The sequence below is a fragment of the Trichosurus vulpecula genome, chromosome 4, assembly GCF_011100635.1.
Source record: "Trichosurus vulpecula isolate mTriVul1 chromosome 4, mTriVul1.pri, whole genome shotgun sequence".
NCBI lineage: Eukaryota > Metazoa > Chordata > Mammalia > Diprotodontia > Phalangeridae > Trichosurus > Trichosurus vulpecula.
Window position 1 is genome coordinate 283,749,172 of NC_050576.1, and position 72,089 is coordinate 283,821,260.

General features: G+C 42.5%; 1 protein-coding gene across 1 annotated transcript; it reads right to left on the reverse strand.

Annotated features, from left to right (window-relative positions):
* Window positions 1-222: 222 nt before the first annotated feature.
* IGFBP2 (insulin like growth factor binding protein 2) lies at window positions 223-39,418 on the reverse strand. The gene is made up of 4 exons (XM_036756350.1): window positions 38,926-39,418; window positions 2,588-2,805; window positions 1,165-1,305; window positions 223-756 (listed from the first exon to the last, which is right to left on the reverse strand). Exons 1-4 carry the CDS (start codon window positions 39,359-39,361, stop codon window positions 595-597), a joined length of 957 nt encoding a protein of 318 aa, XP_036612245.1. The 5' UTR covers window positions 39,362-39,418; the 3' UTR covers window positions 223-594.
* Between the last annotated feature and the right edge of the window lie 32,671 nt (window positions 39,419-72,089).

Sequence of the window (72,089 nt, forward strand, 5' to 3'; positions counted from 1 at the left end):
ATAAGTCATTGGCAAAATGGGGCTAGAGGTCAGCATCCTGTAGCCCACATAAAACGGAAGGAGATAAGTTTCTTGGAGCTGATGTGGTTTGGGCTCAACTGGCAAGGTTGTATAACTTCAGAGAAGTTCCTACCCCAATCCTCCTACTCAGAGATTGGTCCTACTTTGCCATGTCTACAGACAGCCTCTGCTCTCCTAGTCCCAAAAATGTTCAAGACACAGTTTTTTTTATTCCTTCCTTTAATCTTAGGTGAAAGAGACACAGGGGTTCAAAAATAAAAACCTCCTCCCCTTCCCAGACCTTCACTGGCTTCCACACGCCCAGCCACCTCCTTCTCTCCCCACCGAGGGAAGAGAGAAGGGGACAGGGAGTAGGCATTTCATGCAGGAAAGGGGGAAAGTAGGGTACATGCCAAGCAAGGTGCTGGTCTCTTTCCAAATATAAATACACATGTCAAAACTTGTGGAAAAACCACCACCACCACCATCACCACCACCAGCACTCCCACCCTCCCAGCCACTCTCCTCTCTCTGCTGATGTTTGGGGAGGAAGGTTGAGGAGGAGGTGGCATCAGGGCACTAGTGGGCTCCAGACTACTGCATTCGCTGAGCGTGTGCCCCCCGAGCCTCCTGCTCTGTGTAAAACAGATGACACTCAGGATCTCCTCGGATAGTGGGAGCCCCCTGGATCAGCTTGCCAGTATGGGGATTCACACACCAGCACTCCCCACGCTGACCGTTCAGAGACATCTTGCACTGGGGAGAGAAAAGAGGAGGGGGTGAGGGATAGGGGAGATCATCAGCCTCAGCATCATCCATTAAGATTTCAGACAACTCTTGGATCGCTAGCTCTCTGAGGCTCAGCCCAGTGGTCAATAAGTTAAACCTCCTCCCCCTTGATTCACCACGCCTTTCCAACTGAATGTTGTTAACAAGGAACAACATGAGCAGATATATATATAACTTCGGGGTGATGTTGGGAGGTAGGAGGAAGGCCGGCTAGGACATGTTTATAGATCTATATCTTCACATCTAACTTCTTGGCCTTCAAAGTGTCCAGCTGGATGGAAAATGGCCACCCCTAGGGGCTAAGCATGGTACCTTCAAACCCATCCCTACTTTCCTATCCCTCCCCAAATACCCTGGGGCCAGGTGCCCACTTGCCTGTTTGAGGTTGTAGAGGCCCTGCTTGTCACAGTTGGGGATGTGAAGAGAGTAGAGATGCTCCAAAGGACCACGCTCATCTGGGAGGCGCATGGTAGAAATCCGCTCCAGGACCTGGTCCAGCTCCTGCTGGCAGGGGGTCTATGCAGGGCCAAGAAGGGAAGAGAGGAAGTTCAGAGAAGGGACAGAGAAAAAGAAGGCTGGGGGTGGAGAAGTTGTCTGCTGACCGACAAGGAGGGGAGCCAACTCCCACACAGCAGACAAGGGGACAAGCTTGCATTCTCTCCCCCCTCCCTGGCGCTGCCACAGCTCTGGGGAAAGGCTTCGGTGGACTAGAAAGCTTCAGTGGACTTCAGGAGGGTTCAGTGGCTTGGGAAAACCATTTGCAGGAAGAAACTACAGCTGAGGAATGAGAATGGCTAATTCTAGCATGTCTACATCTGTTGCATGAAACAGTGGAGAGAGGGCTGGAGGTGGAGTCAGAAGAACTAAGTTCTGTGACTCCTGCCTTGGGCATGTGCTAGTTCATGTGATCCTGGACAAATCACTGATTCTAAGCCTCAGGTTCCACATCTGGGTATAATAACAGCACCCACACAGGAATATTGTGAGGACAAAATGTGATGATACATGTAAAGCTCTTTGCAAGCCTTTAAGTACAATATCAATGTTTGTTGTTTTTAATTATCATCATCATTCTCCACGGCAGCCCAAGTTTCATTCCCCTTTACGCCATGAGATCCTACCATATTCCTAGACTGGCAGCAACAGGTTATGTAGGGTTCCATAAAGGAGGTTCAGATCTGAATATATATGTGCAAATATATATAAGTATGAATATATCTATACACACACATATATGTATATATGGTATACATATGTGTATGTGTATATAAATATATAGATATAGATATTATATATATCTTTGGTCTAATCTCAAAGTCTAATAAGAAATGGAAAGGAACATAGATTTAGAACCAGAAAGAACCTCAGAAGGTGTTCTGGTCCAATCCTCTCATTTTATACACAAGAAAACTGAGAACTGGAGAAGGTGAGACCCAAGATCATATAAGTAGCAAAATAGCTGATCCAGGATCTCTACCCAGGTTCTGACTCCTTTCCACTGTATACAGCAATGGACCTCTGATGGGTCCATTATCATCCCCACTGTGCAGAAAAGATGAATGAGACTCAGAGTGATCTGCCCAAGGTCGTACTGCTTTGTCTAAATGACAAAGAGAAGAATTAGAACCTTAGGCCTCCTTGAATAACACCAAAGCCACAATTCTCTTATCAGTTACACCATCCATATGTCCTCTCCCTGACATTTAATGCAGAGAAATTGAGTGTTGTCCATGTATGTAGATTCTTATTGACACGCAATTCCCCTCTCCCACACATCCTTTTCTCCCTCTCCTCTGACCCTAGTAGGAGGTGGGCGCAGTTTCTTGGTGTCTTCATGGATATGATGATGCATGTTGACTTTGCCCAGCTGTCGGTGCTGCCCTATGACCTTCTCCCTGATCACTGCTAACTCCTTCATGCCAGACTTGTGGGGCTTCCGGCCCCCACCGCCCAGCACGCTCACTGTTCCATCCACGTGGTTCTCTGCCAGTCCGCCATCCGAGTCGTCAATTGTATCTAGAGGAAAGAGAAGGGAAAAATGTGACCACCAGTTTTCCAAACTTGACTCCCAAATTTCATATGTATGGGGTTCTTTAAAAGTTGTACAAGTTGCCATTTTGTTCCGTCAAGCCCTTCACTTGGAGTCTGTGAAGTTATTTTCATTTCACATCTTGATAACTGTATTTCAATATAATTGATTTCGTTTGTAATTGTCTATGTTTTAGTTCACACATTTAAAAGCATTATTCTCCAAAGGGGCCCGTAGGCTTCACCAGATAGCCAAAAATGGTCCATGACATAAAAAAGGTTAAGATCCCCTGGTCTAGGCAGATTAGGGGGAAAGGGAGAGAGCTGGTATCCTTTTCTTAAAGCTCTCTGGAGAAAGCCATTTCAGGGTTTTTCAAATGTCAAAATCAGAAAGTTCTGCCTCACATTTCACTTAGATATATTTTGCTTCCTATAACTGAATTAGTTAGACAGATATAGATCTGTCCCGAAAATTAAAGAGGATCCATTTCTAGGCTCCCTTCTTCAAAGCCTTCAGTAGAGTGCCAAACAATAGAATCATGGTGGTTCTTCTAGCTATAGATCATGCAAGATGGAGAGAGGAAGGCTATGCCAGAGAGATGTGGGAACCAGTAGAGCTCACTGCCTCCACAACAGCCATGGTGGTCTTCTCTGAATTTCAGATCACAATTATTTAGAGCACAAATAATGAGAGTGAAGAGGACAGAGGATGAAAAGTTTCTAATAAGGAGATAACCAAGGATGAGAATTACTTGTTCTTACAGGTAGACATCCCCTGGGGGATGTCTGGGGGGCGGGGAGCAGAGAGGGCAGGAAACTCAAAACAAGTAGAGTTGGCAAGCACCTCAAATGTCCTTTCCTCCACTACCCTGAGGGAAGGAGGACCCTACCAAGAGTTCTGAGAGATATTGCTGTGGTTTCCCTTCTTCTTAAAGAACTCCCTTACTGTACAATTTTTCTGACTCCTTCCCCCTTTTCTGGTGTCTCCTAACCCTTGAGATGGTCAAGCTTGCTCCTTATGTCTAATTGAAACACTTCCTGTTCCAATTCAGTCAATAAATAACATGGATGGAGTGCCCTCCATACTCTCCAAGGTGCCACTGACTAATCCAAAAGGAAGTAAAGTTTTTACGGCAAAGGAGGTGACAATATAAGGCAATTTCCTTTTGTGGCATTCACTTTAAATATATTCTCTTACTAGAACTTCCTAGCAACCGTGTCAGGAAGGTACCACAATGATTCTAATTCCCAGTTTTAGGGATGATCAAACTGAAGCTTAGGAAGGTCAATTGACTTGCCTCCAGTCATGCAGCTAAAATGTACCAGAAATGGGACTTCAAACCAGGACTTCTTAAATCCAAGTCTCTAACCACTAGATTACATTGCCTCTTTTTTCCAATCAGTCTTTGGTGTTACAGTCACTCAGAGGCTTGGATTCTAAAAAATGCTCCTATCATTTTTTCACCAATCTAGAGGATCTGAAAAGGCAGCATGATATAGTACAGTGGTGTCAAGCTCAAATAGAAATAGGGGCCACTAAATCATACAGAGGGATCCCTGAAGGCACATAGTGACTTAGAAAACCACACAGGAACATTATCTATGTTCTACTGTATTTTTATTTACTTTGTTAAATATTTCCCAACTACATTTTCAACTGGTTCAGGCAAAACTTGGGAGTGTTGCTGGCCGCCATGCACCCTGTGTTTGACAGCTCTGATGTAGTGGACAGAGAGCTAGCTTTGTAGTCAGAAACACCTGGGTTTAAGAGCTGCCCCTGAAACATACTAGCTATGTAAATTACCCTGAACAAATCACTTCATTGGAGACCACCCTGTATGACGCAAAATTATGGAAAGTTTACTTCTTCCATGATGTTTCACACTGGAAGTTATCCATACTGTGGATATCACAAGTGTAGACTTCTTTCCAAAAAGAGGCGGGGGGGACTGAGTTTTTTTCCTCTGCCTCTTATGTCTTACCTACATCCCAATCTGTCACAACCCTTGCTCTCTCCACAATGCCTAAGTCCCCACTTGAGTCCAAATTCATACAGCAAGATAACTGTGTTTATCACCCAGGTTATCATATCCCCCAGACCACTGAGCCTGAATGAGCCCAAGGGAACATTCTGAAAGATGACAGTATTGCAGCGGTTTGTGTTTTGGCTTTTTTGTTTTGTTTTGTTTTGTTTTTTCTCATTCTTGAATATCAACCACCAACTGGTTGTAGGCAAACATCTTGATGCTGAAGATGCTGAAGAAAAAATGCAAGAGTCAGCCACAGGAGTCAAAGAATAGAACACACCTCCCCCCCCCGAGCAGTGTTCAACATTAAGCAGAGGAAAGACCTTTGTGTGGCCGATTGCTCTGAGCCCAGAGTCCAGGTCCCATCACTCACTGGCCATGTGACTGTTGTGAGTAAATTCATCCCCTCCCTGTGTCCACATGTCTGTGCCTGCCTCTTCTTCAGAATTACAGTGAAGGGAAAGGATGTAAGGAGCAAGGGGAGAGAGGGAGGAATATTAGAATCAAGGCAGTACAGCCTGGTAGAAATGGAACTGGGAATCTGGAGACCCGGGTTCTTGTCCTGACTGTGCCACCAGCCAGCTCTATAACCTCGCTCAATTATCTCACTCGTAAAATGAGGGGCTTAACAATAAGATAGTCTTTGGCAATACATGATTCCATATTACCGTTATGCTTTATACACCTTCAGTGTCTAATAAATGTTTATTCATTGACTGACCAACGACTGAGTAAATTCATGAAATAGTATCTTTCTGGTTGGAGATCTTGGGAACAATAAGGAAAAGATGGAGGGATGGAGAGTCATAGACCTCATAGAAAGAGTGTTCCTCCATTACATCCCTCACTGTTATATTATTATTTTTTAAAATGACAGGATAAATAATATTTAATATCCATAACCAATTAAACTTAATTTGTAACTGTTTACTATTGAATAAAATTACTTTCATAAAATACCCTTAATATATAAAAACAACTTACAGTTCATTCTCTAAAAGTTTCGATCAGGATTCTGTGTATATGCATTCCCTTTATGTTTCCTCTTATAGGGTCATAGTTAAGACACTATTCTTCAACCTCAGCCCTTCAGTGAGGGCAGAAGCCCTTCACTGACTCTGTCTTTGCTAATGGGGGGAGCAATGAAAGGATCAGACCCTCGCATCCCTCACATCCTGCCCTTTTAATGCTCATTCTGGCTCTGAGCTCCCAAGGCAGTCTATAGTGAGGTGGAGCAAGATTTGACAGCAAGATATGTGCCAGAAGCAACTTGGGGACAACATGCCTGAGCAAGGCCCAGAAGGCCTCCACACAAAGTGTAAGGAATAGAGCAGCCTAGCCCAGCCCCCTCCCCTAGTCCAAACAGCAGGATGGGTAGCGAGGGAGCAAGTCAGGACTTTCCACCCAGAGCTGCTCTCCTGGCAGGTCCCAACAAGAAGCCAAGTTTGGAAAAGGAATCAGCAACTCTTTTGCCCTTCCAGATACATCTTCTCTTTAGCCTTTTCTTTCCTCCTCAACTACCTTCTTTCCTATTTATTGCACATCTGAAAAATCTCTAGTCATTAGCTCTTGACAAAGAAGTTCTGAGAAAAAGACCGAGGAAATAATGTGATACGTGAAGGGAAAAAAACACACTAGCTAGAGAGTCAAAAGACCTGAATTGGAATCCTCCAGATCAGTCACTTCTTAGTAACAAGGCAAGCCTCAGTTCCCTCATCTGTAAAATGAGAATTACCTGAGCAGTACCTTCCTGTATTTCACAGATTGTAAAGTGCTCAATAAGTATTTTTTTAAAGTTTGGATTGGTATCTTCTATTTCTATATCATTGTCATTTCAGGACATATCCTCCCCTATATTCCCTACCCATTCATGCACCATAATTTGTTTAGGCATCCCCTCATTCCCAATTTCTTGCTACCACAAAAAGTACCTCTATAAATATTTTGCGCTCCTTGGGATATGTGCCTCACAGTGACATATCTAGGTCAAAGAATATAGACATTTTAGAAACATTTTAATATAATTACAAATGGTTGTCCAGAAGGGTTGAACCAATTTACAATTCCATCAATTAGTGTGCCTGTCTTTCCACAGCCCCTCCAACATTGACTATGCCAATCTATTATCATCTTTGCCAACTTAGTAGCTATAAAAATGTCAGAATGTCAGTTGTTTTGATTTGAAGTTCTCATTATTACTAATTTAGAGCACATGGTTTAAATGATTGGTGATTTTTCTGAGAATTATTTGTTCAAATTCTTTGACCACATATCCATTCAGGGATATTTGATGCAAGGGTCCCATCTCCTTATTTCCCTATCCACCCTCTCTCTTCCTGTCCCCAATGGACAGTTTCTCTTCTCATCCTAATTTTACCGATCTTGTTTATGCTAAAGCTTTTCAATTTCATGCAATATTATGATCACCTCCTGTCCCATGTTTGGTTAGTAATTCTCATCCTAGACATAGCTATCAAAGTTATCTGATCTGACTCTTCCATTTTTTTCAAATTAACGCAAGCTTTATATTCAATTCAAATATCCATTTTGACCTGCATGTGATATATTGTGTTAGTTACCTCATTGCTGCAAAACTGCTTTCCATTTTTTCTTTTTTTCTTTAATTTAAACTATTTTATTGTGAACTTAATGATTATCTTATTCACTTTTCTCAGCAATTTTTATCAAATAGGGAATTCTCCAAGAATTTCTAACTAAACACTATTACTAACTTTGATTGTTTCTATTTCTTCTTTCACTAATGTTTGATAGATTCACTTTTCTATTTTTAAACCAATTTGGTATAAAATATTGTTATGATTGACATTGGCCTTGGTATATAAAATTCAGCCTTGGTGTATAGAATGGCTTTAGTGGGTTCTTGGGCATTGCTGACAGATGGTGGAGCCCCAGTATAAGTGGCTCATTTAATAATAGTAAATAATAATAGAAACACTGATAGCTTGCATTTTAAGCACTTTCCCATTCATTATTTCATGTTATTTTTATGGCATCCTCACCTACTTAGAAGACCTCCAAGAACCAAAAACAGAACTAAAAATTCAGTCAAGACAGACATCACAAAGTTCTTTCACTGGTGCTCCCGTACTTTATTCCTTCAAGATCCCCTCAGACTATTTAGATGTGGTTCTAATGCACTCAGTTTTCAGATCATTCCAAAATGCTTGGTTTTCTAGTTTCCTGTTCCATTGCACATTAGAAAGAAAAAAATTAAATAAGAGAAGGAGCTTCTCGAGGGCAAGGGCAATTTCTTACCTCTCTTGGAATGCCTGGCACTTAACACTGCACCTATTGTTTGTTGTTCTGTTGTTTCAGTCATGTTTGACTCTTTGTGACCCCATTTGGGGTTTTCTTGGCAAAGATACTGGAGTGGTTTTCCATTTCCTTCTCCAGGTCATTTGACAGATGGAGAAACTGAGGCAAACAGGATTAAATGACTTGCCATTCCCTTCTCCAGGTCATTTTACAGATGAGGAAACTGAAGCAAACAGGGTTAAGTGACTTGTCCAGGGTCACACAACTAGTCAGTGTCTGAGACCACATTTGAACTCGGGTCTTCCTGACTCCAGATCTGGCACTCTTTATCCACTGTACCACCTGCTAGGTGCCCACAGCACAGTGCCTAGCATTTAATAAATGTTGACTGACTGACTGCTCAAGGCAGAACCACTAGTGTAACAATGAGAAGAAAAATGGGGAGCCCAGATGAAAGACAGCGTGTTTTAGCGACAAGAGCACTGTTTTGAGGAAGGAGAAGGTCTGGATTTGAGTTCCAGTTCTCTTATTTGCTACCTTTGTTACTTGCCTTTGAGTCACCTCACTTCTTCAGGACTCAGTTTCCTCATCTGTAAAATATGCTACCTGTGATCTGATGCTTATAATGCGCTAAGGTCTTTAAGGTCCTGCCAAGTTCTAAATATGTGATCCTGTGATTCAGAAAGCCATATATGATAGAATCTCCATAGAGGGCATTATTAATTCCCTTCCATTTTATGTAAACCAGACTACCAATTGCTGCTCGACCCTCATATACCTTTCTTCTTTCTCCCCTTAGAACAGGGTATGTAGCAGAAAGACAAGGACCCCTTAGGATATGTGTTGAGTCTGAAGGTGAGGATTGGGATTTTCCCTCATCCCTTTCCTGTAGGATTCTGCAAGATGGAAATAACAAGTCAAACCTTGATTCAGAGCTCTCTAAACTCTAACTTCCTATGCCAGGGTAGGTCATCTTTTAGTATTATAGCCAAGCACCATAATCAAAAGGGACAGCGAGGAGCAAGCATGGAAAAGGAAGTTCCCCTATCAAACCCCCACAAGGTGGAAAGATTGCAAAAAACTGGAAGAGGAAGAACTGAGCTGGATAACTTTGGGAACAAAATGAAGAAGGTTAACTGAGATCAGCACATGACCTCAAACTTCCTTTCCTCTTAAAATACTCCACGGTGTAACCATCTTTTGATGCTTTTTGTATGCCCAGCTCTTAGCACAATTCCTGGCATACACAAGGTGCTTAATAAACATTTATTGATTGATTCTCACTAGAGTTTGTCAATGCCCCTTCAGAAATATGGTACCCAGAACTCTACTCAGTACTCCAGATATAGCCTGACCAATGGGCAATAACACCTTCCTTGGTCTGGACACTATTTATGTCAATACAAGCTTAGAGCACATTAACTCTTTTGGCAATGACTCCACACTCTAGTCTCACATGCAGCCTGTACTTCACTAAAGTCTTCCTCATGAGCTGTCGAGTTAGCATCCTTCACCCTGTATTGTTCCAGTTGATTTTTTTATAAGTTCAGGAGTTGACATTTATGTCAATTAAATTCCATCCATCTCTGCCAAAGTCCTACATCAATATTTACCTAGCCATGATGTGGAAATTATTCTGGGTTCTTAAAAGATATTCTAATTAAGCACAAGATCTGGTGGTTTCTACACCAAAGCAGAAAACCTATAAAAAAGAGCCAAGCAACTACCTTCCAAGAACCAGGCTAGCTAAAGTCATTTAAGTTTATCACCAGACGATCACCACAGCTAGTCAGAAAACTGCCTACTAAGGTGCATGGCGGCCACAATCACACTGCAGAAGAAGCACCCACACCTATGAAATCATTTATCGTTTCCAGTACAAGAATATAATTTTCATTGAGTTAGGTGGCATTATGGATAGATAAGCAGGTCTGGAGTGAGGAAAATCTCAATTCAAATCCAGCCTTAAATATTTACTAGCTATGTGACCCCAGGCAACCCTGTTTGTTTCAGTTTCCTTATCTGTAAAGTGGGGACAATAGAAGTACCCTATTTCCTAGGGTTGCTCTGAGGATCAAATGAGGTAATATATGTAAGAAGTACTTGGCGCAGAGTGTGGAACATTAGAGGCACTATATAAATACTAGTCATTACCACTGTTGTTGTTAGTTTCTTCCCGTTATCCTAGCCTGTAACGGCCTTTTTTAGTCTTAATTTTGCCAGTCATCTTAAAAGTTCATACAAGTCTTCATACACTACCTCTAGAGCCCTAAGGTAAGGCGATAATCCAACATGTCAACGCAAGTGGGAGCTGGCATCATCACCCCACAGCATGGGCTACATTGTTGGGACTTATAGAAGAGAAGGTTTGCTCCATGTGTACTTGGAGTGTTCCAATATGGCCTCTTCATCTTTGGTACTACTGTCTCTGTCATGCTACAGGAAGTTTTCAGATTTGCCTACCAGAAATGACTGAAGAAGGTACATGAGAGGTTAGCATCACGGAGTGAGAACAGAAGATTTACCGTCATCCCCAGACAGATGGTTTATTCTTCTGGTTTAGCTTTCCAAGGGGCAGCTAGATAACACAGTGGATAGAACATTGCTCTGGGGTCAGGATGACCGGTGTTCAAATCCAGCCTCAGACACTTACTAGCTCTGCGACCCAAGGCGTGCCACTTAACTCTGCCTTAGGTTCCCGATCTGTAAAATGAGCTAGAGAATGAAATGGCAAGCCATTCTAGTATCCTGGCCAAGAAAACCCTAAATGGAGAGTCAGACATGACTGAAACAACTGAAAAACAATAACAACAAAGTTTTCCCATATCCTAGATTTCAGGATTATTTTCCCTTTCTTTTGTTTTAGACTGTGATTGTACAGTAGTCTGCTTCCTACTATCTTTCTTAAACATCTGACCAAGTTCTTTTTCATAACTTTTGTGTGTTTGCATGTTTCTGTGGTATGCATATTGCAGCGAAGGTGTGAAGTGTGGGGTTCACATCCTACAAGTTCACTTAGAACATGCTCTGAGAGCTCACAGATATCCCCCCTTTTTTCTTCTTACTTTCGATCAGTCCTAGACTGCTTACCAAAAATTCATCTAACTTGTCTGAGATATATTCACAGTAAGAGGTTTGCTTGCTGACCTAACCACCCCCACCCCAGGTAAACAACCATAAGTGCTTAACCACTTTTAGAGGGGGCCTACATCTCTTCAGGGGCTTTTTCTAAGCATGTTTTTTAAGTTAACTGGTTTGTTCTAGTGAGAGGTGAGTTAGAGGTTCCATTGGGTTTATCCTTACACTATCTGAGACCCATCAGGAAGAAAATTGATATATCTTTTGATATAGAGACTTCAACGAAATTTTCTGGGAGCTACAAGAGAATTGCCTATGCCTACATGACCTTTGGAGGCATTTTGGTGTGCCCTTATAGAAAGCAACATCTAAAAATTTTGTCTGGAGCCCAGTTTGATGACCTCTTGAGCTTGCCGTCAAAGGAACCACCATCTTCCCATTAACCCAAGCTCACAACCTCTCCTCTTCCTCTTTCTTTCCTCTTCCCTTTATCTTACCTTGCCCCACCCATAACCAATCTGTTGCCAAGTCCTGCTAATTTTGCCTTCAGAACATGTCTCATAACATCTCTCCCCTGACACTGACACCACCCTTATCACTTTATACCTAGACTACAGAAATAGCCTGTTTTCGGGGGGGTCCCCTTGACACAAGCCTCTCCCTACTCCGGAACATCCTCCACTCAACTGTCAAAGTAATCTTATTAAAACATACATCTGATCATGTCGCAACACAACATACATATACTCTCTCTGTCTCTCTGTCTCTGTCTCTCTCTGTCTCTCTCTCTCTCTCTCTCTCTCTCTCTCTCTCTCTCTCTCTCTGTCTCTCTCTCTCTCTCTCTGTGTCTCTCTCTCTCTGTCTCAAACTCCAGTGGTACCCAGTTACCCCAGGATCAAATGTAAAATCATCTTTTTTCATTCAAAGCCCTCCATAACCTGTCCTCATAGTTTTATTACAACTGGACCACACACACCCACACACACACACACACACACACACACACACTATTCTTCCATCCAATAACACTAGCTTCTCCTTGATGTTCCTCCTATAAGACACTCCCTCTCCCATCTCTGGACATTTTCATTGGCTGTCCCACATGCCTGGAATGATCTCCGTCCTCACTTCTGCCTCCTGGTTTCCTTCAAGTCTCAGCTAAAATCACACCTTCTATAGAAAGCCTTTCACAAACATTCTTATTTCTAGTGCCTTCCCTCTGTTAATTACAGTTTTCTCTTTATATAGCTTTTTGGTACCTATTTGTGCGCATGTTTTCTTCTCCATTGGATGAGCTTCTAGACTCAGGGACTGTCTTTTGCCTTTCTTTGTACCCCAGAACTTAGCACAGTGCCTGGTACATGGAAGGGGCTTAATAAATGTTGACTCACTGACTGACTGATGGCCTCAGGTAAGTGTTCTCACCCAGGATGATTTGGCTTCTCACCTGAAGGATGAAGGACTGACTTCCAGTTGACCCCAGGTCATTGATCCCTGTGGGTAGAGTCCCATGTATCCTGGGAAGTTTTGTAGGGACTATGGTTTTCTTTTTGAACTAGAAAACTTGATTTTCTTTTTCTTTTTAAGTTAGTCTGTAATTAAACACAAATTCTGTTCATGGTTCCAGAGGAGAATCCCTTTAGTGGGAGAGGGAGAGGGTAAAGTACGCCAGCCCCCTTTAGACCTGGTGCCACCTTTGTTGAAGCACTTGGCAGCTGACTGAACCCTGAGCAGAAGGAAGGAGAAAAGATAAGGAGACCAGCCCCACTTGGAACCATTGAGCCAATTCTGCTACACAAGCCCCAAGCCAAATATCTTTGGTTTCCCAAATGAAGGGTAAGTGGTGAGTTCTAGTCAACCTCAGGCTCCTAACGCCCATGGGGAGAACCCCCTGTCCTCAGGGAATGCTATAAGGGAAAAGGCTTTCCTCTGATAAGGGATGTTTGATTTCTTTTCCCTTTTCTTTCCTTAATTGTATTAATTAGGGGAAAGCCTTTTTGCAAGCACCAACATAAGTGCTAACCCATTATGGTGTTGTAAAAAGGTATTTGTTTGTTAAATTATACCACTGTGTATCTGAAAGAATAAAAGTGTTAATTATCAGATTTGATTGTGAACTATGCCGCATAGACTTTTTCTGAAGGGAAAGGCATTTGAAATAGGTGATGGAGAACATTCTCAAGTCACTAAAGACCTCTCCAGGATTTAGGACTATGGATTTTTCCAAACATACTCCAGTAGATTTTCCAGGGGCAGCAAATATCAAAAATGAGGGGGAGACTTTAAAGGTCAACTGAGTAAATGAATCCACTCTATCTAAGGTAAGTGATAAAATGCCACACCAGTACCTTAACCAGGTGGAAGTGATCGAAGACATTCTGGCTAAGTGTGAAAAGGCCTTGACCATGTAAATGTCTCTTATGAACCACTTACATGAATTAGAAGTGACATTGTACAGGAAAAATGTTCAGACAGGCTGAGGAAATTTAATCACATTCTAGGGGTTGCCTCTAAAATATCAAGCCAATGAAGGCCAGAGGAAGATTGGAGAGATCCTAGTAAGTCAAATAGAGATTTCCAGGAAAGCCCTTGAGGGGAAATGGTTTAGGGAGAAGAATACCTTGCCTTGAACTTTGATACTAGGTCTCCTTCCTCCTCACCTTGACCAAAGAAGGATCTCATGAGCTTCACCAGAAGACATCCCATCTTCCCATCTGCACTGAGAGCCAAGAGTACTGCAGATTCAAAGATTTTCAAAGGGCCCAGCAGAAAAAGACTAGACCACATCTATGGGGAAAATCTTGAGAACTCTTGCAAAAGGACTTTCAAGACCTGTGAGTTACTCCTTTAGAACATGTGCTCTTTAAGCTTGAGCCCACTTTCCCCTAGACTCTATATGTACCAGTGAGAGGGTATGTCACAGACTCTGAGGGAAATGTTTCAGACAAACTATTCTTACTATATACAATTTTAATAAATACCCCTTTCTAAAAGCTACTTAAGTCTTACTGACTAATTGATAATCAACTAATAATCATGGTAGGGGACACACACTAGTGGGGGACTCATAAACCAGATAGTACTTGAAACCCCTCAAGAATAACCTTAGTGCTTGAGAAGAATATCATCCACTCTTGTTCTGGGGTCCCAACTCTTCTATTCAAGTGAGTCTCCTCAGAACACATGCTATATAAGTTAAAATGTTATCTATGCAGAAACAACCCTCATGATAACCCCAACCACCAGATATGACATTCTCAATTGACCTCACCCCATGCAGCTTCCACCACCACCCCTGGCCCAGACAGTTTCTAACACGATCTCACTTTGTGGTGGGAGAGGAGAACAATTTTGGGAGACCTCAACACCTTTCCCAGTACTCATAAGACCCTCCCAGACTAGCAACTATCAAATTAAGAGATGACATAATCAGAGATGAGGATGACTGAAAATCTGCTCAGTCGACATGTTTCTTTTCTTTCTTGTCCTTCAATTACTGACAACTCTGGGTATTGCAGTTTTGAAACTTCAAAAGTGCACCTAGGTAATTCTCCCCATGAACTCTCCTTTACTCATTTATAAATTTAGCTTTGGTGCCCTGTCTTCTGTGGATAGTGTCTGCTAGTATTTCCCTGTGTGTGTTTCCTACCTTCTCACTCCAACTTGTACAGGCAAAATATGAAGGGACTGCCTAATCCTTATTGTGGTATCAGGGACTTTCTGAAAGGTCCTTCTCACTTGCACCCCAAGCCTGAATTACCTATCTTAAAGTAAATTGCATTTAATGTCTGCCTCTCCCTAAAATGGTCCCCAACTCATCACTAAGAAGTTCCCAGGGACTACTAGTCAGACAAGAATCATTTTTGCATAATATAGTATATGGTAACATATTATACTATATACATAATACTGTTTGTTGTTGTTCAGTCATTTCAGTTGTGTCTGACTCTTTGAGACCCCATTTGGGGTTTTCTTGGCAGAGACACTGGAATGGTTTGCCATTTCCTTCTCCAGCTCATTTTATAGATGAGGAAATTGAGGCAAACAGGGCTCAGTGACCTGCCCAGGATCACATGGTTAGTAAGTGTCTGAGGCTGGATTTGAACTCAGGAAGATGAGTCCTCCTTATCCCAAACCCAGTGCTCTATACACTGTGCCACCTAGCTGCCCCAGAAGAGATGATTTCTAAGTCACCTTCTAGTTCCATGGACCTATGAAGAGTGGGATTTTTGTTCACCTCGAAGGATTTTAATTTTTTTTTAATTTGCCTTTTCTCAGCCTTCTCTAGACTCAGTTCTTCAGCTTTTCTACACAGATGTTCCTATTCTAAAGTGATGGGGGAGGGAGAGATTTCTCTGAGTCACCATAAACATTGGAAACACAAATCAACTCACAGTGGTCAGGCTGTATTGTTTTTTCTTGGGCCTTAGTCAACAAATGGGTTCCCCAGTAATGCCACTGTGGCCTGGATCTACACAAAATACTCAGACCAGGGTTGGCCAGAGTAGCCAGGATCTCTGTTTCTCTCAGACCCCAATCATCAAGATGGTAAACTGAAGGCATGAATTTGTTCTACCACTGCCACCACCACTTGCCAGAACAATTTTAATCTTACAAATCGGGGGTGGTTGAGTGGAGAATTTCTCCCACAGAGTACAAATGACCACCCCAAGGTCATGAAGCTAAGGCAGCATTTTAAACCTACCACTCCTCAAACGAGTACCTGCTGAAAACCTGTGCCATGGTGCCTTTCTACTCAGGACACTACATAAAACATTTCTACATAGAACTTCAGGAATAAAAGGTTTGGAGAGACTAGGTGTTACAGTAGAGAGAGCATCAGATTTAGAATCAAAGGTCTAGATTCGAATCTTGGCTCTGTAACTCACTATCCACGTGACCTGGGGCAAGTCATGTTTCTCCTTGGCTTCAATTTCCTGATTTGTCAAATAAAGAGATTGAACTAGCTGCCCTCTGTGGCTTCTGTATTTATGATCCTTTTCCTCTCTTCTCTACTCTTGCAACCCCATCAAGGCTGCAAACATCCCCTCACCCCGATATCTAGCTGCTCATTTGAATCATCATCATCATTATCGTGTCTCATTTCCAGAATACTTTACTGTTTACAAGATAATTTCCTTTTAACCCCATGAAGTTTTTATTTGTTGCTGTTCAGTTATTTCGGTCATGTCTGACTCCCCGTGACCCTTTTTGGGGTTTCTTGGCAAAGACCCTGGAGCGTTTTGCCATTTCCTTCTCCAGCTCATTGTAAAGATGAGGAAATTATGGCCAACAGGGTTAAGTGACTTGCCCAGGTCACACAGCAACTAAGTATCTAAGGCTGAATTCAAAATCATGAGCATGAGTCTTCCTGACTCTATCCACTGCTCTACGTGGTACCAAGCATCATTACCACTATTTTATAGATTAAGAAACAGGATCACAGGTTAAGTCACTACTAGGACTCAAATCCATGTCTTGAGGTTCTAATACTAATGCTTTGTGTGGCTCTGAATTTCGGCAGCAGAGATACTAGCGTCCTCCAGAGACGGCTTTCCTTTCCTGTGTCTTTCTCCCTCCCTTTATCCCCCTGACCATTCCCGAGAACCTTTGGAAATATCCAGTAAATCTTGTAGCCAGTGACCAGCCCAAATGACAAAAGGATTCTCATAGATGCTGGGAGGAATGTATGCAGCTTGAAGGATGTAGAATTTAGAAGGGTTTGATCTTCCCTGAGGGTCAAGTCTGGCTAGAGAAGATGAAGAAATTCGGCCAAACTCAAATACTATTTGAGTGTGCTGGGCACAGGGAACTTCCCCAGTCCAGTATTTGCTTCCAACCTTTCACACGACAAACAGGTTAGTATCCTATTCTGAGATTCCTTATTACCTCTGGGCTGAAGGACAAATTTGCTCCCAACCTCATGGAGGGCACCTGGCCTCAAGAGTACCATCTGTTCTACCATCACTTTACCGATTCCCTCTCCCACAGTCAACGTTAGTGCCAATGGAATCTGGGAATTTCTTGAAGTCTGGTCAGCCAGTGTACACTCTGAGAAGCAGATGGTACAGTGAAAGAGTGATGACCTCAGAGTCAAGGAACCTAGGTTCAAATCCCAACACTGCCACTGGCCCAAGTTAACTTAACACCTTCAAGTTTCCCTAACTATAAAAGGAAAGGTTTGGATAGATAACTTCTAAGGTACCTTCTGGCTCTAATTCTATGACCTTACTCCTCCTGGTACTGAGAATGGGGGCATTCCTCTCTTTTGGGTCAGGCCCTAGCACCAAAGTCTAATGTCTAGCAACAGACTCTTTATTTTATCCAGACTGATTAGATCAGATCCTTTCCCTCAGAGAGTAGAAAGATAGGACATATACAAAGAAATAGCTAGAATGACTGATGAATATCCATGAGTATAGTAACTCCTGACTCTGAAGACATTTGACCAATCCTAAGGTTCAGCTTTATCTGGCTTATTCCTGAATGATAAATTCAAAGGTACTTGATGTTTGCTTAATCTGGGCTAGCCTATCAGTAAGAGGTTCCAGCTCCCTTCCTCTGCTCTAATACAAAACCTCACAGCCCTCGACACCTTTCCAACCCCAAGGATAGGTGTGGTGCTTGGATAAGTGGTCCCTTGATTCCAGTTACAAACATCATTTCCCATCCATGAGCAGACCCTTTCTTTATAAGGGATGAAGTCCACTAAGTTGGCTAGTGTGCTACCAGTAAACCTTGTAGGAAGGTCAAATAAGTAAAACTTGGTCTTTGTTCCTCGAAATTCCAGACCTGATTAACACAACATTCCTGAACATACATGAAACTCCAGATTTGCTCTCTAGGAGAACCTGATTCAGCATCATATTTATTAAATAACTACATGGTTTTTAACTTGGCACCACGGTTGTGCTGGTAAATGTCTGACAACTGGCTATCCACACTTTTCATTTCAATTTGCATTATTAACATTTTTCCCATAACTTTTTAAAGTCTACAACAGAGGTGTCAAACTCAAATAAAAATGGAGCCACTGATACATAATAAGGATCCCTGTGAATATCGACTTAGTTTTTAAATGTCATGTTATCTATGTTTTACTGTATTTTTAATTATTTTGCTAAATAGTTCCCAATTACACTTTATTTTCATTCCAGTTTACACACTAGAGTGTTTCTGGCCAGACCACATGTTGTGTTCAACACCTCTGGTCTAGACGATCAACAGAACAATCAATTAAGCCCTGATTTGTAGCTTTACCAAAATTCTGGTTCCAGCACAAGCCTGCATGCCTGCTATCTGGTTCCACTTACAGGAACCATAATTCCTTAACCTAAGAAAAAGCAGGCATGGGAATTTTCATAAGGCTTCTGGTCACTTAAAAGATCACAATAATTGAGGACAGCAGCTTGGATTTTTTCTTTTCTTTTTTTCTTTTCACTAAGGAATGATTGAGAAAATGTGATCAAGGATAAACATAAAGTGTTACTTCTTGACCCAGAAAGGTGCTGGAAGGAGGTAGTTAGTAAGACCGTGAGACTTCTTCTGTTTAAGAACAGAAGAGGTGCCCACATGAGAAGAGATCGTAATGACATCTGTATAACTCCCTAAACTGAAGTTGAGATCCAAAATGTGGAATAGAAGGTGATGTCTCCATTATTCCTATAACATAAATAGGGCAGGGAAAAATATTCCCATCTTCCAGGCACCAAAACTGAGTCCAGAAATCCAATTGAAATAAGGGAATAAAGAAGGCAAAAAAATATTTGTGAAGTTACAAAAAGCTCTTGACAACTTAGCAAAGGTTGCCCTATGATAGATATATTTTTACTCTTCTAGCCATATAACCTTTTATCCTGACCTGTATGTAGTCTAAAAGAAAGAATGATGGCTGGAAATTCAGGGGCCTGGGTTCTATTCTTGACTCTACTGATAACCAGCTAAAAGACTTTAAACAAGTATGTTTAGTCTCTCTATTTATCACATAAAGCAATAATCTTTTCCCACTCCATGTTATAAGACTACTTGGAACCCAAGATCCTGAATACGGAAATTCTCAGAGCAAAAGGGGTTGGTCTACCCAACCCCAATTTCACAACATCCCAGGATGTCTCCAATTACCTCAAATTATCCAATCAAGATTAATTTTAATAATTCGCTTTAATTTGCAAAATAAATATACGCAATTCCGGGGGGAGGTGGACAGAGCTGGAGAGCTAGTATGGTGAAATCAGACAAACAACAGGGTGTCGCAACTCTGAAAAGCTGAGAATCTCCAAATTAGAGAAATGCAAGGCTCATTTTCACAGCATTTATCTTGGCTCCTCTTTTCTCTCTTGCCCCTCAGAGAGGTATCATTGCCGGAAACTTCAGCTCTCCCACCTGGAGCTGGGACCTTGGACCCAACTTCACAAATGGAGCATACAGGGGTTTGGAGAGAAACATCCTCCCTCCAAGGACCCATACTTCAGGGAGGAGAGTGAGCCTGGTTATTCGATGCCTTTGGAGGCAGCCAGCACTCATTTCATTGTCAAAGAATCCTTACACCAGAAAGGTTCTCTGGAGGCCATCCAGTCCAGCCTACTAATGCAGCATAGGAACAATTCAAACTATCCACTCCTGGCCCTCCACGGATTTTTCAACCCACCCATTATCCCCCAGGACCCTGGCAAGATGGCCTCTTCCCTAGTGCAAACAGATGAAGCTTCTCTTCTCTTCTGTTCTCTTCTCTCCAGACTCTTCCTCTATGGCCCACTGCTTTCATTAATGCCTATTAACAAGTAGGCATTTGTTAAAAAAAAAAATTTGTTAAAATTTTTTGTTAAATCTGTTAATAATTTGTTTTAAAAAATTTACACATGTCAATTCTAGATTTTCAAGGGACTTATTGTTGTTTTTGTGGTTGTTGTTAGTGTTAATGTGTCTTCCCAGCATCCTGGTAGAGCAATAAGTAATAGGGACATATTCTCCCATTTTCTAGATGGGTAAATTGGGGTCCCGAGCCATGAAGAGAAAGATCAAAGAGAAAATGAGTAATGAGTAGGATTCAGTTTCTTGCTTCTACACACAGGTTCAAGGACTTTCAGATAACATGGTCATCTTGAATTTAAACTACTTTTGAACAATAAAGATGATGAAAGGGAAAGAGAGAGGGCAAGGCAAGGATGGGAAGTAGCTTATAAACTGATTTGTACATGGGTTGGAGCTTATAGTTAAGCTCAGCAGCCACTAGAAAACTGTTCTCCACAACTAAGAGAATTCAAAGACATGGTCCCTTTGGCCACCCCCAGTGGAACAGCTGGAGTAATCAGACTCTTGCATGTGACTGATATGTTCAATAACACAGCCCACCCACAAATTAGACTGTTGATCCAGGTCGATGGGGTGGGGTGGATCCATAAAAAGTGGGGTGGAAAGGAGGAAAGAGATCTCGCTATTCATTGGCTAAAGTTAAACCCAGAGATTCTCAAATTTACTGGGTGACTAACATTGCTTTTATCATTCCCAAACTTTAAAAAAAAATCTCACACAGTGACAGCAGATAAAACTCAGTCTCCCCCAATTCCAAATTGTGTATGTTAGTATGTGCAAGTTTGTGACTGGATGTATGGTTAAGTTTGAGCTGTCATTCAGGGCAAATTCCAAACTGGTTAATGACATTCTCCTAGCCCATACCCCCCTTGCTGATATATACTCCATTCCAGTGTTTTCTCTATTGAATCATGATCATATCCTTTAATCTGTCCCCCTTAGAACTCAGCCCATATCTAGAAAACACTCCTGGAGTTATACTCAATCATGTCTCTACTGTGGGGTCACCCATATGTGCATGGGAGATGAAAAGGGGGAGGAAGGAAGGGCAAATTAACTAAGAGTGACAGACTCTGACTGCCCCCTTTTATCTTCGGTTGGCTTCCATTACCAAGTGTTGAGCTCTCAAATACCCCCCTCTCCTCATCCCACAGATTCATTTCTGTCTTAGCTGGCACCTGGATCCCAATTCTGCAATGTACTGCAAATATTTTCAAGATCCATTTATCAAATTTAGGGACAACCCTAACCTACTGATTGGCCTCTTTTTTCAGCCAGATGTAGGACTGTACAGATCCATACTTTTATTGCTAGCCTCAGGGTTCAAAGGAAGCTCTATCAGACGTAACTGCAATTCATGGCCATCAACCCCTTTAGACATCAGATCATTAGTCACTAGACATTTGTGACAATGCTTCTTAAGACTCAAGGTCTCCTTATGGTGTGTGACCGGGGCTAAGTCACTTTCACCTCTCTGGGCCTCAGTGTCCTCATTTTGGAAATGTAGGGGTTGAACTAAATGATATCTAAGCCCCCTCCCATCTGTCAGTCTAAATCTTAAGTACAGGGCCTTGCACAATTGCTGCACTGAAATGAATCCTACTATTCCTTTGCCCAATCAGAGTTATGTTTTTGTTGCTGTTCAGTCCTTTCAGTCATGTCTGACTCTTTGTGACCCCATTTGAGATTTTTTTGGCAAAGATACTGGAATGGTTTGCCATTTCCTTCTCCAGCTCATTTTAGAGATAAGGAACTGGTACAAACAGGGTTAAGTGACTTGCCCAAGGTTGCACAGGTAGTAAGTGTCTGAGGCCGGATTTGAACTCAGGAAGATGAGTCTTCCTTATCCTAAGCCTAGAGCTCTGTCCGCTGCACTACCTAGTCTTATGGAAAGCACCTTTGGCTGAGAATCAAAAGGACCTGGGTTTTGTACTGGTTCTGCCACTGACACAGGGTGTGACCCTAGACAAGGCTGTGCACTTTGGGGGGCCTATTGTCTCATCCAACAAATGATGGGATTAGATGACCTCTAAGGATCCTCTCACGGATAAAATTCTGCAAAATTGATGAGTCTTCACTGTGGTCCACCAAGTCTAGCTGGATTGTTTTCTGTCTCGGTTTCCCAGAAAGTAACATCATCTGAAATTATACTTCAGTGTGTCCTTTGAAAGGGTCAAATACATATATACATGCATATTACACACATGTATATGATTCACTTACACTCAGTCATGGACATGCGTTCCAAGTTCAGACTTGCACAGTCAAACCTATACATTCATACACAAACACAAAGAGAGAAGAAAGCGCTTCCTGGCCCATACTCTTCTGAGGCTGTTAGAGAGTGTATTTATCTCACTGTAATCTCAGTCATCCCCTTAGCAAGTTAAATATGCCAGCCATCTCAGGAGCCTCCCTGCCTGGGTGCTCTCCAGATGATTGCTCTATAAACACCAGAGTCATTCCTGGAATTGGAAGGCATGGGGGTGGGGGTAGGGGGTGCTCGGGCAGGGGTTAGGAAAGGGGTGGAGATTGGGTCATTTGGGAAAACAAAAACAAGCTGGTTCTGCCAAGGTCCTCCCTGGCTTTGTGGGCCTGCTCTGCCCTTGAAGTGCTAGGAGAGATTAATGTTGAGACGGTAAATGGTACTATCAGCTTCAATGCCTTTCAAAGAATGGGAAGGGGGGCTGGGGAGGGAGGGAGATTTTCCCTGACATTCAGCTCTTGTTAAAGCAGAGCTCTCCAGGAACCCTGGCAAGGTGACCTGTGTGCTAGAGTACTGAGCTGGTGGGCGGTTGGGACCTTTGGTGTCTTGTCCCAAACACGCTGCCCACGCTCTGTATGACCTTGGGGAAGGCTTACTTGCCACCTCTATCCCACTCCCTCCACCCCCTTCATCCACCTCTCCATCTGTCAAATGGGCAAAGGGGGTGTGTCCCCTCTTGGCTAAAGAAGGAGATCCCTCTTGGGTCCTCACTTCCTGAATACCAAACCCTGGAAGCTAAAGGATAAGACATTCAATCCCATTGTTTTAAAAGGTGAATACAAGCCCAGACTGGGCAAATCAGGACAGAGTAGGCTGAAGCAAGCAGGTCCTCTTTTCTTTATTCTCAGTCGCACATCAGGGTCACAGTTGTGAGGCTAGTCCTCTGTGACTTCCTCGGGGCCAGGGGGAAACTGAGGAAACAAGATCAAAGTGAAGCCCCAGCTGGAATAGATGGACCAAGTTATTGGACCTGGGAAGAAAAATGAGAAAAAGAAATTGTGATATAGGGTGGAGAAGGGCAAGCTACGGAATGGATCAATCTCCATGCATCGCCAATTATCACTGAGAGCACCTACTGAGTGCAGAATAAATAGTCTCTGAAAGGGGAGGATTCTACAGCACATCGTGGCAGACTCTTCTCCAGCTCCACAGTAGGCAGCAGAGGAAACAGGTTTAAACCGAAGCAAAGGAAATCCAGGTTAGATGTGAAAAAAGAATTTCATGGCCAGAATCAGAACCAGTATCGGAGTGTGATAATAATTTAAATTTAAAGAGCTTTCCCACCCATTTACTGCCTTGCTAATAGATGGAGAAGGAAGGCAAATCTCTTTCTGTTGGGGTCTTTCATAAGTAGGACTGACTATGTGCCTGGTATAGTAGAGAAAGTACCCTTCATGGAAGCAGACAGACCTTTGGTGGGACCTTATAGTCTCATGACACTCTAAAAAGGCAAATAAAATATTACATTCTAATTAGTATATTAATAATTTCCAATGCTCTATAAAGACAAGAGTGGTGTAGTGGATTGAGGGCTGGACTTTAAGGCAGGAAGGTCTGAGTTCAAATACTAATCCTGATACTAGCTATGTGACTATACATTTAACCCCTCTAGGCCTCAGTTTCCTCATCTGTAAAATGAGCATTCTCAAATAATATATATAAAATAAAGATATATATATATATATACAATATATATATAACCACTTTGCAAATTCTTAAATGCCATGAGTATAAAATATATATGCATGCACGCACTGTGCATATGTAGACGTATACTATATATGTGCACACATCTACTATATACTTGAATGAATATTTACATACATTGAGAGAAAAGGGAAACCAGACCTGGGATTTCATTTGTAAAGGGAACTACAGGTAGATACCTCTTCTGCAACTTGGGCGTCTTAAGAGAGTTACTTATAGCATAAAAATCGGTTGTTATTATTCTGTCTTCATCGTACGAAATGCTGCATCTTTTGTGGGCCCATGTCTATTCTTCCTTACTGTCACAGGAATTGGAAACAAAAAAAAAAAAAGACCAAAGTCTCCCACGGCATCTGGGGCCATCTCCAATCATCTTGATCTATATCTGGACACTGGACCCAGATGGTTCTGGAAGAGAAAGTGAGGCTGGTGACCTTCCTCGCTTAAATCCAATCCAATTCGCCCACAAGTCATGGTGTCATCTTGCTGATGTAATGGTCCTCTTCAAGAATGAAGGACCAACAACAACATCATCATAAGAATGGAAGTTTCTTCAGGGGGAAAACTTTAAATATGTTAAAACACTGAATGTGAGCCCCTCCCCCCTTGAGTATGGAATCCTTTTGAATGGATTTCAATGACAATTTGGGGTATTATAAATAGTCCTTTTTGGGATACTCAGTGCTTTTATTTCAAGTGATCCTCCTAATATGCGGGGTACATTTTACTGTCTCCATTTCACAGATGGGGAAATCAAGGAATTGCACAACATTAGGAGTTAATGACAGAAGGAGGGAGATGATTTGGTCATAGAAAAAGAGTTTGAAGGATCTTAGAAGCACTTATTTTAAAGACAAGGAAACTGAGGCAAACAGGGGTTAAGTGACTTGCCCAAGGTTACATGGGTATAGGGAAACAGAGCCAGGACCCAAACCCATATAGATAGTCCAACTCCAAACCCAACACACTTCCCACTCTACAATGCTTCTCCCACAGAGCTAGGCTAAGGATGAGAAGGCTGAGCTGGAAGATACTTTAAGGGGATATCTTAACCATCACCCAGCCTCCTCCTCATTTTCTAAATGAGGAAACTGAGACCCAGAGAAGGGAAGTCATTTGCCCATGGTCACTCGGGTATTAAATAGTAGAGCTAGGATTCAAACCCAGGTCCCCTGGTTCTAACTCCAGCATTCTTTCCATTACAGTGTCTTGTGTTTCATTAAGGCAACATCCCTATTGTAGGCCATAAAGAATTATTCTAATAGGACAATGCAACCACCAAGAGTTTCAAAAACATTAAGGAAAAATTAGCTCCATCTTGCTGTCACCCACATTCCCCTCAAACAATCTCCCCTCCCTCACCCAGGGAGCTTCCTTCGTGACTACAAACAAAGCAGAAGGTTGCTCCGGGATGCCCTGGTCTGACTGAAATTGAATAGAGAGAATGCAAAGAATCAGAAAACTTGCAAAAATGTTCAGGGTTGCACCCTCTCTCTAACCAGCACAGGGAGCATCCTGAATATAAATAAGTGTCTTTAAATGGGTCACCACTCTTTTTCCTTTCTTCTTGGCTACTAAGAGTTCACTAATTTTCTCTCAAAATAATGAACGAGGCTAGTTGCCTCACCCATTTCTACCCTCTTGGCTGAAGAAGCAGCAGAGAAGAGACAACCAATATAGCCTCTTAACTCTGGGGAGAACTCTGACCCCAGTTGGACATAAATTAGAAACTGCTTGCAATTAGCTGCTTAGAGGCTCATAATGAGAATCACCAGTCAAGAGAGTGTCTTATATCTTGATGTTTCATTGAACACTCCTCAGCTAAGGGCCTCCTCTGGAATCTTTAAAGATTAACTGGCATGAATAAAAACAAAGGATCCAGAGTAAGGGTGCTGCTCACCTACTTGTACCCTCTGCCCTGGCCAGACTATATCTGGAGCAATCAGCTCTTCCAGGCACATTTGAGGAGGAATATTGGCAGTTTGTTGTACATTCAGGAGGCTACCCAGGGTAGGAAAGCACTCAAAAGCACTATTACAAGGATTGGCTCAAGGAGCCACCACCTAAATGTGCCTGGGTGGGTTACGCTAAACCAATTATCATGGAGTTAGGTAGTTCATGTTGCTTATCTCCAGCACTTACCTGAAAGAGGAGAGGGAATATCACTTCACCTGTCTAAAACTCAATTTCCTCATTTGCAAGATGAAAGGGTTGGAGTAGATGACCCCAAGGGTCTCTTCCATTTCTAAATCTATGAACCTGTGAACTGGGGATGATTAACCTGGAGAATAGAAAGTTTAGAGGGGCCCCATAGCTATCTTCAACTATTTTAAGGGTTATCCTATGGATAAGAGATTAGACATACTATGCATGGCTTCAAAAGCAGAACCAAGATCAGTGGACAGAGGAAAGTAGCTGGGAAGCAGATATTAAGCTGTGGGGGGGAGGGGGGGGTGCTTCCTAAAAACTGATAATTAAGAGTTATCCAAAAATAAAATGGCCTGCCTCATGAAATATGACTTCTTGGCACTGAAGGCCTTTTAAGCAGAGACTGGGTGACTATTTGCTGTATGTGTTTTTAGATGTATATGCTTTTAGAGAGGATTGGTCTTTCAGTTTGGGTTTGGACCAAATGACCTCTGAGGTACTTTCCAATTTCACAATTCTCTTCAAATCAAATGGCCATAATGTCATGTATATTCCTTTTCCTCCCCATCTCCATCAAACCATGCATGTGTTGGAAGCAAATTCAATGGGCATCTCATTTCTTTCAGAGAAGGTCAAAAAACTTCCATTAAATCTCAAACATCATGAGCCTGAGGGAAGAAACAAAGCATGCCCAGAAATGGGGAATTTCATTATGCTATACATTGATAAATTGAGGTGATACTTAGCATGGAAACAAACAACAATATGAAGTAGAGAGACTGGGAGCTATCTTCAAGCATTTGAAAAGCATATGGAAGAAAGATGTTACTTATCCTGCTTGAATTCTGAGGACTGAACTAGATTGAGTGAAAGTTTCTGGAAGGAAGATTTTGCTTCAATATATGGAAAAACTTGCCAAAGATCACAACTGTCCCAAAGTGGGATGGGCTCCCCATCACTAGGGGTCATTAAGCAGAGTCTGGATGACCACTTTTAGGCTAAGGAGGGGGATGGGCCATGAGACACTGCCTTATAGAGGCTAAATGCCCTTCCCCAGGGTCTCTTCTACCTCTGAAATTCTGAGACTCCAGGATCTGATAACTAAGTAAGGGGAAAAGATTTGCTCTCTTCTCCCTCCCCTCACAATTGATCTCCACCTTGGTCCTGTTCATTCTCTCAGCCCCTCTTCCCCGCCCCCCCCTCCTCATGCCAATCACAACCTCAGCAGGACAAAGAACAAACACTCCAGTCATCCGTCCACCAGCTGGCCCCATCCAACTTCAAAAGCTTTTGTGATCCACAAGACCTTCTAGTATTCCCCCCCACCACTGTACCCCACACACCTCCTGCCACAGTTGCTATGGAAACTCTACAGACTGATCTGACTGCTGCTGGGGAGTTGCTGTTTTCATATTATCAGTCTCCAGCACTGAGAGAAAGAGCCCACCCTCCAAAGGCTGCTTGGCTTCCACACTCAGAGGTGATGAAACAGATCCCACAGACACTTCCCAGAAGTGGAGTTTACATGAGGAAAGCTTCCTTGAAGTTTTGCTTCAATCATTCTTTCTCAACCTTGAAAGGGTCCTTCCAGGGGGAAAGGAGATAGAAATCAAATGTTTCTGCATTCGTTGAAGGTCAGCATGGGAATCAGAAACCTTGGTCTTGGTCACTGTTCTTCTCCTAGCTTACAAAAGGACACAGCCCCCTGCCAGAGAGAGAGACAGAGACAGAGAGAGAGACACAAACATACAGAGACAGAAAGAGAGAGAAAGAGACAGAGGAGGAGAGACAGAGAAAGAGAGAGAGAGAGAGAGAAAGAGAGAGAGAGAGAGAGAGAACCAAAGAAAGATGGAAGAGACATGATCTCATTTGTACGTGAACCACTATAACCATGACTTGATCATTCATCTTCAGAGATGCTACCACCTCTCACCAGTGCTAAGCAAGAAGGAGCCTCAGTCAATTCAAAATCCCCTTTCGGAGAGAAACAGCGCTAAGTAATAGAGTCAGAATATGATATGTGAGATCAAGGCTTGGCTATCTGTCGATGTCCTAGGTTACCTAACTCCCATGAGTGAGGCACATACATGTCTGTACCTGGGCTTCAGTGCCCTTCTCTGTGAAATGGAGATAAATGTCTGGCCTCCAGTTTCCTCATCAGTAGCATGAGGAAATTGCTCTTAATGACTTCCAAGGTCTCTTAAAACTCTTCATAAAGGACCCTATAACCTATGACCACTTAAGAAACTTACCTGCCCCTGCCCAGAGATGTAATGCGGAAAAGTGTTTTTCATACACTAAAGCCCTAGAGAATTCTTAGCTTTTATTAAAGATATTTTAGCTATAATAATAGCATAAATATAGGCAGCTATAATAATAGTTTAGCAGTTTTAACATTTGATAATTTTATGATCTGCGAAAACTTTTCCCCAAACTCGGTGAAAACTCTTCCCTTCAAAAAAGCAAAAAGGATTTCTCTCTCAGCTCATGCCTGAGCTGAGACGAAGCAGTGCTGTCACTATAATGATTCAAAACTTGTAACCATGATGGGAGTAGGTGCTATTATTATCTTTATTTTATGGACAAGGAGGCTGAGACTTAGGGAACCCTCATAGCACTATCTTAGCTGTCACTCAAGAGCTTGGCAGAAAATTTTTGGTCTTAAACCCCCTTCCCCTCTTAAGATTCTATAAGCCTGGTTACTTGAATGAACACAGCCTGACACACCTACACCCATCCACTAATTAGAAACCTCCTCAGGCTTCTCCCAAGGAGAACTTAATGGGAGAGCCTATAGGCCAGTTCTCCTTTCTACCCCCTCCACCCACTCCCCCTTCAGAAACTTGGAAGGATACCAACCCTGCCCCCTCTCTCCAATCTCCCACCCTTGCCCTACCTCACAACAGCCAGGAAGAGATGAAGCGGCTCCAAGCCAAAAGACGGATTCGGGCTGCCAAACACCTCCCCCAAGGCAAAAAGAAGGGGGAAAAATTCCTGACTGCAGCCGACTCTGTATTCCTTTCCCGGGGAGAAGGCTTTCTGAGCAAGATCTCCCTCTGAGCTGTGACTGACATTCAGGATCAGAGCCAGAAGGGACCTTCTCTGGCTTTGTTAAAGAACCAGAGACCCAAAAAGAGGAGGAGGAGAAGAAGGAGGAGGAAGAGGAGGAGGAAGAGTGGGGTATGGGTATGTATAGTGGAGGAGGGGGAAAAGAAGGGAGGGAAAAATGGAGAAGAGAAAAAAATAAGTTGGAAGAGCAATGTCTATATCCTCATGAGAGGGAAATAGAGGAGATATCAGCTCTGTCCTGGTCCCAGTTGGGGGGTAAGGATGCTGTGAGGGACAGTAGGAGGTATCACTCAAAAGAATGAGGCCAAACCCCTGAGATCTAGTCCACCCCTGACTTGGGCAAGCTCCCACAGCTCTTTAAGACTCCCCAAAATTGGACAATGTGGCTAAGTGGAAAGAGCTCTGGCCTAGAAGTCAGAAGGCCTAATTTCTGCTACTCACTCACAGCTATAACTATGTACAAATCACTCAATACGGTGGAGCCACAGTTTCCACATCTGTAGAAGAGGTTTGGACAAGATGCTCTCATGGGTCTCTTCTAGCTCTAACAGTTTATGTTTCCATGACTCTCCTTCCCCACTTTCTTCTGAAAGTGTATGCCACACTACAGACTTGCAGTCTTTTGGGGGGGGGGGGGGGAGAATCAGAGTTAGGTGACTTGCCCTGGGTCACACAGCTAGTATCTGAAGCCAGATTTAAATTCAGGTCCTCCTGATTCCAGGGACAGTACTCGATCCACTTCACTGCCTAGCTGCTCTTTTTTATTTTTTTGAGGCAATCAGGGTTAAGTGACTTGTCCAAGGTCACACAACTAGTAAGTGTTTGAGGTATCTCCTGAGGAAAGCAGTCACACACCTCCACATTCTCTGCCCTGCCTTTTTCTCTCCACCACTAAATCCAGTCCGTGGCCTGCTCTGCCTCCTGAATCTCCCTCCAGGCAAATATGATGTGATTCTAAAAGCCTGAGCAACCAGCACAGCAGCCAGTGAATGACAATCCCCTGTGAAAGAGTTGATGTTACCTGGGGGAGGGAGCTGGTTACCTGGGATAAACTGGAAAGTTCATCTGAAAAATAAGATGCTGCCACCTTAAATCAGGGCGTAGTCCCTGAAACTATGTTAGGATGGAGACCTAACTATACCCAGGAGTCAGCTTTTTGACAAAATCTGACTTCAGATAACAGTTTATCAGTTTGTAAGTCTTTATTATTCCCATTTTAGGAAGTCTTTATTATTCCCAATTTTAGGAAGAAGCTGAGGCTCAGAGAGTTTAAGGGATTTGCCCATGATCACCAAGCTGAGAAGTATTGGGATCAGGGGTCTTTTGACTTCAGTCCAGTGCCCTCCCTGCTGAGAGGCACATGATGCAGGAGAATCTCTCTGTAGCATCCTTCTTCATCCGTACATAATGCTCCTCAAATCAGAGACCCAAGAGAAGGAGCTGTTAGTTTCCATTTTCCTAGGGTAGGAAATAAGCATACAAGGAGGCTTTCCAAGATCAACCCTAGCTTAGCCAGCTCTACCTACTCTGGCAGCTCCAACACCCTCCTTCAGATGATCATAGTTTCATCCACTATTACCTCTTTCCATGTTTCTGTTGTCTGAGCTCTTGAGGACGTGTCCCTTTTGTGTGCCTTGTCTCCCCCTGCCAGACTAAAAGCTTCTCTGAGGACAACAAGTCTGCCTCCCGTGCTAAAACTTTTGTCTTTGCATTTAGTGGGCACCAAGTGTCTTCTAGGTCTGGGGGCCAGAAATTTTTTGAGGCCACTCAATAAATTAGCTTACATCTGTATCTTGATTTATATGTATATATACATGTATACGTAGATTCATTTCCGTATACGTATTATGTATCTATGTATGTATGTGGGGGAAGCTAAGTGGCACAGTGGATAGAGCACCAGGCCTGGAGCGAAGAAGACGTGTCTTCCTGAGTTCAAATCCAGCCTCAGACACTTACTGGCTGTGTAACCCTGGGTAAGTCACTTAACCCTGTTGGCCTCAGCGGAAGAAGAAGTCAACTTACTTAGCTTGGCCCCAAAGAAAAGAAGTAAGAAGAGACAGATTTCAGATCAATGTACAGAAAAGCTTCCTAATAAATCTTTTCCTACCCTGCCACTTACTAGTTGTATGTCCTTAAGTAAGTCATTTCTCTTTGGCCCTCTGTCAAATGAGGGGATTGAACACAATGGTCTCTAAGACCTCATGATGGTCTCTACGACCAATGGTCACTAAGATCCCTTTTAATTTTAACACACAATCTAGCAATGGAGACCTGAATTCTCTCACTGGAGAATCTTCAAACAAAGGTTAGATAACCACACTTTGGGAATGTTGTAGGAAAAAAAAATTCCTGCACAGATAAAGATTAGACTAGCTAAGCTCTTGGGTCACATCCAACTCTCAAGATTCTGTGATCCCATCCTATTATCTTTGGACTTGTTACTCAGTTCTAACAGCTTACTTCCCCCAGTTCACAGGATCTAGGACTAACCAGGACCATAAACAACCTTCAGTCTCACTTTCCTCCTTTTATAGATGAAGGAGCTTAGGGCCCAGAAGAGAGAAGATTTGCGCAAAGTCAAACAGCTAAGTATGAAAGATAGAATTCAAACCAGGTCCCTATGACCTAGTGTTCTTTCCAAGACACAAAAAATATCATCAGATGGGCATTCATTCACTTGGCTTCAGCAGAAGAGGACCTAGAACCAGACCCCACTAAGGGAAAAAGTCATCAGCTCCCAAGAATCCCTAAAGCCCTTTCCCTGAAGCTAGCACCTTGCTTCTTATAAAACTGTCATGTTACCTGGGGGAGGGAGCTAGTACCTTTATACGTTGGCCTACCAGCCAACGACCTTCTCATTTAAGAATTATGGGTATATTAAACAAACAAATAAAATTCCAACCCCCACCCATCACCAAAATTCACTTTTCTAATTGGATCTTAGAAGCAAATTGGAGTGGAAAAGAAGGGGCCAATGGCCCAGCTCATTTAGACAGAACCCAACCAGCTGCTCCCTGGGGAAACTGGCCACAGCAGTGGCCACTGTCTATTTAGGATGGATGCCAGCGGGGAGAGGAATTAAGGAGCAGGGGAGCTGGGAGGAAGAGAGACAGATTTCTATGCATCCTGACACTCACTGTATCATTCAGAAATCATTCTTTCCTGTTTCCTTTATTTTAATGTCAATCCTTGAATTGCTGAGTAATGTTAATGACCAGATTGGCACTTCTCTCCTTTTCCAGTGGAGCAGGGAGAGATTATCAGTCTGTAGAGTGGCATGTACCTTCAGAAGTGGGGGTACTATGTTGGTGGGTTTTGCTTAACTGGTTTTCTTTGTTATAAGGTTGGGTTCCCTGGGTGGGGATGGGGGTGGATATATCTAAAAATGCCAAAAGACATCAAGAAAAATTGTTTAAATAATGATAATAAAGTCAATGGCAAAGGCATCATAGAGGTGAAGTCTATATTCCGTTCACTCCCCTTTTTGGGCATCATTAGCTCCCTATCCCAGGGCCCACATTCCTCCCCCTCTTCCCTCACTCCAAGCAAATCCCTTCATTCTCACGACCTTTCATGATCTCTCACGTATCAAAACTTACCTTTTCAATGGGTCTCTTTCTAATGGCATCTCTGCTAGATGCCAGTTAGCTAATCTGATAATTCAGGTAGGAGAGCATCGAATGACTGTCAGAAAACCTAGTTTGTTTTTGTTTTTTTTTTTAAAGCCTGCCTTGCCACTTACTACCTTTGTGACCTTGGGCAAATTTCATCATTGTAAAATATGGGGGTTGGGCCAATTGGCCTCTGAAATCCTATCTAAATGTAGGTGACAAACTAGATGAAGGGCTAAACTCAGAGCCAGGAAGAAGCAGAGTCCAAATCTGGCCTCTGGCACTTACTTAGCTGTGTGACCCAGGGCTAATTACCTAACTGCTCTTTGCCTCAGTTTCTTCCACTGTAAAAATGGGAGAAACTACCCCACAGAGCTGTTATAAGAAACAAATGAAATAATATAATTGTGATGTTTGCAAACCTTAAAAACATATAAAAATGATCTATTGTTATCACTTAACCTCTCTGGGCCTCTTCTGTAAAATTGGGAGAGAGAGGATTGATCAGTTCAGGGGCCATCCTTGGGGAATCCTCCAGGATGTTAGTACTCTCTCCCTCTTTTTTGTATGTTTAGAATTTATTTATCGGTATAGATGCTGTATGGTTCCAGAAGAATATAAGCTCCTTGCGGGGAGGAACCATTTGGTTTTATCTCCGCATCCCTAGATCTAGCTCACTGTGCTGTACATAGAAGGTGGTCAATAATAGTATTAATAATTTCATAATAATAATTAAGCACCTACTCTGTGCCAGGCACTGTGTTTACTGAATTGGAAAATGAATGAATTGAGAGGAGGTTGAACTAGTTTACTTCTAAGGTCCCTTCCAACTCTGAATCTATGACTCTATAATTGCACATTTCTTCCCAACAACCCCAGTAGTCAGTATAAGTGCTACTATCCCTGCTTTACAGATGAGCAAAGTGAGGCTCAAAGAGTCCGTGCAAAATGAAACAAACATGCATTCACCTCCTGGAGCTGTCTCAAGCCCAAAGCACAGAATTTTCAACCACCCCAACAGAAGACCTATATGTTGGGTAAAGGGTAGACCAAACCTTGGGGCTCTCCTGCCATAACTTCCAGGTGACCTAAACTACCTACCGAAAACAGAGGGCTCTAGATTGGAATACAAAGTATCCAGGGAAAAATCAGAACTTCTTTGCCCTGAGGCTGTGTAGGCAGGGATGCTCTCCCTGGCCCAAGCCAGCCCTTGAGTGCACCAAGGCCACACCCTGGCTGTCCTTTCAGCCAAGTAACTCGAGAATCTCCAGTGGGCAACAGCCTTCAGCTCCGCCCTCCCTTCCAACCTGCAGTGGTGAGTCAGGGAGAGCAGCAAGGGAGAGTTCGGGGCGTCCTGTCTGCGTCCCCACTATGGCGAGGAAGGGAGAGGGTGGGGGCTGAGGGAGAAAAGAGAGGGGAGTCAGCGGCACTGAGTTCCATTCATTCACATCTTTGAAGTCCTACAAGCTCCAGAAGTCGGTATGCAAATTTATGCAAGATGGGATGTAAAGGAGCATTCTAAGCCAAAAGTCCGGGTGCCTTTTTTTTTTTTAAGAAAAGCAAGGCTGCAACCACTGTAAATCAGAACCCTTCCCTCCCCCCCACCCCACCCCCTTTATTCTCCCCCAGCAACAGCAGAGGCGAAGGCTGGCCTGGAGACTTTGAATTACTTAGCATTTCTATAGTACCTTTATATCAGCACCGGGCCAGACAGCTACTTTGCTTGGCTCCTCCCCTCAGCATAATCCCCCCCTTTGTACACTGAGGCTAGGGAGGGAGGGAGGGAGAGTGAAATCACCCAGCCAAGCCTGGGGCAAACCCAGGCTCCGAACTCCGAAGCTCTCTCAGACACTTCCTGCCCCACCCCTCCCCCACACACCTAAAGGAGGTGATTCCCCACCACACACTCTCCCCAGTTTCCTGGGGTGGTGCTTTACTTCCTGTCACCTCCAGCAAGGATTGCCTTTCCTTTTTCATTCCCACCTCCCCTTGACCCTTCATTCTTTTTTATCCTTGTCTCTATCAAGCCCCTCCCCACCCCCCAGCCCTGCTCTTTCTTCTCCTTGAAATCTCTCCCCACATATATAAAAAGAGAAATCTCTCCCTTTCCACTATCTGCTCATCCTGTCCCATCTCGTAGCATCTCATCCCATCCCATCTTGAACCATCCAGCCCAGTCCTGTCCCAGCCCCAGCCCCAGTCTCAGCCCCAGCCAGACCCATACTGTCCCATTCTGCTCCCTTCTTTCAGGCTTGGGATCCGGAAGCAAGCGCCCGCAGCCCCCAGTCCTGGGAACAAAGACAAAAGAGCCAAGCTCAGAGCCGGAACTGCTGAGTTTTTGCTGCCTGGAAATAAGAGGGTATTTTTAAAATTCCTGCAAGCAACCTGCTCAAAGAGGAATTTAAGCTCCCAGGGTTTGTTCTTCTGAGGGGGCAGGAGAAAGGATGAGCCGGCTTAGAGCTGACGAGGAGTATTCAGGGCTGAGACTTGCAGTCTTCCCTAGCTCCCAGTCGGTCCTGAGTTGGGAAGTCTTTGGAGCCTTCCATTCAGCCCCCTGGGACTTACTACACTCACAATCAGTGTGTATCCCCCCTACCCCCACCCCACTCCATCCTCCTCACCTCCCAAAGCCTTCTCTTCCCATTCCCTGTCCTTCCTTCCTGCCTCTTTCCCCAGCCACTCTCCCCCAGTTCCAACCCCTCTACCCCAGTGTCCCTCCCAGCCCATCTCCCTCCATTATTCCCTCCTCCATCCCCAGACCTTGACCAGTGCCCCCACAGCCCCAGTTCTTTTCCCTCCAGTGTTCATCTCCTCAGCCTTGCTCCTCTGCTTCTAGGTCTCCTCTCAGATCCAGCCCCTCTTCCCAACCCCTCTATCCCCAAATCCCAACTCCTCTATTCCAATATCCATTTCCCAACTCCTCTCTCTCTAATATACCCCTTTTATCCAATATTGCCTTTTTCCACCCAGTGTCCCAATAGTCCCAGCCCCTCTCCTAGTTCTACACTCTCTATCCCAGCATTTTCCTGCCCATTCTGTTTTACCCCTAGTTGCTGCCTCTCTCTCTCCACATCCTCAACCCACCCTGGGACATGGACACCCAGGACCAAAAGACAATCCCAGGTTGGGCCTCAGGGTTAGGAGATGGATGAGAAGGCAGCAGCTGGAGTTCTCTAGCAGAAGGGAGCCCCATTGCCCAGACAGAAAATCCAGAGCGACACTCTTCCCATGAACTCACCCCATTGTCCCTCCTTCCCCTTCCACCCCCATCCTCATCCCCTCCCCCTCCCTGCTGCAAGAGAGGGCTGAATAGAATTAGCCTACATCTGTTCCCTTCTCAACACCCTAACTTTTTATGGCATTTGGGGGCAGGGAGATCAATTTTAAGGATTAGGGTAAAGGCAATATACTTTATTTTTTAATTAAACATTTAAGAAGCAAAAACCAAAATACTTAGTATATATCATTAAAACACAATTAAATTCCAGATAATTCTTTTCATTCAGAGTCCTTAGTAAAGCTCAACCTGCCAATGAAAATGTTTGGTTTGTCCAAAAGTGCAATTCATAAACCACAGTGCCTCTACCCCAACTGCAGGGAGCCCGAGAAATGAATGAGTCTGGGGGAGGGGGGAAGGGGGGAGGAGAAAGAAGGGAGGGCAGGTGTAAAATGTGTAGAAGGGTAGGCCTTTTTCTTTAAGGAATACTGTACTCTGAAGGGTTCATTTCAATTGCTTGAAGGTCGAGGCAAAGAAAAGGAAGGGCAAGACATTTTTGCAAAGTACAGGGAGAGAAAGAAAAGGAGGAACCCTGGTTCCTCAACCAAGATCAAAATGTGTTCTAGAAGTAGGAGAAAGATTTCAACTCTGACCCGTAATTCCTCTGTAATTCCATTCAGAGAGGGAGCCGGGAAAAAAATATAAAACAATAGTAGGGGGAGGATGGGGGGTGGGGTGGGAGGAGAACTGCAAAGAAGAGGAGAGATTGACGGGAAGGAAAGTCTGGGAAAGTAAGCCTGCATGGTCTCATGCTCTTTAAAGTTTGAAACCCTGATCCCACTCTGTTTTAATGCAGCAGACATGCAGGCACTGCCTAATTTTCATCTACAAGAGGAAAGAAAAGAATTACAATTTCCTAGACATCTTACTCCAGGCAACAACTACAGCAGGTGGCAACATAATAAAATAAAATGAAAGAAAATTCAATTTAAAAGTAAGGCAACCTAACCTGAGCATGTTGCTGAGCTTCATCATTTGGGGTGGTTGAGGGCTTTTTAAAAAATCACACTTATAAATTGCTTAAATGAGGTTTTAATAATGAAATGCCTTTTCTGTCTAATGAAGGAAGATAATGACTCTTAGAAAGTATGTTTCCCTCCCACCCCTTCACTACAAAAAAAAAAGTTATGAGTTACTCTCATCTTTTGAAAGAAGCTTCAAGGACTTTCCCTGTTGAACAATAAATGTAAATTGTATGAGACTTAATTGCACCTCTCAGATTCCTGAAATGTGGGCAGAGGCACAAGCCACATAATGGAATGGATAAGAGTTGGGGGAGTCTTGGAACTGCAGAATTAGAAGATGATACTTGAAATTACACAGGCCAGCATCCTTCCTTTTTCAAGATGAGGAAAGGGAGGCTCAGAAAAGTGAAGTCACTTACTTCCAAGGTCATACACCAAATTAAGCAGAGTGAACACTAGAATCCAAGTCTTCAGACTCACAGTCCAGAGATCTTTCCACTATGCCACATGGCTTCCCTGAAATATGCCTCAAAGCTAATCAGCACCCTCCCCCACCCCACAGAATATAAATGCCATTCTGCCATCTGGAAGGGAGGGGCTTTTATTAAAAAGTTAGATTGGTCTTCCTTACTGTCCAAGACACTCACCCCCCTCCCCCATAATAGCTTTCACCCAATTATCCAGAACATGAATGTTCTTTGACTTCCATAAGAGCAGCAATTCTCTTTCTCCCACTTAAATGTTTCCTCCTTTCTAAGCTTCCAACATTGTAGGAAGTATCCTCCCTGTTCCCTCCCAAAAATAGAAGTCTTGTCTTTTTTTTAAGCAATTCTCCCTCCAAAATAATAGTCCATGTTCTTTTCTTCCTACCTCTATCATCTAGGTCTATCATCTAGTCCCACCCCTTTCATTTTACCAAGTAATGAAAATAAGGCCCTGGGAAAGGGAAAGGACTTTCCCAAGGTCACTCAGCTAGTAAATAGTCACAACCAGACACCAAGCCTTTTGATTCCAAGCCCAGGGCTCTTGCCACTACAACAGAAAGTGGTTAAGTGGTAAGTGCCCTTGCTTTCCTTCACATAGGCAGGACAACGAGCAAACGTATACCTTGTGGTGGACAGAGCACCAGACTCTTAAAAACCTATAAAAGTGAGAAAACCTTTAAAAGAGTATGGGGCACCTTTGTTCCCTTTCAATACCCCTTCCAAAGGAGGTAGGCAGGACTCTTTCCTCCACCCACACAAGGAGTGTATTTAAGGTCCTTCCTCCCAGGATCCAAGAAGGTTCTTTCTTTCCAAATTGTATCCCAATTTCTCTCTGCACCACTCTCCACATGAGGAGGAGGACTCTTCCTTGCCCCCCCCCCCATAGATATTTCCCTCAAATAGCAGTTAAGTTCTTTTTTCATGGATTATTAGAGTTGAAAGGCGCTTTTGAGTCCAACACCCTCCTTGTACAGATAAGGAAACTAAGAATGAGACCGAGTGATTTGCCTAAGAGTAAGGAATTAAATCCAGGTTAAGGTTCTATTGTAAAAATCCCTAGTCTTTCCACACCTCTACCCAAGGAGATATTTGTAAAGCACTTAGCACAGTGCCTGGCACGTAGTAGGTGCTATAGACATACTTATTCCCTCCCCTTCCCTTCATCCTACCACCCTAACTTCCACCCACCCAACCACCCTCCCACCCAAGAGTGGTTTCAAGTGCCCTCGTCCTAACCGAAATTTCTCTTTTAAAATTGTGGCCCTTTTTCTCACACCTCCCCTCCCAATTCCCTCCACAAGAGTGGAAAGGCAGCCCCTCAATCCCCTCAAGTTTTCCTTGCAAATAGTTGCCCAGGTTTCTGCACGGCCCCCTCCCTCCTTTACCTGCAACCTGCTCCTGGCTGGTGCCATACTCGGTGTCCCGTCGCTTGGCGCAAGTACCCTCTCCCTGGACCAGAGCTTGGAGGGGCAGCTCGGAGCCCGGGTTTGGGTAGCAGCGGAGCCCCTGGGCGCAGCGCGGGGTGTAGACACCGCACGCCTCGCCCTCCAGCCGGGCGCAGACCGGACAGCAGCCGCAGCCGGGCTCCCGGACCAGTTCGGTGCAGGGCAGGACTGCGGCGGCGGCGGCAGCTGGGGGCACCGCTGGCGGCGCAGCTGGCCCTGCGGCCGGAGGAGCGCAGGCTGCCAGGCGCTCCGGGGTGCAAGGGGGACAGCGGAACAGCACCTCGGCTAGGGCCCCGTGGCTCCCTCCCCCAGCCAGCAGCAAAGGCAGCAGAGGTAGCAGCAGCAGCAGCGCGGGGCCACTCAGCCTCGCCAGCATGTTGGCAATTGTGACAACGAGGGCGGGGTGGAGGCAGGTGGCAACCTCCGGAGCTCTGGAGCCGCCTCCTTCTGGTCCTTCTCCTCCCCACCCGGAGCTGCCGGGTCCTAAAGGGCCCCTCTTCTCCCCGCCCCCCGAACTTCTCCCCTCCCCCTTTTGGAGACCACCCCCTCTTCAGCCGTGCCATGCGAACCGACCTAGAAGCGCACACTTATGCCTCTGTTGGGTCGAGCCCAATCTCCTTCTGCTCTCTACCTATGTAGCTCCTTTGTCCATGTCTTTGTCCCTTCCGTTCTCTGCCCTCTCCTTGTCTACTCTCTCTGCCTTCCATAGGGTTACTACCAAAAGGACCTAGATCAGGAAAGAGAACAGGGAATGGACATAGAGACTTCCAGGAGACTCGAATCTGCCATTCCTTTTCGTTTCAAAAACTCCACTCCCAACACAATTCTCCGTTACAAATCTGAAAGCTGCCTCTAAGCTCCCAAATAACCCCAAACTCACCCCTTTGGGGGGTTTCCTTCTCCCCCTGAGTCCCTAGAGCGGTAGAGAGTTACTCTTGGACCCTACCCTGGATCTTCAGTACAGAATGAACTGCATCCCCCTAAGCTACCTCCATAGTGGCACCCCCCAAGGACTGACTGACTGACCACGAGTTTCAAACTCCTACAATCCATGCTTGCCCCAGAAGTAGAATGGAGGCTCCCGGAGGGAAGAATGTGTTTCGTTCTTGCATTTGTACTTCCAGGGCCGAGGACAGAGCCTGGCACATAGTAGATACTTAATAAATACTCGTTGAATTCAACTAAATTCTGGCGGGATCAGCATTCCAGACCTGGCACACTCCTGCTCTCTGCCACACTCATGCGGGGAGATTTTGTGAGGTAAAGGGACAATGTCCTCCTCCCTTTCTTTGCATGGTATTTCCTAGCCCCTCTATTTAATTAAACATAGTCATTCCCTCTAGTACAACCTCCCATCCCCTCTGCTCCTGGGCAGTTGTCCTCAGTGCTCCCAAATTCAGAAGTGATTGGTGTAGGATTATAGTCTTCAGAGACTACAGCACTGAAAGGGGTCCTTGAGAGGTCATCTCTGTCTACCAGGTGTCAGAGAAAGCCTAAGGGTTCTGTCGTTTACAACTCTCCCCCCTCCCCCCCACAATAGCAAATGGACAAGGGTTGTCTCCATTCATTGTACACTTTGATTTATGGAATCATCCCTCCTACTCTCCTTCCAGGCAAGACTCCTGCTTAATTACTTCTCAGACTCCCTGGGAATGGCCCAAACAAAGACCCTTGTCAGGAAGAATTCCTGTTCCAAGCCCTAATATCTGGAGGCCCATTAAATTGCTAGCTACCTACATTTAATATCCCAGTGCTCTACATAACCTCTGCTCCTTTTACCATTAAGATCCCTTGCTTTTGTAAGGTTGTGTGTCTCCAAAATCAATTACAGGCCACTCCCCCCCAAAAAAACCTAAAAAGATCGGACTACATCTAGGGAGCTTACAAGAGTGCCCAATAGTCTGATTTGCTTTAGTGAAAGAATTTGAAAAAATGAGAATCCTCCAAGCTATTCTCTTTACATGAATATAAAATATTGGATATGGATAGAAGGGACCTTAATGATCATTTAGTTCATTTTGTAGATGATCAAAATGAGGCAAAACCAGGATTTTGTCCTCTTACTCCAATTTCAGCGCAAATATTCTATTTACATCATTCTACTCTCTTGACTGGACACCTTTCTGGATACTACTTTGCTCACCTTTTTAAAAGGGCTATTAATGGTGATCCCAGATTTCCAGAAATAGGGGTGAGAGGGTGAAACAAAGAGTAAAGAATTAGTTCGTGCTTGCAGTGGACTCATAATCAGAAACCCTGGAAACCAGAGACTTGGGTACTGACCTCAGCTTGTTTTTTTAATAATTGTAAAATTTTGGGCAAACTCCCCAGACCCTCAGCTTTATCATTTGTAAGTTGAGGATAACAATCTTTGGTCCTAACAACCTCACAGGGTTGTAGAGATCACTCTAATTATATATATAAATTGCTCTGTAAACCCAAAACACTATATATACATTATTCTGATGGACAAAGGCAGTTTTCCAGAATCCCTTCTCACTGTCTTTGTTCATGTTCAACAAACTAACTTCAGTCCCCACCTTGTGTTCTCCCTTCAGGAAAGTACTGGATTGGACTATATGTGTGTTCTTATACCTGAGTTGTTTTTTTTTTAAATCAGTTTCACAAGTACAGATAACTTTTTGGGTTGGGGGAATGGGGAATCTAAAGGGAGTAGCAGAGAATTAGTGAACTGAAAACTCCATACGAGTTGACAGTGAGATGTGGTGACTGAAAGAGCTAAGAAAAGTATGTGTTGAATTAAAACAGACAGAATTCCCATTAATTAAATTCCAGTTTTCCATTAGTAAAGAGGTGACAATCCATCAGTGCTCTAACAGCATCTAGCACAATGTGTTTAATTCTGGGAACCAGTTTAAGAAAGAAATCGTTAAGCTGGAGAGTATACAGAGAAAGGCAACCAGGCTAATGATGGGCCTGGAGTTTGTGCCAGATGAGGACTGGCTGGAAAAAATCGGGCTCTTTAGCCCAAAGAAGAAAAGACTCAAAGGAAATACGATAGTTGTCATCAAAGACGTGAAGGGCTGTCATGGGAAAAAAAGATTAGATTTGTTCTGTTTAGCCCCAGAGGGCAAAACTCAGAACAACTGGCAGAAGTTGTAAAGAGGCAGATTTAGGTTTGATTTCAGGAAAACTAGAGCTCTCCAATAGTAGTGGGTTTGCTTTCAATGGCAAGGTTTGGGGGCAAAGGCAGAAAGACCACTTATGAAAGAGTTTCTTTTTCAGGTGGGACATAGGGCCACTAGGTCCTTTCCAACTCTGAAGATTCCCCTTCAGCTCTTCTGCTCTCTGCTCACATAAAGATCTCACATAAGGGATTCTCATCTAAAGGATATTTTCCAGAGTCAGACTGTGACTGAGGGTCAATTTTGAAGGGAGAACAGCTTGCTTAGACTGTCTCCCCCTTCCATCCAGTCATTCTCTCTGCCTTTCCCTTAGAGAACAGTCAAGGGCAAAGTCCAGTGAAGGGAGGGTTGAAATGAGAGTAGGCTGAGAGGGAGGACATTTTCCTCCCCTCCTCTCTCCTCTCCCACCTGGCACTTGAGACCTACCTTCACTGATGTCTTCCCCAGTCCCTAGTGTCCAGAGAGACAAAGTTGAGGAGAGCTAAAGCCCACTAGCCCATCAATGTTCTGAGCCAATGCCCTGATTGAAAATGTTTCTGCTGAAGACTGGGGAGCATCACAGCACAAAATCTGTTTAAAAACAAAAAATACAGGCACATGCACATACACATACCTGGGATGCTGGGACAGTAATGCTTTGTGGTCACCTCTTGAATATACTCCAGGCATTTTGCCAACGTTTTTATCTCATCCTCATCATCTTTGTTGTCAAAATGTTTTAACAAGCACCTATTTGCATGTGGACCAGTGCCAGGTTTTTGTATGGAGTGATTTAGAAAGACATGGACCCTGCCCTCTAGGGGCTTGCTGGTTTAAGTCATGTGGGTGTGATGTGGCCAGACATGTAGAGGACACAGAGGCAAAAGAATATTCTGTGTATAACTGTATGAGAAGCATATTTGACTAGTTATGGGCCTATTCAAACATCCCTCTTTATTGGAACACCTCCTTAAAACTGTCAGGGTATTTTAGGAACTCTGGAATGAAAGCAGAAGCAGTCTTAGAGGGCAGGGTTAGGAGAATCAAAAGCTTGCACGGTGTGGTAGCAAGATTGAAGTTAACAGCCCTGGCTTCAAACCCTGGACCTAGAGTCAAGAAGACTTGAGTTCAAATCCAGCCTCATAATGCCTAGCTGTACGACCCTGGGCAAGTCACATAAGCTCTGATTGCTTGACAAAAAAGATCCACTGGAGAAGGAAATGGCAAACCATCCCAGTATCTTTGCTAAGAAAACCACAAAGACAGTTGGTCTATTGGGTCATGAAGAGTTGGATATGACTGATTGATAGAAGAAGAAGAAGAAGAAGAAGAAGAAGAAGAAGAAGAAGAAGAAGGAGGAGGAGGAGGAGGAGGAGGAGGAGGAGGAGGAGGAGGAGGAGGAGGAGGAGGAGGAGGAGGAGGAGGAGGAGGAGGAGGAGGAGGAGGAGGAGGAGGACAATGGTAGGAAAGTCCTTGATGGGCATTGGGTAGGAGACAGAACGGTCACAATAATATACAAGGAAGACAATGTTAGCAACAAAATTAGGAATTTATTTCTCCTTGAGGAAACAATGATTCTTCACTGATCTAGAGCTCATCTAGTCCAACTACTTCATTTTACAGATAAAGAAACTGAGTCCCCCAAAAGTTAATTGACTTGCTCTCCCACCATCAGGGTGGCAGTAAACATCAGAAACAGGATTCGAACCCAGTTCCTCTGATTTTAAAATCAGTACTCTTTCTACTATACCATGAGGTTGTAAGGAAAATGTCAATTACACTCTATATCATGGACCCCTTTGACAGTCTTAGAGAAGCCTATGGACCCCTGCTCAGAATAATGTTTTATTCGTAATTTTAAAAAGTTAAATTTCAGTTAGAGGCTAATGAAAATAAAGATGTAATTGTTTTCCTGTCCAAGTTCATAGACCTCCTAAAAGCTATTCACAGACCTCTTGGGATCCATGGACCCCAGGTTAAAAACCCCTGCTCCAGCTATAGCTGTACCAAGGCACAGAGGGAGAAGAGACTAGTCTATGTCTAAGGTTTGTGAATTAGTATCCCAGGAGCCATGCTCCAGCCAAACAAAGCTTGGATCTTATAGACCTTCCCAGATATTCTTTAGAGTTATATTCATACCTCAGCTTCTTGAAGAAGTCTTCCCAGATTGAGTCAATTGTTTCCCCCTAACACTTCATATTTACCACCAACAGCCCACTACTGCAATCTCACAGGCAGGTATAGTTGAGGGAATGTTTGAAGCTTTGCTATAAAATTTCATTCAGGTAAACCAGAATTTCTCAAATTGTGTCTGAGGTGTTGAATATGGAGAAGCAAGTGGGAGGAGCATAGCAGAGCATCAGGGTTATAGACAACCTAGAGGGAATCTGAACCATGTCAACCAGCCTCCTCCAACTTCTGTGGGTGTCCTTCTTGCCATGCCTCGGACTCATCTAAATTCTGCTTTTTGAGGGAAGAGGGAGAACAAAACTTTAGGAGGGCTGGTAGCTGTTCAGTAGTGATGGTGCTACCTATGAAGCCAACCAAGATGTAGATGTTATTGTTGTTAAATCTGGGAGGATAGGGTGGGGTTATGGTATAAGGGTATGTGTACCTGAGAGGAGGGGAATTATAGAAGTCCCTAGAGGAGAGATGGAGGAGTCATCAGATTCCTGGTCATAAGCTACCAATTAAAACTATGATTTAGCCCAAATTGAGCTGCATATACACCCCAAAACAAAAACAAAAACATAATCTGTACCTCTTTCTTCTCTGTGTACACCATATAAGGAGTCAGAAAAAGGAAATCGCAGTAAGGGAAGGCATTAGATTAGGGTAAGGAGCCAAGATTAGAAGGAAAGTAGAAAACTGGGGGGGGGGGATGGGAATTGATAGTTTCTTAGATAAAGGCCTCATATCTCAAATATATAGAGAATTTTGTCAAATTTATAAGAATATGAGTCATTCTCTAAATGAAAAAAGGTCAAAGGATATGAACAGTCAGTTTTTAGAGGAAGAAATCAAAGCTATATTTAGTTATATGAAAAAATGTTCTAAATCATTATTGATTAGAGAAATACAAATTAAAACAACTTTGAGATACCATCTCACACTTTATCAGATTGGCTAAAATGATAGAAGGGGGAAATGACAAATGTTGGAAGGAATGTGGGGAAAATTGGGACACTAATATACTGTTGGTTGAACTGTGAACTGATCCAACCATTTTGGAGAGCAATCGAGAATTATGTTCAAAGAGTTATTAAAACTATGTATACTCTTTCACCCAGTAATAACAATATTAGGTCTGTTCCCCAGGGTGATCAGGGGAACAGGAAAAGAACCTATATGTTCTCAAATATTTATACCAACTCTCTTTGTGGTGGCAAAAAAGAAAAAACAAATGAACTGGAAATAGAGAGGATGCCTGTCAAAGGAAGAATGACAGAACAAGTTGTGGTATGCGATTGTGATGGAATATTACTGTGCTGTAAGAAATGATGGCCAGCCTGATTTTAGGAAAACATAGAAAAACGTGCATGGAATTATGAAGAATGAAATGAGCAGAACCAAGAGAACACTGTATACAGTGACAGCAATATTGTTCAAAGAGTAAATGTGAATTACTAAGCTATTCTAAGAGATAGGAATATTCAAATCAACTACAGAGGACCTATAAAGGAAGATGCCATCCACCTCCAGAGAAAGAACTGATATATGGAAATATGTATTATATAGTTTCACATATGTATCTCTGTCAAATGTTGGTCTTCTCTAGTGTGGGGTTGGAAGAAAGGGAAGGAAATAGTTTGGAACTCAAATATAACCCAAAAATATATATTAAAAAAAGATTAGGGGAAAGCGCATCACTAGACTTTGTGGTGCTGTGGAGTAAGAAGACCTTCGAATCCTACATCAGACACTTCTGTCTGTGTGACAATGAGCAAGTCACTTAAGCCTCCTAGGTCTCAGTTTTTTCATATGTATTAAGTTAGATGACGACAGAAGTCCCTTCCCCCTCCAGGTTGTGACCTTATCATCTGAGTGGCCACTAAGATATAAGGTATGTTGCATAGGTAGAATTGGGTAACTGTGACCAGAATGGCCTTTGTTTTCTTTGGGTTGCTCAGTTTATCTCATTGGGCCTTGCTGGGTGCTGGGCCTGCTGCTCCTCTTCCGGTGCAGGAAGCCCAGAGACCATGCCTGGGAGCAGAGAACTTCCTGTGTGATGAGTCATGGGGCTGGCTGAGGGGAGGTGTTAACTCCAGAGCCATGCCCTATTGGGTGTTAACCTAGTCTACGCCAGGGGGAGAGACCAACTCAAGAACCAATTGGCCCTGGTCATTCAGGCAGCTCTTGATGATGTCAAAAACTCTATAAGAGGGGAGAAGACGGCTTGAAGATTCCTCTTTCCTTTTCCGGTTGGCGCAGGAGCAGTGGCGAGCGTGACTCTGGGCCAGCCCTTGCTCTCGGGCTGAGCCCAGATGTTGGTAACTATGAATTGTATTGGGTCTATCTGTTGATATTTGTAATTTGTTTGTATTTTGTTCTGAAGTTTTGGGTACTGGTTTTGTTTTCCCCTGAACTAAATGAATATTCTGAACTTTAGGATGCTGGCTGTTTGTTCCCCTGAACTAGCTGACTGTAATCTGTATTTGGTCTGTCTGTTGATGCTTGTCTGCATGCTCCCCTGAACTAACTGAATGCTGGATTAAAGAAAGCTGGTCAACCCCTTCACCATGCTTTCCTTGTTTAAGCAGATAAAAAGAACCTGTGCTTTCCTGGTGTGCCTGGCAGCCTTCTGGGTGCTGGCTGTGGGGGGATCTTACGCCCCCACAGAAGCTGCTAGCTGGATTGTTAAAACAGTAACTAAGTGGCACAGTGGATAAAGCACCAAGCTTGGAATCAGGAAGACTCATCTTCAAGAGTTCAAATCCAGCCTCAGACTTATTAGCTGTGTGATGTCGGACAAGTCACTTAACCCTCTTGGCCTCAGTTCCTCATCTGTAAAATGAGCTGGGGAAGGAAATGGCAAACCACTCCAGTATCTTTGCCAAGAAAATCCCAAATAGGGTCATGAAGAGTTGGACATGACTGAAAAGCAACTCAACAGCAACAAAGCCTAGGTGGAGGAAAAGGGGGAAAAATAAATGAAAATAGGATCCAGAGTTCATGGAATTTAGCAAAAACTTAGCAATCATCTTATTCAACTCCATGGTTTCACAAGTAAGGAAGCTGAGACCCAGAGAATTTCAGAAAGGAATAAGAGAAGGGGGAGGGAACAGTGGGAGATAGTGAAAGAGGAAAGAAGAGACAAGGAAAAGAAAAAAAAAAGGAGAGTGGGTTTTATATGATTGTTGGAAACCCAGCAACTGTTAGTGACCATGAGTGCAACTTATCAAGGTCCATGAAAACTCAGCTTGCCTAAATCCCATGCCCAGACTCCATCCACTGTAATCTCCTTTAGACTTCAAAGACCAGCCTTGGCCTAGTACTAACAGGTCTGCTAGAAGGTGCTGAGGAAGAGGTACCGTGACATGGTAGAAAGACTTTTCATGTCCTAGCACTTGGCACAGGAGTCAGACCTACTCTATTCTGGTCTTGGTTCTATCCCCAACTGGGTCATCTTCAACAAGAAATCCATCCTCTCTGGGTCTCCATTTCCTCATATGGAAAGAGAGAGAATGAGACTAAATGGTCTCTAATGTCCCTTTTGGCTCTCGATTGTGAAGGCAAGAGCAGAAAGACCCCCTCTGTTTTTATTTCCCCAGGCAGTAACAAAAACAGAATACAATTCAACCCCAATCAGCTTCAAGGAGACATCATGGTAAGGGAGAGGGGAAGCCTTGGCCTTGGAACCGAGATTGAAATCCTATCTCTGATGCTTCAACATTTCTATAACCTAGGACAAGTCATTTAACTTCCCTGAGCCTCAGTTTCCATATCTGTAAAATCAGGAATTTGAACTAGATGGTTTCTGAGGACTAAGTAAACGACCAAGAGGAAAAGTAATACCAAACCAAGAGAGTTACTTCCAATGGAATTCAAGTCAACAAGGATTTCTTAAACACTTTCCTACTTGAAAGGTACAATTTTGAGCAATGGGATACATAGAATATGTAGAAATGCATATACATATATTTATATGTAAATATACATTTTGTAACATATACATATGTTTATATAAAATCTGTATTCTGTAAGCATGTACATATATTTATATATAAATATATTTATGTAAAATACAGTTTAGGATATATACATATATTTATATAAAAATCTATATTTTGTTAACATATATTTATATAGAAATATATTTATATATACATACCTGATAATATATACATATATTTATATAAAATCTATATTTTGTAAGCATATGAATATGCTGATATAAAACATATTTTGTATATATAAATATATTTATACAAAATACATATTGTAAATATATACATATATTTATATATGTATAAGCAGTATATATCCCAAAAGAATTTTATCTTGGGGGGGAGATGGTTCTCAGAGAGAAGTGATCAGGGATGGGGAAGCAACATGTGCACAGATGAATAAATAAGAAGAATGTACAAAGCAATCAGTGTGGGGGAGGGATTAATCAGGAAAGGCTTTCTATAGGAGGCAGAGTCTGAACTGAGCCTTGAAGAGAGCCAGGAACAGAAATGAAGATCAAAAGCATTTAAGGATATCCTGTGCAAAGACGCAGACATAGGAGATGGAATCTGGTGTACAGAGAGCAAACAGTTAGACTAGTCTGGTTGGAACATGGGATGAATGGGGGAAAATAATAGAAAATTAGTCCACAAACACTGGCAGGTGCCAGATCTCAAAGGGCTTTGAATATTAAACATGGGGTTTATAGTTTGTCTGAAAGGCACTAGGAGTCCCCAGAAGCTACATGAACAGGGGAATGATTTGATCAGCCCTAATAGTAGAAGCATCAATTTGGCCCTTATGAGGAGATTGGATTGGAGAGAGAAGTGGCTTAAGGCCGGGAGACCCATTAGGAGGCTACTGTGATAGTCTAGAACAGAGTTCATGAGAGCTTAGACAAAAGGCCCAAAGAGTAGACAGAAGGGGATATATTAATAGATCACAGAAGCTCTAATGCTTCTGTGACTGTTTTCTGTTTGGTTGTTGAATGGTGAAGTTCAGCAAGGGAATACATGCTATAAGATTCTGGTGGTAGAGAGACCTTGAGCCCTTATCTCCCAACCCAGGACACCATGTGTTTCCTGAATACATGGTCAACTGGTTTTTTTGCCTTTTTTGTTTGTTCTTTCTGTTCTATCTCATGAATGAGTGTAGGAGGAAAAAGAGAGCTGAGCCATGACCTTGAACTCCAAAAGGTCAGATGAGCCCATGGAGGGCCAGGTTCTGAAGTTGAGGCTATAATTTGGCAGCAGGCAAACCCAGTGAGAAGTGAGACCCTAAAGGGCAACCTGCTTGATCCAGCCTAGCAGGGGACAGACTGGACAGTGAAGATGCCACATCCTGCAAGGGAGGAAATAACTCTGTCCACTTCCTGTGCTATATTAATAAGTAAAGTCAACAAGGTAAATGTTTGTAACAGCCACTTCAGTTTGAGCCCACTCTCCCAAGGGACCAGGGAGATTGTGCCCTAATTTTTACTGTAGATCTTGCTATAGATTTTCAGTAGTTATCTCTTTGTAAGAGCTAATTGTTGTTAGTTGGTTATTAATAGTATCAAAGAGTTATCAATGGAATAATTGATATTAGGGTGTTAATCATTGGTGATCATATTAGGGAGAAGAGACTGGGATGAGAGCTCAAGTTGATAGCATTAGAAGAATCCCATTGCCTCTCAAGAGTATCCGTAGAACCTTGAGGGAAAAATGTAGTCAGTCACATTCTGTAGACCCAGCCTACTAGTGGTGGGAGGGTAAGTCTAGAGTCTTAATACATAAGCCTACCTCAGTCCTCCCATGTAGATAAAATCAGACCTGTAGGGCTCTATAACCAAGAAGTATTTATCCAAGAGAAAAGACCACTTTCTTCTTAGCGAAGGCCATTTTCCTGGCATTTGGAGGTAATTCTCCCTGCAAATGAGGTTGCCAAAATTTATGCTATTGGTACTAGGCTTGCTTGAACCCACGTTATGGTTATCTCATAATTGTGTCTCTCCGTAAAGGGTCCTATTCAAACTTCCCCAATGTCTGCTCCATTTTTGCTGACTAAATGACCCGACTTGTAGAGTTGCTTGAATCTCTAACCCCCAGGGGGCAACAGAGTGTAATGTTGAAAAAGTAAACCAATTAACAATAGGGAGTTTTAAGTGGGGTCCCCAATTTCCATCCATTCTCTCTTCTTCTCTATCAACGAAGCACTCAGGATGCTTGGATCCTTAGTCTGTAAGGGATCTTAGAGATAGATTTTAAAGGATTTTTAAAAATATTATTTTTCATTTGGGCACCAGACATCCGGAGCTTCTACTTGGTTGAGTCAACTTCCCAGGCCTGGATGTTTATTTATTTTTCTCATTTTTAATGAGCTTCACTTGCCAGATGGGGGATTTTGAGCTTGTGGAATTTGGAGGCATAATCTAAGCATATTCTAAGGAATTTGCAGAACAAATCTACTATCAGAAAAAAATACTTCTCTCTTCTTTGGGGGATTTATATCATGGCCGTTGTTGAATGACAAAATGGTAGCTAAACATTGCCATTTGAATGAAGAGTCATTTAAAAATTAAAGGAAATGGAATATTGGGAGTTAAAGAATACATATCTCAACAGGAACAATGTAAATATCCAAATAACACCATAGCTAATTATTGTTGTAACATATTACCAATAAGACTTTCTAGCAATTAGAATCTGTACATGTTGTCTCCTTCTGTAGAATGGTGAATGCTTTGCCAGCAGGGGCTTCATTTTAGTCTTTGTATCTCTAACAGATTACCTGCTACATAGTAGGCACTTAATAAGTAATTTTGATGGGCCGCTATATTGGAATGTAAGGTCTCTGAGGGCAGGGACTTTGTGGGGTTTTTGTTCAGCTCTTAGCACAGTGCTGGTACATAGTAGGTGCTCAATAAATGCTTATTGATGCACATGGATTGAGTTCCTCTAATCTGTGGCTTCTGGCACAGTGCTTAGCATGCAGTAGGAGCCCAATAATGGCTTTTTATTGGATTTATTTGAATGGAAGCCTTTCCTAAAATGAAATGGACTACGTAGTGAAGCATCCATGACTTTCCTCCTGTGCTGTCACTGGAGCTATTAAGAGTGGATGAACAGCAATCAGCAATGTTGCAAAGTGGAGTTGTGGCCTGAAGTAGAGAACAGACCACATGACCACTAAAGTATTGACCCTTATTTTCTTTTTAATTAAAAAAATTCTGAACTTAACAAACACCAAATAAAGTGAGCATTTCCACATTCAAAGTCTAACATAAAAAAGAGGGTTGTGGATGAAACTTTGAGTCTCTTTTCATATACAGCTTGCTTTTGCTTTCCTTTCAAAGGAAATAATAAAATCAATGTTTAGCTTTCAAAGCTGTCCTGCTTGTCTGTGTTTCCGTTTGCCCTTCCTCCTGTTCTCTTCTGTGCATTTTTATATGCTTCCATTACCTTCCTTTTCTTTGGGGGCTGGGAGCGGGGCAGGAAATGTGGAGGTGAGGGGACCCAATCATCAGTCCCCTTCTCTCTTCTACTTCCCCCCATAGGAAGACAGAGAAAACGAATCCTTTCCAACTCTAAATAGCCATGATTCTAGGTCATCCCATCTCCAGGCAGAAGGAGGTTCCATTCTTTTGTCCTTGGGTCAAGTTACCTAGATAGGAAGAATCCTGGTCTAACGAGGAAAAGCACTAGACAAGTTAAAAGAGGAAGGTTTCCAAGACCCAGCCCAGTCACTTAATAGCTTTGTGACCTTGGGTAAGCTTCTTCAGCTTGCCAGGCCTTGGTTACCCCACTTGTAAAAAGGAGAGTTTTGACTGGCAAAGGGTCCCTTAAAGTTCTAAAAAAAAAAAAAAATTAGATGTCCCTGGAATAGGAGATTTTATTAGTTCAGTTATAGTCAGGCTACAGCAACTCTCTCCAGACTATCTTTGAGAAAGTACAAGGGGTGAAAGGACAGGGAGGAGGGGCGTGGAGACAGAACTCCCTGGGGATTCTTAGAGGGAGGGGGACACTGACAGGGAGAGGAAGAAGGAGAGGAGGGAGGGAAGTGGGAGGAGGGGGTGGGCGTTACTGACTACAGGGGCACAGAGAAGTGACCAGAGGGAGGGAGGGAGGGAGAATTGGCCTTGAAAAGGTTTCTAGAAACCCTAGAGCATCTGTGAAAATTTTGAACGCGGCTGCTGCCTCCCAGAGCGATGCTTGCTCCCCTCCTCCCAGGCAGAGCTTTTCTTTCGAGGAACAAGACTACATCTGTTTGGCGATACCCTATCTAGAATGGTGAAATAAACCTTTCAGACCCTGCCGAACAAGAGTCCATCTTATACCGACCGGAGAGCTCCTGAAACAGAGCCGACTTCTTAATCCTAAAGCTGTCCGCAGCATCCCCCCGCCCCCACACAGCCCAGCCGAGGATCCCCGCCCCCCACCTCCCCTCTCCCTATCCTAGAAAGAGAAGATGCAGCACTGCCAGAGTGCCAGAGCCTGGCCACCTTATCTTCTCAGCTGGAAGAGACCCTGGCTCTAGGGTTGAGGAGTTTGCATTTAGTTATTCTTGGGTTTGGTTCCCCCCTCACTCCTTTTTGGTCTTTCTTTCCTTCCCCCCCCCCCCCATTCCTTCTTCCTCTCCCTTTTTCGTTCTTTTTCTGTCATTTTTCTTTCTTTCCATCCCTCTCTCCATGAATCTTTCCTTTTCTTTCCTTCCTTCCCTAACTTTTCCCCTTCCTGATTTCTCTATTTTTCTTTCCTTCTTTCTCTTCTTGCCTTTATTTTTCTCTCTCCCTCCCTCCTTCCCTTCCTTCTCTTCCTTCTCTCCTGTCTTCCTTCCTTTCTTTCTTTCTCTTCCTTCCTTTCTTTCCTTCTTCCTTCCTTCCTTCCCTCCCTCCTTCCTTCCTTCCTTAATTTCTTCCTTTCTTTCTTTTTCTTTCTTTCTTTCTTCCTTCATTCCTTCCTTCCTTCCTTCCTTTCTTTTTTTCTTTCTTTCTCGGTGGCTCAATTAGTGCTAACCCCACAGATTACTTACTAAGTAAACTAGTCCTCCCTGCCACACACATTATCTCATCCCTGCCTGCTGGCTCCCCCCCCCCCCCCCCAAGATTCTAGTCCCAAGCAGTAGTAGGCAGAAACCAAGCAAGTAGAAGAAAGCCCAGCCAACTTCTCCAAAGGGAAGAAAATGTAAGATCCCAAGCAAATTTGCTTGCTTTCCTCTCTACCTCTCCTTTGTCTCACTAAACTGAGCCACCAAACACACAGAAACCCATTGCCTCTCTCTCCTTCACCTTCATCACTATTTTGAACATAGAAATCCCATGCAAGGCTTTTTCCCAAAGGCTCGGTCTGCAGCTGTCCCTGTCTTGAAAACAATCATACATGAGGTATGGAAAATGATCTGTGCAACATTGACATCCATTCATAAATCCCATCCCACCCCCTGCCCCACTCCTATCCCCAAGGCATCCTTCCCCAGAAACCATCAGAAGAGTCTAGTGGCGTGCAAGGCAGCTGCTACAAGCAAACTGCTTTCTTGCAAAACTCTTCTGTTGTGAAAAATCAGTTCCAAAATGCTATTAAGCTTTCCTTGCTCCCCTCCCCACCTCCACCCCCACCCCACCCCCATCCCCAAGCTATTTCCCGCCTAAGAGAATGATCTATAGACCCCCTTTCTACAGGCAAGTCTTGTTCACTCTGTAATTAAGTTGGAGCCTCTCTGCACGGATCCTATGCCAGCCTGTGAGATTGCTTCGGCTCTGAGGTTGGGGGGAGGGGAAGAGGAAGATTGGAGGAGGACCTAGGGGCAAGCCAGGAAATGGCAGAGGCTTGTAGAATCCAATTTGAAAATTGGGCCCTGGATGACAGAATTACAAGCTGCAAAGGCCCTTAGGGATCATGTGCAACCGTGCTCTCATTACAAGCCAGTCAGTCAATAAACAATTACTAAGTGCCTACTATGTACCAGGGGAGTAAAGAAAGGTAAAAGACAGCCTCTGGTCTTGAGGAGCTCGCAATCTCATGGGGGAAAAAATGTGCTAATAACTATGGACAAACAAACTATATACAGAATAAACTGAAATGATAAGTAGAGAGAAGACACTAGAATTAAGAGGGACCCAAAAACTGGAGCCTGGATAGGGAAAGATTTAACCAACGTTATGCAGGTTTTTCTTAGCAAACCCAGGATTTTGACCTAGGCTTACTGACTCCAAATTCCCTACTCTTTCCACTACAACATTCTGAAAAATTAAATCTTCTCCTGAAGGTAATGTGGGATACTTCGCCTCCTGACCCCCCCCATTCAACTCAGCTCATTTATTCAAGGCTGGATTTGGGAAGATTTCTTTATAAAAGTGTTCTTTTTCTTCTGTCAAGTCCAACCAGTTTCCATTCATTTACCATAATGAGCTCCAACATCCCTTTCTCCCCATTTATGAAATGAGAACATTGAAGACCTGATTAATTTTGGGTTTATACATTAACTTTTTCCCAACCTATGCATGCTTCACACTCAAACGTTAAACTCCCTGAGGGCAGGGACCAAGTCTTTTCTGTCCTCAGCAATTCCCCATAATGCTTTTTGAATTGCAAGAGAAACTGAATTGCCTTCTTCCCCACCCACTCATCCAGAGGAAAAGGCATTGAACTTGAAGCCAACGGAGACCTGGGTTCAAGTCTCATATGAATATTTACTGGTTGTATGACCAAGATTAAATAACTTCATTTCTTTCAGCCTCAGTTTCCTCGTATGCAAAATAGATAATATTTGCAGAACTGATCTCACAGTGTAAAGTTTGCCTTCTTTGCAAACTAGGTGCTGTAGAAATGTGAACTGTTGTCCTCGTCATGGAAACCACTAGTGAGCTCTGGTTGTCTTCATAAATCTAGCCTGGATGCACATGATTTGTGGAAAGAACATTAGATAAATGGATCATTGGCCCTGGTCATCTCTTCCCCTTTAAGGTCTATGCCATGCAAATATTCCTGGGATCTGGGACAAGGAGGGGTAGTTTCTAAGGTCCCTTCCAGCCCTGTATCTATAAAGCTAAGTCAGGGTGGACTTGCAGGTGTACTCTGTTGGATAACTGACTCTTTTTTGTATTTTCTAAAATTGGGAAGAGAGAAAGAATTCAGTTCAATCAGTGGTTCTTGTAGGTCCGCTTTTCTGCAGTGGGTGGTGTGGGAGAGACAAAAGAATTAAGAGATGAGTTTTCAGTTCCTCAGGAGCTTACGCTCTAGAATAAAGACCAGACTTACACACAGAAAGCAATTAGAGAATAGTCTAGAACAGAGTATTTATTGTCAGGTGCCATGACTGGAAATACAGATAGTAAGCAAGCACAAAAAGAGACCTATCTTTGTTGTTCAGTCCATTATGATGTGCAGTTAATAGATAAGATAACTGGAGCCAGGAGGTTAGTTCCCTCACCCCAGGCCACACAGTTACTATGTTACAGAAGGTGGAACTAGAACCCAGATATCCTCCCTCTCATTTCCTTTTTTGAAGGAAAGTTAGGATTTGGATTGACAAAGAAAAGTAGGGAAACCCTTTCTGGGGGCTTGATGGGAAGTGGGGGTGAGACATCTACTTTTAGAAACTCCATAATTGCTGAATTTCATGGAAAGATAGAAATTTGACAAGTCTCCATTGGCAAGATGGGCTAACCCTGTTTGCTTTTTCCTAAGCTTTGTTTTCCTTTCTGTATAATGGCAACAATTCCCTATCATAGCTCATAGCTGCTGTCCTTCCTGCAGATAATCATAAGTTTGTACTCTGAGAGTAATTGAAAGCGTTTTGATGAGTTTTAATGACTTGATTAGGAGAATCTTCTTGTACCCATGAGGAGGAGGGGGGATGGGAGGTGGAGTTCTGTGATTGTCTGGATAATTCATGCTCAATTCTGGGAGCCACATTGTAGGAAGTGTGTTGACAAGAATAATCAGAAGAGGTCACCTGGGAGGGTGAAAAAATTGGCAAACATGCTGTAAAAGGCTTAGTTGAAGCTTTAGAGGTTCCTGGAGAAGGACAACCTGGAGAAGAGAAGTTTGGGGGGAAACCTGATAAGTGTTTTCAGACATCTGAAAAGTTTTCATAAAGAATATGGATTGCAAATGTTCTCCCTGGAGAGGTAGTCCTGGAGGGTAGACTAGGTACAACAAGCAGAAGTTGCAGGAAAGCCAACATTGGCTAAAAAGAAGGAAAAAATTCATAACAATTAGAACGGTCCAATAGAGGAATGGGATGCCTTGGCAGGTAATGGGTTCCCCAACTCCACCTCAGTAGATTTTCAAATGGAGGTTGAAGGATCACTGGTCAGAGATGCTATACAAGAGAGTTTTGGTCAGGTATAGGTTGGACTAGGTGGATCAGTGGATACAGCACGTAACCTGGAGTCAGAAAGACCTGAGTTCAGATCTGGCCTCAGACACTTACTAGCTGTGTGACCCTGGATAAGTCATTTAACCTCTGTTTGCCTTAATCCACTGGAGAAGGAAACGGCAAACCACACCAGTATCTTTGCCAAGAAAAGCCATAGACAATACTGACATGCTGTGGTCCATGGGGTCACAAAGAGTCCAACACAGCTGAACATCTGAACAGCAACTTGGATTGGACTAGATGAGGAATGGGCAATCTGATGTAGCGAATGAATGAATTAAATGATATTTTTAAATGCTTACAATGAGCCCAGCATCGTACTGGAGATACAAATTTTTTTAAAAAGCTATCTTACCTCAAGGAAGGTTAGAGGAGACAACACACAAAGGGGACTGGTGACAAGGGAGGGGCACTTTGGTCTGGAAAGTTATAGAATTTCTGGAGTAGGTTGATCCGTACCATCCAAGAACAATTGCAAAGATGATTTTATTATGGCACATAGTTCCAGAACTGGTGAGGGTCAGGGGGGAAAGGGTTGTTGACATGGAGGACATAGTCAAAGAGTCAGAAGCATGACTGGATATTTTCCTGAAATAGTGGTCCAAGAAAGGCAGTGAACCAGCAGAGAGGGAGCTCCAGGGCAGAAGTTTCTCCAGGGCTGGAGGTTAGGACAGTGGTTGTCTAGGAGGAAGAGAATGCCAAAGGGTGACGGTAAAGTGAAACATGGATGTTTCTGAAATCATGGAAAGAAAGCTGGATTTGGCACCAAAGGATCCAAGTTCTGATCCTGACTCTGCTATTTGCTACATGTATGACTTTGGGTCAGTCACTTGGCCTAAGTTTACTCATCAGCTAAGCAAAGGGATTGAACTAGAGGCTCTCCAAGATCCCTTTTATTTCCAAATCTATGCTCCTGAGACCTCTTGAGTTCCTTCCAACTCTGAAATTCTTTAATTCTGTAAACTCATGTCTCCCGTTGCTTTCAGCTATTGGTGCCTGAAGAAAATCTGCACAGAGACTGTCTGGGGGTACCTCCCATTTGTTCTCATCTCTGTGTTGTTCCCAAGTTCTCCCCCTCCACCACCCCCTCCAGCTCACCCACTCACTTCCACAGCCTTGCTGTGCCTGCTCTCTTCCCACCCTGCTCTCTCCAGCTGCCACCCCCAATTCAATCTCTCTTTCACCCTCCTGCCAAAGCATTTTGGTCCCCCTCTGGACCTCTCCCTCCTTTTTTTCCCCTGTATATTCATTTTTCATAGATTCTTTCTGTTGAATTTTCTCTCTCCTCTTTCTCCTTTTCTCTTTCATGTTGCTATTATCTTCCTTAGTATTTTTACTTGCAGTCTCCTCCTCTCCCTTTGCATCCAATTGTCCCTCTCTAATTTACCTAAAAATGGTGAAATTTAAATTTCTTCAGTGATTCCTGCTTTAGAAGAGAATCTATGGGATGCAGTAGACTTTAGCTAGTCACCTGACTCTACCACTGCTACTTTAGTCATTCTTTCCGTGATCTCACCCTCAATCTTTCATAGATACACACACACACACACACACACACACACACACACACACACACACACCTGTACCATCAATAGAGTGCCCTTAGCCAAGATATCTCTGGATCTATTCCCACCAGGTTTGTTTATCCTCGGTAACCTTAGATGAGTGCATGCACTCTCTAGTTTGTAGGTTTTGCTGCCTACCCATGTGCACTAGATTTGGAATCAGAATATGGGTTCAAATTCCAGTTTTGCCAATTGTAGTTCTAAATTCTAGGACCCCGTGATCCATCATGGACAACCTGTGACCTTTGACAAAGGTTCACAAGTCATCCAATTCAGCTTGTGTTCTTGGTTCGGTACCAGACTCACTGAGTCATCAGAGTAATCAAGAATGATCAGGAATTAGGGATCTCCTTTGACAAGCAAGTTGGTACAATACTGGTGGTCCTGGAGAAGCTGTAAACTTCTCTTTTTGAGGCATCTAGGTGGCACAATGGCTAGTGCCCTGGGCCTGGAGTAAGGAAGACCTGAGTTCACATCTAGCTTCAGATAGCTTCATGACTGGGCAAATCACTTAACTTCTATTTGCCTCAGTTTTCTCATCTCCAAAATGGGGACTATAGTAGCACCTAAGTCCTTGGGTTATTAGGAAGATCAAATGAAATATTAATTATAAAGTGCTTAGCACAGTGCTGGGCACTGTATTAGGAGGGCAGAGTTTATAATCTCAAAGAGGATCATAAACATGTCTGAAAGGTTCGGAACCGCCGGATATAAGAAACTCTCAAAGTAGAAGGCAGAAGAATCAAAACATATATTTAGGCTCCACAGTAACCAACCCATGAACCAGCAACCCCATTTTGATATATTGATCAAAAGCTTCCAGGCCCAATAAGTACACCTTGAAAGAGTAACCAGGAGGCTACAGAGAAGCATGATTGCATAAAGCAAAATCATGCTTCCCCCTCTATGGTAAAAAGATTACCCACTGGCCTGAAGTCTTTGTTCAGCTTCCTCCCGTAGGTCAGCTCTGCTACTGGCAGCTCCTGCTTCAGCTGTAGCTGTGGCTGTGGCTGTGGCTGTGGCTGTGGCTGTGGCTGTGGCTGTGGCTGTGGCTGTGGCTGTAGCAGCCTCTGGCTCCAACGGGAGCTGCTTTTAACCATCCAGCTTCTGCGGGGGGTGTAAGGTACGCCGGGGAAAGCACAGGTTCTTTCAATCTGCTTAAGCAAGGTGAAGGGGTTGACTGGGAAAGCACAGGTTCTTTCCATCAGCTTAAGCAAGGGAAGCAAGGTGAAGGGGCCGACAAGCTTACTCCAGTCCAACATACAAACAGTATTCAGTTCAGGGGAAAAAGCCAAACTAGTCAAGGGCACTTGTTGACTAAGTGCTAAGGAGCCCATTTTTGGTTGCCAATACAGGCACATAGATGGCTCTATATAAATGTAAGCTATTATAATAATAATAATTACTATTCCAGGGAAGTCAGAAAAAAACACTGGACTTAGAGTAAGGAAACTCAAGGTTTGGATCCCAAGATCAACACTTAGGAACTCCATGACCAAGAGCAAGTCACTTATTTCTTGGTTTCTTCATCTGTTAAGATGGGTTTGATGTGAGGAAGGAACTTTTTACACAGTTTAAGGAGATAGAGAGAGATGGCCTTTTGCTCTTCTAGAAATTCTCTAACTTGGGCAACTTTGCTGTACTGCATTGGCTGCACCACAGCGTTGATGTATGCACTCGTGTCTCCAGCACAGTCTGCCTTTGGAATTCCAGCTGGAGTGATTCAATAGCACTCTCCAGAACAGAAGCATTAGTTACTCATTCAAGACCTTCACCTCTCAGGTGTTTCTCCTGTAGCTATCAGCTGTCCCCACTTGGTCTTTGATGAATGGAACAGAACCTTCTGTCTATGGAAAAATATTGTTGTTTTTAAGGTTCATGTTTGATCCTTCAGAGTCAATATTTGCAGAGATAAGCACAGCATGGAGTTGTTTATGACTGTTCTGCTGTTGTGTTGCTAGTATTGTGGGGGCAGATGCCTTCCCACATTCCCAAGCTCATTCAAACTGCCTTTGGAAGGAGAGAAGACTAGGTTCCCAGGAAAGATGTGTTCATCCCTCCAGAAGTGAATTTTCCATCTCAGTTCTGGCTATTGAGATTTGATCTTAGTCTAGGACACCACCAGAGGAGTTGGCATCTACCCCCGGTAGAGCTCACAAGGGAAGCCCAGGACACCTTGGTTCAGTGCTCTTTAACACATCATCCTACTCGCTCTTCAATTCAGACCTGGACCATCATTGACTGGCAGCTAATATGACCCCATTTCCAACACTTCTCTTGGGAAGGGAGGTCATGGCTAAAAAGAAACCAAAATAACCATTTTTCCTATAGTGTCAAGTAAATAACCTTCATAGGCTTGTTCATAGAATAATAATACTAAACCATAGCTAGAATTTATAAAGTGTTAGAAGTTTTGCAAAACACTTTACAAGTGTTATCTCACTTTATATAATGGAATCTCAGAATTTGAAGGAAGCTCAGAGGTTATGAATCTATCCCTGTCAATCTGGTATTATATATTCACTTTCCCTGACCTCACACCCATGATCTTTTCATTTATCATTTCCATTGGGAAGTGAAAATGACATAAGCTACTGGAGAAAAAAAGGGGAGGGGGTTGCAGGATCCTTATTCCAATTAGTAGGAATCTCTTTTTCTTTCCCTAAATTATGAAAGGGCTTGTAAATTGGACCTCTGCAGGAAAAAAATTAAGGAAATTGGGATTGTTTGGCCAGAAGAGAAGACTAAGGGAAAGACTTCATCAATCTCCAAGTCTCATGCAAGGAGAATGCTGAACAGCTGCCCTCCAACTCCCCACAACATGAAAGAAAAGGATTGACCTGTCTAGAGTTACAATATGAGATTAGATCTAGATATCGTTCAGTTATTTGTAAAATGAACATTAATACCTGCCTATGGCAAGCATTTATTGAGTGTTCCTATGTTCTCAGCATTTGTGTTGGATGCTATAAGAGATTCAAAAGAAGTAGAAGATGACTTTGAGGAGTTTACAATCTAATTGGGTAAGCTGAATGTTGTATATGTATGAAAGAATAACACATAGATGAAAATAAACCGGTGAGAAAAAGTATGTGAGACTATAACAGAGAGCTTTGAATGTTAGCCTAAGAAATTCAGGTTTGATCCACTAAGCAAGAGGAAATTCTTTTATGTTCTTATGTAGGGGATTGACAATGATAAAAGCCACATGTAAGGAAAATTGATCTGGTATCAGATTTGATTAGAGGAAGCCAAGGTAGACCACTTGAGCTATCAAAGACCCCAGGGATAGATTACTGAGAATTTGGTAATGTGAAATAAACACAAAGAGAGAGGAATAAATCCATGAGACCCAGGAAGAATAGAATCTCTTGACTAATTAGCCATAGAAAGATCAAAAGAATTAAAGATGACTCCAAGGTTAGGAACCTGGGTGAGTAGGAGGATTGTGACAACAGAAAGTTGGGGAAAGTAGCTGATCTTCAATGAAAGATGACTACAATTTGTAACATATCAGTTTGAGGAGACAAGCAGGAAATCTAAGAGGAGATCTGGAGACAGCTGGATTTGGCACCGTTACTCACCTCGGGTCAGAGGTCATACCAAGGTGCATAGATTTGGCAGCCATCAGCAGAGAGCCATGAAAGCATGACAATGACTGACTCCTCCAGAGATAGTGTGACAAAGGGGAAAAGAAGAGAACTGAGTACTGAGACTTGGGGACCTAAACAAGGTGGGATCCAGTATATGAAACTGAGAAGGGGCTGTCACCAAAGTGGAAAGTTATAGGCGTTCAAAGAGTATGAATCTGCTAAACATTTTCAAAAGCAAAAGAGTGATCCAAAGTGTCAACTGTTCTAGAGAGGCTGAGAATACTCAGCAGAGAGAGAAGGAGAATAGACCATTGGATTTATCAGAAAGAATATAGAGAGGAAAGAATGACAGCTTTACTATAGCAGTTTCAAATTTTAGAGGGTTCTGGATGAAAAACCATTTACTAAATGCTTATTATATATCAAGAATTGTGCTAAGTGGATCCACTGGAGGCAGAGCCAAGGTGACAGATTGGAGGCAGCAATCCAACCAAACTATCCCAACATGCTGCGCCAAACAACTTTAAAACAAAGCTTCAAATTGTGTTTTAGAGTGGCAGAGTCAACAGAAAGTCAAGGTGAGACATTTTCCTAGCCTAAGATAACTTAGGGGATCAGCAGGTCTATGACACCAGGGTGGCAGGCAGCCCAGAGCTCTCATGGTAGCAGCACCAACTGTGAACCTTAGAGGTAGCCACAACAGCGGCGGCGGCAGCAGTAGCAGTTTTAGGAGCTCTCAAACCAGGGCATTCTCAGTCACAGTTCCAGGGCAGAGAGGAATGTTTGTGGCCAGTCACAAGGTGGCAAAGAGGGCTAGCATTTGTGGCTCCAGAGAAGCAGGGGCTCTTCCTGGGTCCAGAGCACAGATCGGGAGAGCAGTGACTATACCTCTCCCTGGATCACACCATCTTGGAAGCACTGAAAACTTGAAGACCCTCAGAAGTAGCTCTGAAAATAGCAACATGACAAAGCCTGAAGCTTGAGACAGTGCCTCCCCAGGCCCAGGTAAGCAGAGTCCAATTGGAACATAAAGTTCAAAGTCAAGAAATAGTCTAGAAAAATGGACAAACAACAATAACAAAAAGAACTTGACCACAAAAACGTACTACAGTGGCAGGGAAGACCAAGACACAAACTCATAAGAAGACAAGAATGTGAAAGGAAGTGGCAAGGAAGACCAATACACAAATTCAGAAAAAGACAACAATGTGAAAACAGCTATAATCAAAGCCTCAAAAAAAAATGCTATTTGGACCCAAGCCAAACAAAAATTCCTGGAAGAATTAAAGAAAGAGATAAGAATGGTAGAGGAAAAATTCGAAAGAAAAATAAGATTGATGCAAGAAAATTATGAAAAGATAATTAACAGCTTGGTAAAAAAAAATACTGAAGAAAATAGCATCTTTAAAAATAGAATTGGCCAATGCCAAGAGAGACACAAACATTCACTGAAGAAAATAGTTCCTTAAAAAGCAGAATAGGCCAAATGGAAAAGGAGGTACAAAAGTTCACTGAAGAAAATCATTCCTTAAAAATTAGAATTGGGCAATTGGAAGCTAATAACTACATAAATCATCAATAAATAATAAAACAAAGTCAAAAGAATTAAAAATAGAACATGTAAAATATCTCATTGGAGAAACAGCTAATTTGGAAAATCAATTGAGGAGAGATAATTTAAAAATTATTGGACTACCTGAAAGCAATGATCAAAAAAAGAGCCTAGGCATCATCTTTCACAAAATTATAAAGAGTATGAATCTGGTAAACATTTTCAAAAACAAAAGAGGGATCAAAAGTGTCAACTGTTATAGAGAGGTTGAGAATAATCAGCATAGAGAGAAGGAGAATAGACCCCAATATCCCAGAACCAGAGGACAAAATAGAAATTGAAAGAATCCACCAATCACCTCCTGAAAGAGTTCAGATTTAAAACTCCAGGAATATTATAGACAAATCCTAAAGCTCCCAGGTCAAAAAGAAAATATTGCAAGCAGCCAGAAAGAAACAATTCAAATATCATGGAGCTACAGTCGAGATCACACATGATTTAGCAGCTTCTACATTAAAGGAGCAGAGGGCTTGGAATATGATATTCCCAAAGGCAAAGGAACTAGAATAACCTACCTAGCAAAACCAAGTACAATCCTTCAGGGGGAAATGGATATTTAATGAAATAGAGTACTTTTGAGCATTCCTGATGAAAAGACAAGAGTTGAATAGAAAGTTTGACAACAAGAGAAGCATAAAAAGGTAAACATGAAAGAGAAATCATGAGATTCATTAAAGTCAAACTGTTTACACTCTTGCATGGGAAGATAATATATGTAACTCCTAAGAACTTTTATTATTATTAAGACAGTTAGGAGCAGTCTACATAGACAGACAGCACAGGTGTGAGTAGATTATGTTAGGATGGTTTAAAAAAATTTAAGGAGGTGAGACAAAGGGATGTACTGGGAGAAGGGAGAGGCAAAATGGGGGAAATTATCTCACATAAAAGAGGCACACGAGAAAGAGCTTTTACAGCGGGAGGGGGAATGCGAAAGGGTGGGCAATGCTTGAACCTCAGTCTCCTTGGAATTGGTTCAAAGAGGGAAGAGGGCAAACACACACTTACACACAGAGTTGAGTATAGAACTATATCTTACCCAACAGGTTAATAGGAGAGGAAGGGGGTAAAAGAAAGGGTGATGGGGATGATAAAAAGAGAGGGCAGATTAAGGGAGGCAATGGTCAAAGCAAAACAGACTTCTGAGGAAGAATAGGATAAAAAGAGAAAAAGAAGGATAAACAGAAGAAAGTGGGATGGAGGGAAATACACAGTAATCATAAATGAATGTGAATGGAATGAGTTCACCCATAAATATGGAAGCTGATTGCAGAATGGATTAGAAACCAGAATCCAACAATATGTTGTTTATAGGATATACACTCAAAACAGAAAGACAGACATACAGAGTTAAAATGAGGAGATGGAACAGAATCTATTATGCTCCAGCTGAAATAAAAAAGGCAGGAATAGAAATCATGATCTCAGGCAAAGCAAAAGCAAAAATAGACCTAATTAAAAGAGATAGGGAAACTATATTTTCATAAAAGGTACCATAAATGATGAAGTAATATAAAAAAATTTTATAGCAAGTTTTTCTGATAAGGGCCTTTTTTCCCAAATATATTAGAAACTTAATCAAATTTACAAAAAAAAATAAGAGCCATTCCCCCATTGATAAATTGTTAAGGGATATGAACAACAAGTTTTCAGAAGACAACATCAAAGCTGCCTGTAGTCATATGAAAAAATGCTCTAAATCACTATTGATTACTAGAGAACTGCAAATTAAAACAATTCTGAGGCACCACCTCACATCCATCAGAAATGACAAATGCTGGAAGGGAAGAAGAAAAATAGGCACCCTAATAAACTGTTAGTGGAGTTGTGAACCAGTTCCAATAATTGTAGAGAACAATTTGGAGCTATGCCTAAAGGGCTATAAAACTGTGTTATACTCTTTGACCCAGCAATACCACTAAGTCTGTGTCCAAAATAGATCAAAGAAAAGGGGGGAAACCCTATATGTACAAAAATATTTACAGCAGCTCTTTTTGTGATGTCAAAGAATTAGAAATCAAGGGGATGCCCATCCATTGGTGAATAGCCAAATAAGTTGTAGCGTAGATTGTGATGGGGCATTATTGTATTATAAGAAATGACAAAGGGGATAGTTTCAGAAAAAAAAAACATGGGAAGATTTATGTGAACTGTTGCAAAGCAAAATGAGCAGAACCAGGAGATCATTGTCCACAGTAAAAGCAATGTTACAAGGATGATCAACTGCGGAAGACTTAAGTACTCTGATATATTCAGTGATTTAGGAAAATTCCAAAGAACTCAGGATGAAAAATGTTATCCATCTCCAGAGAAAGAACTGATGAACTCTGAGTACAAATTGAAGTGTAGTTTTCTCACTTCCTATATCTTCCTTGCTTTTTTGTGATCTGGCTGATATGAAAATATGTTTTTTATGATTTCACATATATAATTGACATTATATTGCTTACCTTCTCAGTAGGTGGGTGAGGGGCAAGAGAGAAGGGAATTTAGAAATAAAAAGAATTTAAAATGCTAAAAATAAATAATAAATCTCTCTGAGAATAAATAAAAGGACAAATGAAATAGGAAGAATTGTGCTAAGTGCTGGAGATTAAGAAGCAAGAAAAACAGTCACTTCCCTGATGAAGTTTACATTCTAATGAGGAAAGACAACACATAAAAGGAACTAGAAATGGAAAAATGTATGTGGGTGATTGGGAAGAAATATGTGGTGAAAAGTAGAAGGAGGTAATATAGTCTACTTTTTCTGTGAAGATGGTAATAGAAATGGTGGTAAGGTTAAGATGAGGGTATTCAAGGCAGGTGGGATTTGTGTTGTATTTGTTTTTTGTTTGGGGGGCTGTGGTGCTGTGACCCAGTGCCAATGCTTTCATTTCCTTTTGTGTTCCTGTAGTTGGATGCCCAGGTGGGTTGGTGGGGTGGGTCAGGGAGTTGCTCTGGCTTACTGCATAGAGCTCCCACTCAAGTTAAAGGCCCCCTAAGGCCATCCCTTGTTTTTTGTTTTGTTTTGTTTTTTTTCTAACAGCACATTATTCTTGTTTGAAGGCAAGATAGAGAAGAATTCTAATTAGAAAGGAAGCATTTAAGTGAGGAGGCAGGGAAGAGATCCAGCACACAGTTCTCTTGGATATAACTCCTTTTTCTCTGCATCCACTGACATCACCATACCCTGATCAATTAATCCATGGAATTCTGCAGTAGTCTAAGTCATCTGTCTTGGTTCTGTCATCTCCCTTTTATAGAGAAGGGGAGGGAAAGGCATGAACATTTATGTAGTACCTACTATGTGCCAGGCACTGTGCTAAGCACTTTACAAATAGCTCTTTTGAGAACGTGGGACAATGGGAAAAAGTCAAAAAACCTTAGTTCAAATTCTGGCCCTGCCATTTTCTACTGGAGAAACTTTGAGAAAAGGGCAACTTCTCTGGGCTACTGTTTCCTCATCTGGAATGGGAATGAGTTGAACTAGTAGCTTCTGAGGCCCCCTCCAGCTCTAAATATATATTCCTCTGCCTTTCTTGAGACTACAAAGAAGGATAAAAAGAGGGATATAAAGAAAGGGAAATGGTGAACTATGGGATGGGAATAGAGATTTAGAGGAACATTTTAGTTAATCAAACATGGCAGCAACAGCCAAGAGATCAGGAAGGTTGCAGAGTCAATTCTATTCCGATATTAGTTGAACTTTCTGACTTCCAACCAGATTTCTCATGAGGAAGAAACTTCTTAATAACTAAAGCCATTAACATTATACACAGTAACAGCAACGTTGTGAGATGATCAACTATAAAGTGATTTGGCTCTTCTCAGCAATGCAATGATGTAAGACAATTAAAAAGGACTTGTGGGAAAATGTTATCCACATCCAGAGAAAGAACTGATGGACCCTGAAAGCAGATCAAAATATATTATTTTCACTTTCTTTATTTTTTTTCATGTTTTTTCCCTTTTGGTCTGTTTCTTCTTTCACAATATGACTAATATGGAAATATGTTTTACATGATTACACACATACAACATGTCAAATTGCTTACCATTTTAGGAAGAGGAGAGGGAGAAAGACTTGGAATTCAAATTTTATAAAAATGAATGTTAAAAATTCTCTTTACATATAATTGGAAAAAATAAAATACTAAAAATATAATTAGTCACTATTGTCTAGATAGGAAGCAAGAGGATCCATCAGAGAGAGCGCTGGACTTGGAGTCAGGAAGACCTGAGTTCAAATCCAGCCTTAGACACTGTCTAGCTATGTAACTCTGAGTAAGTCACTTAATCTCTCTGTGCCTCAATTTTATCAATTATAAGATGGGATCGATAATAATAATACCTAACTCTCTGGGTTGTTGTTTGTGAGGAACAAGTGAAATAATAATTGTAAAGCACTTAGCAAAGTGCCTGGGGTATAGCAAACCCCTCACAAGTGCTTGCTCCCTTCTGGAAGAAGCTGTCTCAGGAGTAATGGCCTTCATCAAAGGTAATCAAAAGGAGACCATCCATGTGGCAAGGAAGTTATAGAAGGATTCTTGTTCGGATAGATACAGGCTGGGTGAATTGAGCAGTGGGGTCCTATCCAACACTGAGATTCTGTGATCCTGCGTGCTATTTCCAACATGGAAGTCTTTAAAAAGAGACATCTTAAAAACCCCGTTATCCATGTGAATCGTCATTATTATTTGTCTTAGGTGGTTTAGACAAATGAAATCGATTCAACAACTCTTTTTTAAGTACCTTTTGCGGAAGAGGCCCTTTACTAGACACTGAAAGTATTTTCCTGCTTAGAGGCAAAAGATTGTCCCTGAGGCTCCTGACAGGCAGTGGGGTGTGAAAGATGGTTGTACTTAAACCTAGCTGTTTGACCCCGGGCAACCCAAGCAACTTCTTTGAGTTTCCTTCTCTGTAAAAGAGGGAACACAATTCTTGCAAAGGGCAGTTGTGAGGAAAGTGCTGTGTAACCCTTGAAGGTTTATATAAATGTGAGCTGTCGCTACTTTAAAAACAGAGGCCCATGATTCTCCTTTAACAGCTAAACTCAGCAGAAATAGTTTACAATGCCAGCTCTTTTTTTTTTAGTTTTTAATTCCAAAAACCAAATAAGCAAAATTAATCAATACCATAAGATCCAGCTTATTCTTTCCTTTGTTAAGGTAGCAGGGAGCAAAGGGGACCGCAGAGCCAGGACACAAGCCAGACATGCAACAGGAAAGGCTCAAAAAAATGAAGAAATCTGAGCGAGAAAGGCAGGTGGGCGGCTGGGGGAGGGGAGGGGAAAGGGAATTGGGTGACAAAGGGGAACAGACATATGGAACGAGTTACCCAGGCAAGCTCTGGCAAAAGCCAAGAGCACCAGGGGAATTAAAAAGCCACCTGGACTGGTTTCCAGAGACTGGGAGGATTAAGAAGGGAGAAGGGGAGGGGGAGGGGAAGGCCAGAGAAAAGAACCAGGGGTTTGATGGGACAGGGGGAAGATTTTAGACTTACTTAGTTCAGGGCATGGGATTTGAAATTTGTCAGGGACTCTGATGGGATAATCCTGCTTGGTAGTTTAATTGAGATTTCAGAGTCCTTGATATAGGCTAGAAAGGGAAAGAGGAGCTCGGTGAGGGGGGATAAGATTTCTGCCCACCCCCCACCACAAAGCATGGAAAAGGATGGAAATGTAAGGACATAAGGCAAGGGGGAAGATTGTAAAAGGAGATAGAATTTGTCTCCAAGACAAGTTAAGAATTTCCTGTAAATTTGGTAAAAGGTAAACCTCATTTTATTTCCTTTGTAGGCTTGCCAGACAGGAACCATAGTTTCATTTTATTCTTTTATGATGATTAAATTCTCGGGCTGGAAAGTAAACAAAGAGGTCATCTAGTCTCTAGAAAGGGCCCCATGTCACTTCTTCCTCCATTTCTTTGAAGAGATAGAAAACCATAGGTGAAGGATACTGCATGTAATATCAGATTTTTTTGATATGTTGGTTAGTTTCTTTATGATAAGTTATAGCTCTTTGGTAAGGGGGTCAGAGATATACATACATACAGTATGCTTGTGTATGTGTGTGTGTGTGTAAATGTAAAGAATGCAAAAACAAAAGATATTGATTATTTTTCTAAAGAAAGTTCCACATCTACTATGCTGTACCTGTGAGTTAAAGATTTTTTGAAACCTCGTCCTTGCCTTCAGGGAAACTTAAAATTTAGTTGAGAAGACCAAATACAAATACATGAAAAGTTAAGTAACAGTGCAAGATTTAAATAGCATTTGAAAATACAACAGATGAAAGATTTTAAGGTAGTATGGAAACCAAGTGTGATAGACAGTGAAGGCACAGATTTTCTCCCATCTAAGCAACTGTGTATGACAACCCTGATTGGAATCACTAGAATCTTGTCTTTGGACAGGCAGGACCTCAGAGTTCGGCTCAGCCAACCTGTATCTCTCAGAACAAGAATCCTTCCATAACTTCCTTTTTACCTGGAAGACCTCTTGTGAGGGTAAACCTATTATCTTATAATGTGGTCCATTACACTTTACCTGTTAAAGTGAAATTCTAATACAACTGTAATTGTCAAGAAGTATTTCCTAATGGGGAACCTATATCTGATTTTTTCGTACTATCTATAATTTTGGAAATCTGATTTTGTAATTTTATGGCTCCTAATTCTGCCTTCTGGGACCAAGTTGAATAAATTTGAACTCAAAAAAACAATTCTAAAGAAAAAATAAAGGAGGGATTAGATAAAGAGACCTATGTAGCTGTTTTTCTCTTCAGCTGTTTTTCAGTTGTTTGACAATTCATGACTCTATTTGGGGTTTTCTTGGCAAAGATACTGGAGTGGTTTACCATTTCTTTCTCCAGCTCATTTTTACAGATGAGGAAACTGAAGGAAAGAGGGTTAAGTGACTTGCCCAAGATCATACAGCTAGTAAGCATCTGGGACCAGATTTGAACTCAGGAAGATGAGTCTTGCTGACTCTAGGCCCAGTATTCTATAAACTTTGTCACCTAGCTGTTCCTATGAAGCTGTACAGAGAACTAACTCATAGACAAGTTTTGATTTTTAGAATGTAAAGCATCTGCTAGGATTAATTCCCCAATTCCCACTCAAATTGACAGACCAGATTCCCAGAGGATGGTTGACTACTGCTCTTCAGAGTTCCAAAGGCTAACCCTGAGAGGCGAGGGCTTTTGGCTGGAAAGATGAGTTCTGTTTCGGACACACTAAGTTTAATATGTCTATAGGACATTTAGTCCGGGATGTCCAAAAGGCAGTTGGAAATGCAAGACTGGAGGTCAGCTGAGAGGTTGGGTCTGGATTTGAGAATCATCAGCATTAAAGCCTAGTAATCATCTAACATCAATTAAAGCCCAGTACATTATAGGCAATATATTACAGTATTCTGGAGTTTGCTCAAACCGGAACTGACAGTTATGCTTTCAATGTGAGCATTTACACGTCAGAAATCCCCAAATACTACAAATTATTTAGTCTCAAGAAAGTGATAGAGAAAATATTAATCTTGAAGATTAAACTTAAAAGTGAATCATGTAAACAGTTGTTGTTCTCTTTTCTTTTTCCAAGAGAGCTGGTCATTAAGTACTCATGAGCATACTCCTGGCTGTCAGCTGATTGATAGCTCTGCTGGATTCTGCCTGATTAGACCTGAAAGCAAGGAGAGCTGGATTCTGGTCTTTCCCCAGCCTCAATTGATACAAGTCACCTTAGACAACTCATTTCATCTTTCCAGGTTTCTATTTCCTTGCCTGCACAATAAGGAAATTAGATTATTATCAATGAGATAATATTTGTAAAACACTCCACAAAGTCTTTTTACAAATGCTAGTGATTATTGGTTTTATTCCAATTGCTCTGTCCTCAGCGAAAATGGAGACCTTAACAATTCATCTTTGGATTTCTGCTATAGCCCAACTCATCTCCTTTGGCTCCATTATCCTCTAGAGAGGAGAAGGGAACATGGTACAGCAATATATATGTATATATATATATATATATACACACATATATGTGTATACACACACACGTATATATGGCTTTGAAGTCAGGGGACCTGGTCCACATCTTCCATACTGTCTGGTATTATCATATAACTACATCATGTCTATCCACCTTTACTACCCAACTTGACAATAAACTTCTCAAGGTCTAGGATTATGTTTTCTTCTTCTTTATAATCCCATATAACACCTGATACAACATCATGAATAAATGAATGAATTAATGAATGAATGAGTGAGTGAGTGAGTTAATGAATGAATGCTTAGTGTCAGGGTTATCAGGTCTGGCTTTCACAAAACAGTTCCTGCATTTGAGCCCCAGTGGAACTAAATAACTGGAGATATTTTTTCCCAAGGGAGAGTGCTACATAGTGCATAAAGCACTATACATGAATATATATACATATATATATACTGGATTTGGAGTTTGAAAGAGCTGGATTCAGACACTACTTTGAGTAAGTCAACTCACCTCTTTGGAATTTAATTTCCTTCTTTCTTTCTTTCTTTCTTTCTTTCTTTCTTTCTTTCTTTCTTTCTTTCTTTCTTCATTTCTTTCTTTCTTTCTTTCTTCCTTTCTTCCTTCCTTCCTTCCTTCCTTCCTTCCTTCCTTCCTTCCTCTCTCTCTCTCTTTCATTCTTTCTTAAGACAATTGAGGTTATATAACTTGTT

Bases quoted from the DNA above. Each gene is read 5' to 3' on its own strand.
- IGFBP2 (XM_036756350.1), bottom strand. From the start codon at position 39,361: ATGCTGGCGAGGCTGAGTGGCCCCGCGCTGCTGCTGCTGCTACCTCTG. The intron at 2,806-38,925 runs GTAAAGGAGGGA...TCTTTCCTCTAG, and splicing joins CAGCCAGGAGCAGGTTGCAG to ATACAATTGACGACTCGGAT. The intron at 1,306-2,587 runs GTCAGAGGAGAG...GGCCCTGCATAG, and splicing joins TGCGCCCACCTCCTACTAGG to ACCCCCTGCCAGCAGGAGCT.